Genomic DNA, 72,089 nt, shown 5'->3' on the forward strand with positions numbered 1-72,089 from the left:
ATGATGATTCCTACTTAGGCTGCATTATAAAATATAATAGAATAGAAAAGAATAGAACAGAATAGAAGGAAACAGAGAATAATAGAAAATTTAAATATAGAAAATAAAAGAATAGAATATAAAAGAATATAATAGAATAATTATAAAAGAATAGAATAGAATAGAATAGAATAGAATAAATTAGAATGAACATCTTCCGAAATTAGAATAAGATCGAATTTTGAATCGATTTGAAAATAACGAATATGCTGTTCAAAAATTATTCGAATATACTAAACAATTTCAGAAAACAAATCATTCTAACATAACGAGTATGAAAAAACAAAATTAACTTAACGAATGAATATGAAGCAAAACAAATGTTTCCATTGTGCACATCTCTAATTCCCTAGGCATGGCTCCTCCCACTCCGCTAAGCCTCGGTTTTGTAGCAAGCAATGAGGAACGTAGAGGACAGGGGATCCCTGTGTTCATTATGGTAACTTGAGACAGAGGTTCAGCACCCAACGGAACCCATCGAAGACATGTACCATCTGCTGGACATTTCATGCCATTTTCTAAGCCAACTGCTCCCTGAGCAGCAGCTCATCCAGGTATCCCATAACGAGGATACTCTGAGTCCTCCACAACCCCAGAACTGGAGCCACCACCTTGGTAAAAACTCTTGGGGTCGGGGACAGGCTGAATGAATTGCAGAAACTGTTGACAATGCTAGAAAAGCAGGACATGAATGTAGGCATTGTTGATATCCACTGACACCAAGAAGTCCCCCTGATGGAACGAAGCAATCACCGACCGAATGGACTCCATCCTGAATTTCTATACTTCTAAGATCTTGTTGAGACCCTTATGGTCCAGAATAGGCCAGAAGTCTCTGGTATAGGAACTGTGAACAGGTTGGAAAAAAATGCCATGAGCAGGGCCGCTACAAGGCCAGTACAGCCGGCCCTCTTGTACCGGGCCCAGCATCCTCAGCATAGCAGGGAGGGCCCAGGCAGCCTCACAGATGATTGGTGCGGGGGAGTTACAAGCACCAATCTCCTTATATAGCTTTCAAAAAAGCAACTGACAGCCGCTTCTCCTCCTCTCCCTCCCGCAGCTGTCAGCTGCTTTATTGAAAGCTATACAGGGAGATTGGTGCTTGTAACTGCCCCCGATCATCCCCGACTGTCCCCCATGTCCTCCCCTGGCTCTCCGTGTCCTCCTCCGGCTCCCAGGGTCCCCCCTCTGGCTCCTAGTGTCCTCCTCTGGCTCCCAGGGTCCTCCTCCGGCTCCCAGGGTCCTCCTCCAGCTCCCGGTGTCCTCCTCTGGCTCCCAGGGTCCTCCTCCGGCTCCCTGTGTCCTCCTCCGGCTCCCAGTGTCCTCCTCCGGTTCCCTGTGTCCTCCTCCGGCTCCCTGTGTCCTCCTCCGGCTCCCTGTGTCCTCCTCCGTCTCCCGATGTCCTCCTCCGGCTCTCCGTGTCCTCCTCCGGCTCTCCGTGTCCTCCTCCAGCTCTCCGTGTCCTCCTCCAGCTCCCAGGGTCCTCCTCCAGCTCCCAGTGTATTCCTCCGGCTCCCAGTGTCCTCCTCCGGCTCCCAGTGTCCTCCTCCGGCTCTCCGTGTCCTCCTCCAGCTCCCAGGGTTCTCCTCCAGCTCCCAGTGTCCTCCTCCGGCTCCCAGTGTCCTCCTCCGGCTCCCAGTGTCCTCCTCCGGCTCTCCGTGTCCTCCTCCGGCTCCCAGGGTCCTCCTCCGGCTCCCAGTGTCCTCCTCCGGCTCCCAGTGTCCTCCTCCGGCTCTCCGTGTCCTCCTCCAGCTCCCAGGGTCTTCCTTCAGCTCCCAGTGTCCTCCTCCGGCTCCCAGTGTCCTCCTCCGGCTCCCAGTGTCCTCCTCCGGCTCCCTGTGTCCTCCTCCGGCTCTCCGTGTCCTCCTCCAGCTCCCAGGGTCTTCCTCCAGCTCCCATTGTCCTCCTCCGGCTCCCAGTGTCCTCCTCCGGCTCCCTGTGTCCTCCTCCGGCTCCCAGTGTCCTCCTCCGTCTCCCGATGTCCTCCTCTGGCTCTCCGTGTCCTCCTCCGGCTCTCCGTGTCCTCCTCCAGCTCCCAGGGTCCTCCTCCAGCTCCCAGTGTATTCCTCCGGCTCCCAGTGTCCTCCTCCGGCTCCCAGTGTCCTCCTCCGGCTCTCCGTGTCCTCCTCCAGCTCCCAGGGTTCTCCTCCAGCTCCCAGTGTCCTCCTCAGGCTCCCAGTGTCCTCCTCCGGCTCCCAGTGTCCTCCTCCGGCTCTCCGTGTCCTCCTCCAGCTCCCAGGGTCCTCCTCCAGCTCCCAGTGTCCTCCTCCGGCTCCCAGTGTCCTCCTCCGGCTCTCCGTGTCCTCCTCCAGCTCCCAGGGTCTTCCTTCAGCTCCCAGTGTCCTCCTCCGGCTCCCAGTGTCCTCCTCCGGCTCCCAGTGTCCTCCTCCGGCTCCCTGTGTCCTCCTCCGGCTCCCAGTGTCCTCCTCCGGCTCTCCGTGTCCTCCTCCAGCTCCCAGGGTCTTCCTCCAGCTCCCAGGGTCTTCCTCCGGCTCCCAGTGTCCTCCTCCGGCTCCCTGTGTCCTCCTCCGGCTCCCAGTGTCCTCCTCCGGCTCTCCGTGTCCTCCTCCAGCTCCCAGGGTCTTCCTCCAGCTCCCAGGGTCTTCCTCCGGCTCCCAGTGTCCTCCTCCGGCTCCCTGTGTCCTCCTCCGGCTCCCAGTGTCCTCCTCCGGCTCTCCGTGTCCTCCTCCAGCTCCCAGGGTCCTCCTCTGGCTCCCAGTGTCCTCCTCCGGCTCCCAGTGTCCTCCTCCGGCTCCCTGTGTCCTCCTCCGTCTCCCTGTGTCCTCCTCCGTCTCCCGATGTCCTCCTCTGGCTCTCCATGTCCTCCTCCGGCTCTCCGTGTCCTCCTCCAGCTCCCAGGGTCCTCCTCCAGCTCCCAGTGTATTCTTCCGGCTCCCAGTGTCCTCCTCCGGCTCCCAGTGTCCTCCTCCGGCTCCCTGTGTCCTCCTCCGGCTCCCAGTGTCCTCCTCCGGCTCCCAGTGTCCTCCTCCGGCTCTCCGTGTCCTCCTCCGGCTCCCAGGGTCCTCCTCCGGCTCCCAGTGTCCTCCTCCGGCTCCCAGTGTCCTCCTCCGGCTCCCTGTGTCCTCCTCCGGCTCCCTGTGTCCTCCTCCGTCTCCCGATGTCCTCCTCTGGCTCTCCATGTCCTCCTCCGGCTCTCTGTGTCCTCCTCCAGCTCCCAGGGTCCTCCTCCAGCTCCCAGTGTATTCCTCCGGCTCCCAGTGTCCTCCTCCGGCTCCCAGTGTCCTCCTCCGGCTCTCCGTGTCCTCCTCCAGCTCCCAGTGTATTCCTCCGGCTCCCAGTGTCCTCCTCCGGCTCCCAGTGTCCTTCTCCGGCTCTCCGTGTCCTCCTCCAGCTCCCAGGGTCCTCCTCCAGCTCCCAGGGTCCTCCTCCAGCTCCCAGTGTCCTCCTCCGGCTCCCAGTGTCCTCCTCTGGCTCTCCGTGTCCTCCTCCAGCTCCCAGGGTCTTCCTCCGGCTCCCAGTGTCCTCCTCCGGCTCTCCGTGTCCTCCTCCAGCTCCCAGGGTCTTCCTCCGGCTCCCAGTGTCCTCCTCCGGCTCCCAGTGTCCTCCTCCGGCTCCCAGTGTCCTCCACCGGCTCCCGATGTTCTCCTCTGGCTCCCAGGGTCCTCCTGATGCTTCAATTTATGAATGAACTTTCTGTCCATTCATCTTCAGTGTAGCTGAGACTGCAGAGAAAGGGACTGGGGGAATCTGTGTCCTCAGTCCCTTTCTCTGTCTCAAAGGGGAGATGTCAAGGGTCTGTTTAGACCCCTAATATCTCACCAAAGCCCCCCCCCCCCTCTTACAGAAAATTGTTATATATATATATATATATATATATATATATATATATATATATATATATATATATATACCATTTCAGGGGCACAGTTGAATTTTATGCAATCAGCGGAGGGACATTGTGTTTGTCATATTGTGCCTCGTTGGGTTTTCAGTAATAATAATAATAATATATATAAATTAAATTGTAAAAAATAAAGTAAAAATAAAAAAACTACTGAGACCATTCACTTGTCCATGTAGGACACACCCAGCCCTTGTACACACTGTCCATGTATGACACACACAGCTGACATCCTGCCTCCAGTTGTTATGGAGTGACTCATCAGCGGAGGTCACATGACCGGGCGGAACGCCGTTGATCCGGAACTCTTGTGCGCCGTTTCTCGGAGCGGGCGGAATATAATAAAGTGGCGGAACACATGGAAGAAGAGCTGTTTCCGGTGAGGAAGGAGAACCGGTGAGTTGTGCGGGTTGGCGGTGAGAAGGCTGGAGAATGTGTTTGGGGGGGATGGGAGAATGTGCAGGGTGGTGTTCCTTCCCCTCCTGTGCGGTGTATAGAGGGAGGACTGGGGTCCTGGTTGTAGTTGGTCAGTCTGGGGTACTACAAGAGCCTGCAGGGACTGGAGAGGGAGGTGAGGGTCCCTGGGTCAGGTCTTTCCAGAGAAGGGGGTCCCCCTGAGCCCTCAATTCCAGTGCTATGGAGTGATGTGGATGACGTTACAGAGGGGGACATGGGGGGAGAGTTTGTGAGCGCACACCGATGACCTGATCTCTCCGGTCACAGCCGGCCAATGTGACTTTGTCCGGGGCGGAAGTGCGGCGAATGTTTTGGTCAGTTCGCCTTTTAATGCGGAAGTGAACTTTTCTAATGTTGAAAACAAACATGTCCTTCAGACACAGATGATCGCAGATCGGGGTAAAGAGCGGCTCTTTTCCACGTGATCAGCTGTGTCCAATCACAGGTGATCACGATGTAAACGCACTGGCCGGTTTTTGGCATTCCTTTCCTCCACACTGTCACAGCGCGAGGAGAGGAGCTCCGGTGTTTCATCAAAGTGCCCGCGCATGCACAGTACAGAAGGGCACTCCAGCTGATTTCCCGACCAGCTGACGCGACGTCACCATAGCACATGCGCACATCGTAGGAGGCTTTTTTTCGACGGGAGATACCATTTCACGGGCACAATTGAAAGCGATTCAAAGAGTGAAGGGAGACCGTAGATGTCAGATTGTGTGCCTCGCTGTTGCAGGGCGGGTTTTGTCTGTGTTGCAACCCGGCCTTAGACACGGGCAAACCCCCCCCCCCCCCCCCCCCCCGCCGTTCAACACGCCAAACCCGCCCTGACACACAGGCAAAAACCGGACTGTGAGCACACCGAATACCCACTCTGCAACATCGAGGCACAATATGACAAATACGGTGTCCCTCCGCTGTTTGCATAGCATTCAATTGTGCCTCTGAAATGGTATCTCCCGTGGGAAAAAAGCCTCCTACGATATGCGCATGCGCTATGGTGACGTCACTCCAGCTGATCAGGAAATCGGCTGGAGTGCCCTATCGTCATGTGCAGGCACTTTTCCACGGAGGGCACTATTCGATAGAACACCGGTAACCGCCTAGTGTGAAAGGGGACACTAATCAGCAGTGTCCTGATCATCAGTGCCTCGGATCATTGCCGCCTGTGAGTGCTGCAGATCGTTGGCGCCTGTGAGTGCCAGGGATCATTGCAGCCTGTAGGTGCCCTTCAGTGCTGCATATTAGTGCCTATAAGTGGCACCTCATCTTCTGCCTTACTGAGCCCATCCTATGTCCCGCAGTCCCCATCCCCTCTCTTCCATTGGCGCCTGTGAGTGCCGCGGATCATTGGCGCCTGCAGGTGCCCTTCAGTGCTGCATATTAGTGCCGCCTCATCTTCTGCCCTACTGAGCCCATCCTATGTCCCGCTGTTCCCATCCCCTCTCCTCCATTGACCACATATGTGGCACGTGGATCCAAGGACCACGGCTATGGAACTCTCTACAGACTTGCATCCGAATTGAAGAAAACCATCAAGCCTTCAGAGAAAAACTCAAGACCTACTTCTTCTAAGAAGCTGGACAACACAGGACGGATCTAGCGCCTTGAGGCGGTTCAGTTTGCATTTGAAGCGCTATACCAATCAATCATTCATTCATTCATTCATGTGGCTGAATCATGTCTCAGGGTCTGATGAGGAAGCCACAACTGTTTACTGTGAACGGCTGCAGCTTCCTCCATCAGACCCTGAGATAAAAAGGTATACCGTGGCTGAGGTGGGGCAAATTTTTAGATGGGGGCGCAATTTTAGCCTTGTCTAGGGCAACACAAAACCAAAATACACCACTGTCCACAGATAAGACTTATTAGGCCTCCTGCACACAGTGGAGTTTTGACTTTCTCTTTTGAATGCCTTTTACTCCCGGCAGGAAAAAGCTGCTTAAAACATGCTCCAAAAGCCACGTGTTGCCCACACATTTGGGCGCGTCAAGCATTTGCTCTCTTATCAATTGCGTTAGCCAGATATCAAAAGTAGTATGAAACCCAAAAGCAAACCTGTGTTATATTACAGCTTACCAATTCTTAAATGTTATGGCTGCATCAGTTTTCTTTCTTTGGGCTTTCTTTCCTTTATTTTCACCTGGTGATCCACCCAGTAAGTCTGTTTTTCCAAAAGCACAAGCTCTCCAGCAGAATGTATCAGTTACAGGGATGAGACAAACCATTTATTACTGACGGGTGCTTACAGTGATCAGCTTTTATTAGTTTTATGTATAACTTTTATCCCAAAAGGAAAAAGCAATTGTTTGCTGTGTCTGATCCTAAAGTGTTAGCTGGAACACCCCCCCCCCCCCCCCCAGACATTTCTTGTAGTTGGCCACCAGGTTTGTACACATCTTAGGAGGGATTTAGTCCCACTCCTCTATGCAGATCCTCTCCAAGTCATAAAAGGGGTTGTAAAAAAAAAAAATGACCCTTTACATTCACTTTAAGGTTTCGAGGCTGACGTTTGGTAACTCGAACCTTCAGCTCCCTCCTAATATTTTCTATGGGATTGAGGTCTGGAGACTGGCTAGGTCACTCCAGGACCTTAATGTGCTTCTCCTTGAGCCACTCCTTTGTTGCCTTGGCCGTGTTTTGAGTCATTGTCATGCTGTAACACCACCACCCATTTCCCATGCCTTGGCTGAGGGAAGGAGGTTCTCACCCAAGATTTGACAGTATATGGCCCTGTCCATCGTCCCTTTGATGTGGTGAAGTTTTCCTGTCCCCTTAGCAGAAAAACACCCCCAAAGCCTAATGTTTCCACCTCCATGTTTGATGATGGGGATGGTGTTCTTGGGGTCATAGGCAGCATTCCTCCTCCTCCTCTAAACACGGCGAGTTGAGTTGATGCCAAAGAGCTGAATTTTGGTCTCATCTGACCACAACACTTTCACCCAGTTCTCCTCTAAATCATTCAGATGTTCATTAGTAAACTTCAGACAGTCCTGTACATGTGCTTTCTTGAGCAGGGGGACCTTGCGGGCGCTGCAGGATTCCAGTCCTTCATGGCGTAGTGTGCTACCAATTGTTTTCTTGGTGACTATGGTCCCAGCTGCCTGGAGATCATTGACAAGATTCTCCGGTGTAGTTCTGGGCCGATTCCTCACCGTTCTCATGATCATTAGAATGGGCAGCTCCTCCCTATAAGTTTATTATAACACTTTTTTTATGTTTTGGTTTAGTTCACTGTGTTTTCTGTTTTATATTTAGACACAACATAAATTTGTTTATTTGACATATGTGCGCGGGTGCAGTATTATATTATCCTACCTACACAACACTGACCACAGCGACCTCTGACCTAGATAAAAAAAACACGGATCTTAGGGCTCTTTCTCACGGGGCGGATCAGTGATGATCCGCCCCGTGAATATCCGCTTGCTCAGCGGGGATCACTCCGCCGATCCCCGCTGAGCAGGAAGATGACAGGTGCATCGCTGCACACTGTGCAGTGACGGACCTGTCAGAGCGCCGCTCTCCCCTATGGGGGGATCGGATGATGACGGACCGTAGTGTCCGTCGTCACCCGATCCAAAAACGGATGGAAAAGTAGGTTTTTCCTCCGTTACACTTTTCGGATCAGAGTGGGTCGGATGTCAGCGGACATGTCACCGCTGACATCCGACGCTCCATAGAGATTCATGTATGTCCGTTTTTCATCCGAAAACGGAAGGATGAAAAACGGACATACGGATCGTTAGTGTGAAAGAGGCCTAACTGTTTTATTTTTATTTTATTTTTTTGTTTACAGTCTTTCCCCCTAGCAAGGAGAGGATGAGATGTGAAGAGTAGAGGGGTAACAATGACTGATCACCTGACAGGTGATCAGCAATCAGTTCCCAGCTCCCACGGGTTAGTATGAGACCCGGAGCTGTCAGTGGCGGCGCGTTGACGGTACAAACACAGGTACCGAGGCCACATATGTTTTCATTGCATACTGTTGGACAGGTCAATTCAGTTGGTCGCAGGCTGGTCGGAAGGTTGAGCTTGGAAATTTCTTTTTTCTTTATATGTTGCCTTTCCAATAGGGCTGAATTAACGACTAATCAATTAATCGACAACTAATCAATTCTAAAAATAGTTGTCAACTATTTTCATAATCAATAATTTGGTCAGCTGATTAGTTGGCGTACATACAGAATGCATTATTTGTTCACATCTGGGAATACAGTGCAGCACACATACAGCTCAGTACACCGTCCATACATGTCAGTAAGTGCCTAAGAAATTGTGAATGTGTGAGGAGCAATGCCTCATGGGACATGTAGTCCTGGGCAGGAAGTGAGTGGTTCTAAAGGCAGAATTTATTAATTTTTTTTTTTTTTTTTTTTTTTTTTACCTTGCTATAGGGGCACTCTATATACTATACTATACTATACTATACTATACAAATAATCGATAGTTGCAGCCCTACTTTCCAATGGTCCTTGCTGCAGTGACCAGTTATAGGCGAGGACAGTAACTAGAGGTCGACCGATATATCAGCTGATATTTGACCATTTTTGATAAATGGGCATGGGCCGATTATTATCTAAATTAGGCCGATATTTAACACTGGCCGCTGTTCCTCCTCCCCTCTCCACACTCAACGCGGTGCTTGATGCTTGCCAGAGCCGCTAAGTGTGTGAAACTGACACGTAACACAGAGGAGAGAGAGAGAGGGGATCTGTCAGAATTGAGGTTGATGTCGGGGTGGGCGGGACCCAGCAGCTATCAAACGCCAGCCAATGGGATGGGATCTGGGCGGGTCGCTATGTGTATGTGGCCCCGCCCCTTTTCTTAAGCAGCCCAATCATTGGCTGCTGTTTGATGCTGCTGGGTCCCGCCCACCCCGGCCGGGTCCCGTCCACCCTGACATTAAGCTCAATTCTGACAGCTCCTCTCTATTTCACACACAGTTTACACTTGGCTCAGTGTGAAACCTATAAGTGCCATCTGTCAGTGCCACCTACCATTGCCAATAGTGCCACCTGCCAGTTCCAAACCAGTGCCACCTGCCAGTGCCACTGCCAATCAGTGCCAATCAGTGCCACCTGCCAGTGTCATCTGTTGTGCCACCTGCCAATCAGTGCCATCTGTCAGTTCCAAACCAGTGCCACCTGCCAGTGCCATCTGTACTGAGGACACCAAGTGTGTGGTAGAGTGACAGGAGCAAGCAGGGTGGAGTGGAGTGGGTGAGGGTTTTTTTTTTTTTTTTTTTATCGGCCTAAAATATCGGCCACAAAAATCGGCATCATATATCGGCATCATCGCCATCAGCCTCCCCAATTTCTAAATATCGGTTTTGGCATTGGCCAGAGAAAAACCCGTATCGGTCCACCTCTAGCAGTAACCACTTGTTTGTATGATGAATTCTATTGGTCAGGCAACGCACTGACACCTTTGCCCCCATAGTGCTCTGGGCTGGGTGTTTTGTATGCCCCTGTACCTTTTTTAAATAGGGGTGGGCTCCCTCCAGGTTTATCTGCCCTACACCTGCAATTAAATGCATGTGCTTCCATTGTTGGAGACTCACAGAAATTCGATTTTGGGTCCACAGAAAATGGGGTGCCTTGCCGGGGCTCTGTGGCTTACACATGTATTTGTATATGTGTGCAACAAAAGCCATGTTTTTACCGCATACTGTTGGACAGGTCCATTCGGTCAGTTGCAGGCTGGTTGGTTCGTTGAGCTTGGAAATTTTTTTTCTTCCTTCCCTAGTTGTAGCGTGAAACGCGTTAACTTTCAGCTATACCCCACACTGTGTCTGATGATTTTATGGAATATGTAATAAAGGTTAAATAAGTGCAGCGGATTCCGAATCCTAAATATATGTATATAATATATAAAAGTATATTTGAGGACAGGTTCACGTTTCAGAATTTGCAAGCCCACATTGTGCACTGCATTATGCATGTGTGTGAACATTTGTTGCCGTAGCAGCGAGGTTAAATTGCTTCTCTAATTCTTGTCTTTGTATCTCCTAGGCTTGACTGGTGAAGTGTTGTGAAATCTCAAGGGAGGTCCTGATTATCTGAACTGGTCTATTGAAGAAAACGTTTCATGCGTCAAGACCTTTAGGACCCGGCACCTGCCCCCCCTCCTAATTATGTGAAATCTCACACCCTTTCCACCTGCATAGTCCAATACAACCGCTCTTGTGGAGACCCTTACCGGAGTCTGGAAGGGGGCCAGTGGCCGGGTGCCCGCCATGGAGAAAATGGCGCGAGTCACCACGGCCCTGGGCGGTAACACCCTGACAGGCCGCACCATGTTCTGCCACCTCGACGCCCCGGCAAACGCTATAAGCGTCTGCCGGGACGCTGCACAAGTGGTCGTGGCCGGCCGCAACATCTTCAAAATATACTCCATGGAAGAGGACCACTTTGCGGAAAAGTTGAACCTGCGGGTTGGCCGGAAGCCTTCTCTGAATTTTAGCTGCGCGGACGTGGTGTGGCACCAGATGGATGAGAATCTATTGGCCACGGCGGCCACCAATGGTGTGGTGGTAACGTGGAACCTGGGAAAGCCCTCTAGGAACAAACAGGACCAGCTATTTACAGAACATAAAAGGACGGTGAATAAAGTCTGCTTCCACCCAACGGAGGTCTACATGCTGCTCAGTGGATCCCAAGATGGCTACATGAAATGCTTCGACCTCCGCAAGAAGGACTCTGTCAGCACCTTTTCAGGTACGGCTCTGTTATATCGTAGGCTATATAGATGGAATTATTTAGTATGGTTTTCGGTGATCCTGAGAACGATCTAGGAACTGCCAATTCCAATGTCATCCCCTTACCTTTTACTTAACTTTTTTTTTTTTTTTTTCTTTTTTTTTTTTTTTTTTTAAATTCACTTAACTACCAATAAATAGCCCTGATAGTGCAGTCAAGTTGAGCTCTGTCTTGCAGTTGACAAGACTGGTAGCTGCCATGCTCTCTTCCAGCTGGCTACAGGCTATGTAAACTCCTCTCTATAGTTCCTTCAATGGCCTGCAATGAGTGGATATGTTCTGTGTTCACCCCTGGTCTTAACGTGATTGTAAGGCTTCAAATTTAAAAATAACCTGCCTGCTGTATGCAGTGGTATTGCACAGAGCGTCCCTGAATGTTCTTTTCTCTGTTCCCCGCCAGTACCCCTCGCTCCTCCTTTTCTCGGTTGGCCCACCTGTGGGCACTGCACCCTATTCTCTGCTCACAGAATTTGTATGACAGCAGTAGGAGCCAATGGCTGATGCTGCTTCCTCTGTGAGTGTGGAGAGAGAGAGGAGAGAGCCTCTGAGATGAGCACAGCACTGGATCCAGACTGGGCTTAGGTAAGTATACTAGGGGGTCAGGGGTCAATACAAATAGAGGGACTTTTTTTTTTTTTTTTTTTTTTTTTTTTTACCTTGAAGTAATACTAAAGTCTCTCTTATTTGTTATTTATTTTCTTTTTGTTTAAAAAAAAAAAATGTCATACTTGCCTGCTCTGTGCAGTGGATTTGCACAGAGCAGCTCCAATACTCCTCTTCTCAGGTCCCTCGCTGTTCTTGGCCCCTCCCTCCTACCGAGTGCCCCCACAGCAAGCAGCTCGCTATGGAGGGAACCAAGGCGAGCCGCTGCCCTGCCCCCTCTCTCTAGTAATTGGCTGACTGATTTTGACAGCAGCGGGTGCGAATAGAATTCACTGCTGTGTCTTAGCCAATCAGCAGGGAGAGTCCCAGGCAGCCGAGGTTCTTGTGCATCGCTGGATTGAAATGGGCTGAGGGAGGCTGCTGCACACAGAAGGTGTTGTGTGGTGTTTTTTTTTTTTTTTTTTTTTTTTTTTTTTTTTTAAAAAGGGATAAGTCCAGCCAAAGCTTGTTTGGCTGGGCTTCTCCTGTGGATCACAGGAGTGCAATACGTTTTGCACTCCTGTGACCCGTTTTCAGCAGAGAGCAGACTGAAGTCACCAATATCAGTCCAGGCACCGCGCCATCCAGACCACGAAGTCTGGATCCGCCAAGTGACTGGACTGACATCCGGCTCAGCCTCTCAGTGGAGGCGCCGGGGGACAGCTGCAGCTGCGATGCTGCATCCACCTAGGCAAGTATGAATGGGGGGGGAGTATGCATTTACTTCTCTCTTAATGCATTCTATGCATTAAGATAAAAACTTCTGCCCTTACAACCACTTTAAAGTGATTTTAAAGGTAAAATTAAAAAAAACAAACGTTATACTTACCCAATCCTCCTCTTTCGTGTCCCCTGCCGGAACTCCTAGCCACTTCCTATGGAGGCACTTGTGAAGGCTCGCTCCCAAGATCCACTGTCCCAATGCACCCATACTATTATCATGCATTGCATGCTAGCACATTATAACAGACTTGCTTGAGGACAAAGCACTCCAGTGATGCGCTGTCACTGCTGCTGGCGCTTCCAACTTCACCCGGTCTTCTTTCATGGTTCGCGGGCTTCGGTGATATGAATGGCCGAGCCGGCAATGATGTCACTCCTACGCATGTGAGCTGGAGATGCTCTTTACGGCGCGGCTCTGAAGGAACGGCACGGGTATGCTATTCCTTCAGAGTGCATGCGCCCGTGACGTCACCGGCTGCATTTAAAGTAAATATCTCCTAAACCTGTGCTTGTTTAGGACAGGTTTACTGTACCTGTAGGTAAGCCTTATTCTAGGCCTTACCTAATAGGTAAATATCTTACATGGGTTTACTCCCAGTTTAAATGGCAGGAACATATTCTACGGTGCAGATCCAGTATATTTATATTAAACAGATCACATTTGGAAAGATAGAGATGTAAAAGAAAACATTAAACATTGGGCATATGTGGAATTGCACCCCAAAATACATTCAGCTGCTTCTCCTGAGTATGCGGATACCATATGTGTGGGACTTTTTGGGAGCCTAGCCGCGTACGGGGCCCCGAAAACCAATCACTGCCTTCAGGATTTCTAAGGGCATAAATTTTTGATTTCACTCCTCACTACCTATCACGGTTTTGAAGGCCATAAAATGCCAAGATGGCACAAAACCCCCCCAAATGACCCCATTTTGGAAAGTAGACACCCCAAGCTATTTGCTGAGAGGCATGTTGAGTCCATGGAATATTTTATTTTTTGACACAAGTTGCGGGAATGTGACTCTTTTTTTTTTTTTTTTTTTTTTTTTTTTTTTTTTTTTTTTTTTTTTTTTTGCACAAAGTTGTCACTAAATGATATATTGCTCACACAGGCCATGGGAATATGTGGAATTACACCCCAAAATACATTTAGCTGCTTCTCCTGAGTATGGGGATACCACATAAGTGGCACTTTTTGGGAGCCTAGCTTCATACGGGGCCCCGAAATCAAATCACCGCCTTCAGGATTTCTAAGGGCGTTAATTTTTGATTTCACTCCTCACTACCTATCACAGTTTTGAAGGCCATAAAATGCCAAGATAGCACAAAACCCCCCAAAATGACCCCATTTTGAAAAGTAGACAGCCCAAGCTATTTGCTGAGAGGCATAGTGAGTATTTTGCAGCTCTCGTTTGTTTTTGAAAATGAAGAAAGACAAGAAAAACGTTTTTTTTTTTTTTTTTTTTTCTTTTTTCAATTTTCAAAAGTTTGTGACAAAAAGTGAGGTCTGCAAAATACTCACTATACCTCTCAGCAAATAGCTTTGGGTGTCTATTTTCCAAAATGGGGTCATTTGGGGGGGGGGGGGGGTTGTGCCATCTGGGCATTCCATGGCCTCCGAAACTGTGATAGGCAGTGAAGAGTGAAATCAAAAATTTACGCCCTTAGAAAGCCTGAAGGCAGTGATTGGTTTTTGGGGTCCCGTACGCGGCTAGGCTCCCAAAAAGTCTCACACATGGGGTATCCCCTTATCCAGGAGAAGCAACAGAATGTATTTTGGGGTGTAATTTCACATATTTCCATGGCATGTTTGAGCAATATATCATTTAGTGACAACTTTGTGCAAAAAAAAAAAAAATTTGTCTCTTTCCCGCAACTTGTGTCGCAATATAAAATATTCCATGGACTCGACATGCCTCTCAGCAAATAGCTTGGGGTGTCTACTTTCCAAAATGGGGTCATTTGGGGGGGGGTTTGAACTGTCCTGGCATTTTATGCACAACATTTAGAAGCTTATGTCACACATCACCCACTCTTCTAACCACTTGAAGACAAAGCCCTTTCTGACACTTTTTTGTTTACATGAAAAAATTATTTTTTTTTGCAAGAAAATTACTTTGAACCCCCAAACATTATATATTTTTTTTAAAGCAAATGCCCTACAGATTAAAATGGTGGGTGTTTCATTTTTTTTTTTTTTTTTTTTTCACACAGTATTTGCGCAGCGATTTTTCAAACGCATTTTTTGGGGAAAAAACACACTTTTTAACATTTTAATGCACTAAAACACACTATATTGCCCAAATGTTTGATGAAATAAAAAAGATGATCTTAGGCCGAGTACATGGATACCAAACATGACATGCTTTAAAATTGCGCACAAACGTGCAGTGGCGACAAACTAAATACATTTTTAAAAGCCTTTACAGGTTACCACTTTAGATTTACAGAGGAGGTCTACTGCTAAAATTACTGCCCTCGATCTGACCTTCACGGTGATACCTCACATGCATGGTGCAATTGCTGTTTACATTTGACGCCAGACCGACGCTTGCGTTCGCCTTAGCGTGAGAGCAGGGGGGACAGGGGTGCTTTTTTTTTTTTTTTTTTTTTTTTTATTTTTTTGCTTTTTTATCTTATTTTTAAACTGTTCCTTTCATTTTTTTTTTTTTTTCTTTTTTTTTAAATCATTATTGTTCTCTCAGGGAATGTAAATATCCCCTATGATAGCAATAGGTAGTGACAGGTACTCTTTTTTTTTTTTTTTTTTTTTTTTTTTTTTTTTTTTTTGAAAAAATTGGGGTCTATTAGACCCTAGATCTCTCCTCTGCTCTCAAAGCATCTGACCACACCAAGATCGGTGTGATAAAATGCTTTCCCAATTTCCCAATGGCGCTGTTTACATCCGGCGAAATTTAAGTCATGAAATGCTCGTAGCTTCCGGTTTCTTAGGCCATAGAGATGTTTGGAGCCATTCTGGTCTCTGATCAGCTCTATGGTCAGCTGGCTGAATCACCGGCTGCATTCTCAGGTTCCCTGTTGGGACAGGAGAGCCAGAGAAAAACATGGAAGACGGTGGGGGAGGGGGCATTCCCTCCCACTGCTTGTAAAAGCAGTCTAGAGGCTAATTAGCCGCTAGGATTGCTTTTACATGAAAGTCGACCGCTGGCTGAAAAGGATGATACCTAAACCTGCAGGCATCATTCTGGTATAACCACTCAAAGTCCAGCAACATACCAGTACATTGCTGGTCCTTGTTGGGCATACATTGTAAACTTTTTTTTCATGCAGCCTGTGGGCTGAACGAAAAAAAGATCTTGATCGGTGGGTATGCCCACCATTAGAATACCTCCCTTCATCCACCCACTTCTAATGATGGGCATACATGCACCGTTTTATATATGCCGAAGCATGGAGGCATCCTCCCACAAAAGGCAGGAGCAAATCGCTCCTCCACCCACTGCTGCCCCCACGCTTCGGCATATATGCTGAAGTATGTAACTGTGGTGGTGAAATCGCCTCCGACAGCGCTGGAGTCGCGGCTTTATGTATCGTGGGAGCAAACGATGTTGCTGTCAAGATAAATAAATCCGCGCTGCAGCTGAATGGCGTACCTGAAAACAAAAAAAATGGTTAGAACACATTAAACTATAAAAAAAATTACATACCTGAAAAGCAAACATGATAAAACATTGCAGAATAGAATGCAGAACAATAGAGAGAAAATAGAGAGAGAGAGAACAATAAAACGACAACTATTTTTGGTTTTTTTATTTTATATTTTTTTTGTGTAAATTTTTTTTTACTTTTTTTTTTTTTTTTTTTTTTTATAACTGTAACTTTTAAAACTGTAACGGTTCCAGGTTTGGGTCTCTCAAAATGCGATGGCATCTTGGGAGACCCTGTGAAAGTGTGTCCTAGTCTGTGCAGTGCTGTACCCTACGCTAAAACTCAACTAGTGTATGGTAGCGCTCAAAACATTCACCCATGCAAAGACCAGGATTGCCAGGACAGGAGGGACAATAATACCGGGTGTCACGCCTAAATCCGCGCTTGCTGCAGACACGACATTTTCGTTGGGGGGCTCGTTGGGTAGGGGTACTCTCGAGGACATAAGGAAAATGCCTCTCATGCAGCCGGCCTACTGCATTTGGTTGGGGAAGGTGAGGTGGAGCACCGTCTGGAAACAGAAGGGCTCTGACGATCTCTTCCTGGAATTTAAGGAAGGATCCAGTCCGTCCTGAAGCTCTGTATAGCACATGAGCGTTCAGCAAAGCCAATTGAAATAAGTATACAGACACTTTTTTGTACCAGCGTCTGGCCTTACGGGCAATTAGGTACGGCGCCAACAACTGGTCGTTGAGGTCCACCACTCCCCATATTTTGGTTATATTCATGGACACAGAGGGGTTTCTCCACAACACCAGTCGCCGTAGTAATTTGGGTCGTCGTGTCTGCATGAAGGGAGGTAAGAACGAAAACATTCTTATTGTCCCTCCACTTCATAGCGAGCAAATTATTACACTGCAAGCAGGCTCTCTCCCCCAGCCTAAGACAGGAATCTACAAGCCGCTGAGGAAAGCCCCGGCGATTAGGTCGCACGGTGCCACATGCTCCAATTTGATCAAAAAGGTGACTAAAAAGTGGCACGCTCGTGTAATAATTGTCCACGTACAAGTGGTACCCCTTTCCGAATAAGGGTGACACCAAGTCCCACACTATCTTGCCAGCGCTTCCTATGTAGTCAGGGCAGTTTGTCAGCTCTACGTGACTATCTTTGCCCTCGTAAACCATAAAACTACCTGTATAGCCTGTGGCCCTGTCACAGAGCTTATACATCTTGACCCCGTATCTGGCACGCTTGCTGGGAAGGTACTGTTTGAATGACAAGCGGCCAGAAAATTTAATCAGGGACTCATCAACGCAGACAACTTGATGGGGAGTAAACAAGTCTGCAAAACGTTGGTTGAAGTGGTTTACGAGGGGCCGAATTTTGTAGAGCCGATCGTATTCAGGGTCTCCACGAGGACGACAGAGTTCATTGTCGTTGAAGTGCATGAACCGCAAAATCTGCTCGTATCGTGCCCTGGTCATGGAGGCAGAGAACACGGGCATATGGTGAATTGGGTCAGTGGACCAATATGACCGCAACTCACTCTTTTTGGTTATGCCCATGTTGAGGGAAAGGCCCAGAAAGATCTTAAATTCGGAGACCGTAATTGGTCTCCAATCTCTGGCAAGGGAGGACTGGGGAATAGTGGCGATGTGTTGACCAGCGTATAAATTGCTTTGGTCCACAATAGATCTATAGAGATCTTCGGTGAAAAACCGTGAATAAAAATCCAGTGGCGTAAAGTCAACTGTTTCCACCTGAATGCCGGGTTGGCCAGTGAATGAGGGCAATACGGGTGCTGCAGAAGTGGTGGATACCCAATTCGGATTGGCGAATGCAGCAGGAAGGGCACTATGCTTAGTGTTTTGTGACAGTTATCGATCGATACTGCACTTGGGTGGGCTGGGCTGGGCCGAGGAGCAAAACGCAGGTGCTAGCAGGTATCTGGGCTGATCCCGCTAACACTGCGTTTTTTTGGGGGACCCTAAACTGCTGGGGAGTATAGATCTGATCGGATCAGATATCGATCCGTTCAGATACTATAGCACTAAGGGAGGTGGGTGTTAGCGGTACTGGCGCTAACCTGACGCTGCCTGTGGCGACGCAGACCTTATCTGACCCTAAAAACTTAACTTATATCACCGCCGGGCAATTAGGAGGTTAAACCTTTATAAGGTAATAAACGGCGGGTGCCCTAAAACTATAATAAACTACAAAAAACAAACCAACTAACCAGCGTCACCCGTAACAATTATATGGTGATCACTGGTGAAAGGGTTAACTAGGGGGCAATCAAGGGGTTAAAACCTTTAGAAGGTAGTATATGGGGGTCCCTGTCACTGACGGCGAACCTATATACTTACCTCCCTAACTAGCGTCACCTGTGTCACTAATACAGCGATCAGAAAAACGATCGCTTAGTGACACCGGCGACGGGGGGTGATCACGGGGTTAAAACTTTATTAGGGGGGTACCCTGGACCTAAAGGGGGCTAACCTAACTGCCCTAACACTTATAACTGACACAAACTGACACCAATGCAATAATCTGAAAAAAAAAAAAAACCTGCTATTGGTGTCAGTATGTGTGGGGGTACAGGGGGGTGATCAGGGGGTGACTGGGGGGTGACAGGGGGGTGACAAGTGTGCCTGCGTGTTCTACTGTTAGTGTAGTGTTGGTGCACTTACTTGGATGTCTTCTCTCCTCGGCGCCGGATCAAAAAGACTGGCTCGAGGAGAGATGACATCACTTCCTCCGCTTCTGTTTACATTCACAGAAGCCGAGGAAGCCCATCATTGGCCAGGAGCGATCGCGAGGGGGGAGCTACGAATGAGTGGCCTCCCCCTCACCTTCGATCGACCCTGACCTGAATCCGACCGCCGCTGGCACCGGGGGGGGGGTCCGGTCGGACCCCCCACCCGCGGGCAGGCAAGGACGTACCTGTAAGTCCTTTTGCCTGCCCGTGCCATTCTGCCGACGTATATAGTCGTGCGGCGGTCGGCAAGTGGTTAATAAATCTGCAAAAATTTCAACAATTCTGTGTTTTTCTGTCAATATGGGGTGCTGTGTGTACATTGAGGGGAAAAAAATTAACTTGAATGATTTTAGCAAATGGCTGCAATATAACAAAGAGTGAAAAATGTAAGGGGGTCTGAATACTTTCTGTCCCCACTGTACTTTTGATATATAGGTTCCTTTTAAAGGATAAGTCCCTCTTTGTACAAAAAAAAAAAAAAAAAAAAAAAAAAAGCACATCTTTTTGCAGGGAAAAAAATGTGCATTTTATTTTGTAGTAGGAGCCTGGAATGCATTGCACCAGTGATCAGCAGATCCCTGATGCCATGCTGGTCTCCTGCACACTGTCCGTGTATCTGTGTGTCCGTACGTCCCATATAGTTAAGGCGATACTCGCTGACAGGAAGACTCAATGAACTACCTCCATGGTCCACAGCGCCCTGGTAGTTCATTGAGAAATACAAGCCGACAGCCGATAAGGATGTTGGGGCTTTTAGTTCATTCACACACACAGTTGTGTGAATGAATGACGTGGCCGTAACGGTGGAGCCCCACGCTGCATTCAAATAGTGGCAGCTAGTATGGGGAACTCTTCCCCCGTACTGCTGCCTCAGGGATGGGGCAGCGGGCGGCGGCTGCAGAACTGGGAACATTCCATCCTAAACTCGGATGTAACATGTTGCCAAAGGTAAAATTATCCTTTAACTATTTTAAGGACCGGAAGGATTTACCCCCTTAACGACCAGGCCATTTTTTGCGTTGCGTCACTGCGACGCTTTGACTGACAATTGCACGGTTGTGCGATTTTGTACCCAAACAAAATTGATGTCCTTTTTTTTTTTTTTTTTTCCCCCGCAAATAGAGCTTTCTTTTGGTGGTATTTGATCAGCTCTGTGGTTTTTTATTTTTTGCGCTTTAAACAAAAAAAGCCGACAATTTTTGAAAAAAAAAACCAATATTTTCTTTATCGTACATCATAGGACACAGAGCACCATAGTAATTACTATGTGGGTATATAGGCACCTTCAGGTGATGGACACTGGTATACCCAATACAGGAAGTTCACTCCCTATATCACCCCTCCTCCTACCAGGAGTACCTCAGTTTTTTTGCCAAAAGATGGAATGTACCAGCAGTTGACGCTGCGATTTCCATTGTGAATAAAAGTCTAACTTTTCCAGTAGACAATGCACAAATGCTTAAAGATCCAACAGATAAAAGGTTGAAATTGCTGTTAAAATCCTCTTTTTCCTTGGCAGGGGCTGTTGCTCAGCCTGCAGTCGCTGCAATAGGCATCTGTCAGTCTCTAAAGGACCAGTTTAGACAGGCCCTTAAGGAGGTCCCTGCACAACAGGCCCGCGATTTGGCCGAACTACCAAAGGCATTATGTTTTGCCATAGACACCATGAAAGACTATTCACCAGGCAATCCCGCCTTGCGCTTGTGCTAGTACACATGGGTAAGATCCTGTGGTTAAAAAAATTGGTCAGCCGAAGCACCTTGCAAAAGGCTTCTGACTAGTTTTCCTTTTCATGGGGATGATTTGGACAAATACATCCAAATGATTTCTAGTGGAAAGATTACTTTTTTGCCAGTCAAAAGAAAGTATAAACGTCCTTTATTTAAGTGGACTCTTTCCCCTGCGCCAGGGGCATCCGCCTCTGGGCAGTGACGACGGCCTCCACCGTCTGAAGCTAGAGGAAAGGGTCAGGCCCAGGCACAGAAGATCATCTGGGGCCGGAAATCTGCAAAGCAGAATTCTAAAGCCTCATTATGAAGAGGCTCTCCCCCTTGCCAGAGTGGGGGGAAGACTTCTGCAATACTCAGAAGTCTGGCAAGAGGAAATTCAGGACAGATGGGTCATCTCCACGGTGTCTCTAGGATACATACTAGAATTTCGGGAGTTCCCACCGTCTCGTTTTCTGAGATCAAACGTTTCCAAAGATCCAGGGAAAAGGCAATCTCTGTTTCGGGCATTAGACCGATTACTGGCTCGGGGTGATCATACAAATCCCCACAGAAGAGCAAGGTTTGGGGTTTTATTCAAACCTCTTTACGGTACCAAAACCGAATGGCTATGTCAGACCCATTCTAGATCTAAATAATCGAAATCAGTTCCTGAAGATCCGCTCCTTTCACATGGAGTTGATCAGGTCAGTAGTTTCTATCCTACTAGGAGGAGAACTTCTGGCGTCCATCGACATTAGGGATGCATATCTGCATGCCCCTATATTTCCTGCTCACCAAAGGTTTCTGCCGTTCGAAGTAGAACAGCAGCACTTTCAGTTTGTAGCCTTGCCCTTCGGGCTAGCTACAGCACCCTGGGTGTTCACAAAAGTGCTGGCCCCACCTCTAGCCAGGTTAAGGGCACAGGGCATAACAGTCTTGGCGTACCTAGACAATCTATTGCTAATAGACCAGTCGGTGGCTCATTTGGAGCAAAGCGTGAGCACTACAACCAGTTACCTGGAAAATCTGGGTTGGATTCTCAACCTAGAGAAGTCTTCCTTAAAACTGCTAAAAAGGCTGGAGTACTTAGGTCTGATCATAGACACAGCCCAGAAAAAGGTGTTCATGCCTCAGGCAAAGATCAACTCCATAAGAGAGCTGGTGCGGATGGTCAGGTTGAAAGGAGATTCCTCCATTCGCCTTTGCATGAGGTTGTTAGGAAAGATGGTGGCTTCATTCAAAGGGGTTCCCTATGCCCAGTTCCATTCGACACTGTTGCAAAACCGTATCCTGTCTGCATGGAACAAAATGATTCAAGCTTTAGACTTGCCAATGCGGCTGTCCTCAAGGGTGTCCCAAAGCCTCGGTTGGTGGTTACTAACCCAGAATCTGCTGAAAGGAAAATCCTTCAGACCAATTATCTGGAAAGTGGTAACAGATGCCAGCCTTTTAGGCTGGGGAGCAGTACTAGAGAAGACAACTGTCCAGGGACAGTGGTCAAGAACCGAAAAAGCCTTGCCCATCAACATCCTAGAGATTTGGGCAGTGCATCTGGCTCTGAAGGCCTGGACTTTCAAGTTACGGGATTGTCCTGTCAGGATCCAATCCGACAATGCCACAGCTGTGGCCTATATCAATCACCATGGGGGCACCAAGAGTCTCGTAGCGCAGACAGAGGTGAACCATATTCTAACTTGGGCAGAAAGGAATGTTCCGTGCCTGTCGGCAGTCCTCATTCTGGGAGTAGAGAATTGGCAGGCGGACTACTTGAGTCGCCAGCAGTTATTCCCGGGGAATCGTCCCTTCACCCCGACATTTTTTTGGGCCCTTTGCCAAAGATGGGGGACTCCAGATGTAGATCTTCCGGCGTCCAGATTCGACGTGAAGTTAGTCAACTTTGTGTCCAGGCGTTGGTGATCCCGTGGGATCAGTTCTCACTGATTTATGCATTCCCCCCTAGTCAGCTGCTGCCACGACTTCTTTGCAGGATCAAGCTGGAAAGAAAGCCGGTAATTCTGGTAGCCCCAGCGTGGCCCAGAATGTCCTGGTATGCAGAAACCGTAAAGATGGCGGTGGAGGATCCATGGTCCCTTCCACTACAGCCAGACCTACTCTCACAGGGGCCGATATTCTATCCTACCTTACGAACGCTAAATTTAATGGCTTGGCTATTAAGACCCACATTCTGAAGAAACGTGGGCTTTCCGGGTCAGTTATCTCTACCTTGATTAATGCAAGGAAGCCAGCTTCCATAACTATATATTATAGAGCCTGGAGGGCTTATGTTTCCTGGTGTGAATCCAAGGGTTGTCACCCTCGGAGCTATATCGTAGGCAGAATTCCTGCCTTTTTACAATTAGGGGTAGAGATGAAGTTGGCCTTAAGTACTATTAAGGGCCAAGTCTCAGCTTTATCGGTTTTATTTCAAAGACCGCTTGCTACACATTCTTTACTCCGGGGTTTTATGCAAGGGGTGATGCGGATTTATCCGCCAGTTAGATCACCTTTGAACCCTTGGGACTTGAACTTAGTTTTGTCAGTGTTACAAAAACAGCCATTTGAACAGATACAACATATTCCCTTAGTCCTTCTGACAAGGAAGTTGGTGTTCTTGGTTGCTATATCCTCAGCAAGGAGGGTTTCGGAATTGGCTGCTCTTTCTTGTAAAGAGCCATACTTGATTATTCAAGAGGACAGAGTGGTGTTACGTCCTCGTCCAGGTTTTTTGCCAAAAGTGGTCTCGGGTTTCCACCTGAACCAAGATATTGTCCTGCCATTGTTTTTTCCAAAACCATGTTCCAGGGAAAAGAAGTCACTACATTGTCTTGATGTAGTGAGAGCGGTCAAAGTCTATTTAAAGACGACTGCTCAGATCAGAAAGACTGATGTCTTCTTTCTTAGGACCTTCTGGCAGTATAAATGACGGGCAACGTCAAAATCCACTGTCGCTAAGTGAATTCGGCAAGTGAAAATTCAGACTTATAATTTAAGGGGTAAGATTCCACCTTTTCAAGTCAAAGCACACTCTACCAGGTCGGTTAGTGCTTCTTGGGCAGTGCGTCACCAGGCCTCCATGGCTCAGATCTGTAAGACCGCTACTTGGTCTTCAGTACATACATTCACCAAGTTTTCTCAGGTGGGATGTAAGAAGGCATGAGGATATCGCCTTCGGGCGCAGTGTGCTGCAGGCAGCAGCATAGGTCCTCAAGTCTGGGGGTGCCCCACGGGTTCTCTCCCTCCCCTCTAATAGCATTGCTATGGGACGTCCCACATAGTAATTACTATGGTGCTCTGTGTCCCGTGATGCACAATAAAGAAAATAGGATTTTTATAACAGCTTACCTGTAAAATCCTTTTCTTAGAGTACATCATGGGACCCAGAGGTCCCTCCCCTCTTTATGGGGTTTAAGTATATTGCTTTGCTACAAAAATTGAGGTGCTGCTGGAAGGAGGAGGGGTTATATAGGGAGTGAACTTCCTGTATTGGGTATACCAGTGTCCATCACTGGTGCCTATATACCCACATAGTAATTTCTTGGAGTACATCATGGGACACAGAGCACCATAGTAAAGGATTTTACAGGTAAGCTGTTATAAAAATCCTATTTTTTTGCTATAATATCGCAAACAAATAAATATATAAAAAAAAAAGTCGTCTTCAGTTTAGGCCGATACATATTCTTCGACATATTTTTGGTAAAAAAAAAATCGCAATTAGCGTATTGATTGGTTTGCGCAAAAGTTATAGCGTCTACAAAATAGGGGAGTTATGGCTTTTTAAAAAAACATTTTTTTTTTTTTCCTTTTACTAGTAATGGCAGTGATCAGCGGTGATTTTTAGCGGAATTGCAGCGGACAGATCGGACACTTTTTTGCTACTTTTTTGGGACCAGTGACATTTATACAGCGATCAGTGCTACAAATAGCCACTGACTACTGTATAAATGACACTGGCAGGGAAGGGGATAAAACTAGGGGGCGATCAAGGGGTTAAATGTGTTCCCTGGGAGGTGTTTCTAACTGTGGGGGGAGGGGACTGACTGAAGGAGGAGAGAGATCGCTTTTCCTGATCACTAGGAACAGATGATCACTCTCTTCTCCCCTGACAAAAAGGGAATCTGTTTGTTTACATTGACAGATCTCCATTCTGGCTCTCTGTAGAGCGATCTTGGGCGGCCGGCGGACATTGCGTCCGCTGGCCACACGCACCGGCTCCAGTGCCGTGTGCCCCCACTGTATCTATTGCATGAACCGACATACAGCTATGACTATTCACGCAATAGAGCCAACCTGCCGCAGTATAATGATGGCGGATGGTCGGCAAGTGGTTAGGACCAGTGCAGTTCATCGTGGCTGACCAGATAATCTTGTTGCAGGTCAATCTGAGAGCGTGAGAGACGTACAGTTCAGCATCCGGGATTATTTCACTTTTGCGGCCACCTTCGAAAACGGAAACGTTCAGCTGTGGGACATCCGCAGGCCTGATCGTTTCGAACGCATGTTTACTGCTCATAACGGACCTGTCTTCTGCTGTGACTGGCATCCTGAGGACAGGCAAGTACCCTGATGGGAGGCCACTATACTGTTTAGGTAAAGTGTGTTGGTGCAGAGGTGGACGAATGAAGCGGTACCTGTGGACTCTGGTGGAGATTTACTATAACTGAGCCACACACAATCTGGTGCAGCTGTTCATGGTAATCAGCTTCTAGGATTCAGCCTAGGTTCAGACCGACAGCGGGATTGAAATTGTGCGAGTTCAGCTGAACTCGCATAATTTCATATCCGCATGTCAGTCCCGACTTCGGGAGCGATTTCAGAGACATCTGTGTGTGTGTTCCTGCACAGATGTCTATACAAATCGCACCCCGAAGTCACCAAAAGTAGTACAGAAACTACTTTTGGTAATGGGTGCGGCGCCGCAAAGTTGGCGTTGCACCGATTTGGACGGTGCCATTGCCGGCAATAGCCGCCAAATCGCATCAATGTGAACCTAGGCTCATTGTCAAAGCTTGATTGAACAAGCTAAGGTTAGAAGCTGATTGGTTACTATGCACAGCTGTACAAGATTCTGTGTGCTCCAATTTTATTAAATCTCCCCCTGCGGTTGAGTGTGGGGTTAGTATGTGTGGGTGCAATGGCTCCACGTGAAAGGGATGAATATTGAATCGCTTTTGTACTGTCTTGGGGGCACAGCATCAGTGGAGTAGTGTATGGGTGCTGTGGCGGTGGTCAGTGGAGTAGTGTATGGGTGCTGTGGCGGTGGTCAGTGGAGTAGTGTATGGGTGCTGTGGCGGTGGTCAGTGGAGTAGTGTATGGGTGCTGTGGCGGTGGTCAGTGGAGTAGTGTATGGGTGCTGTGGCGGTGGTCAGTGGAGTAGTGTATGGGTGCTGTGGCGGTGGTCAGTGGAGTAGTGTATGGGTGCTGTGGCGGTGGTCAGTGGAGTAGTGTATGGGTGCTGTGGCGGTGGTCAGTGGAGTAGTGTATGGGTGCTGTGGCGGTGGTCAGTGAGTAGTGTATGGGTGCTGTGGCGGTGGTCAGTGGAGTAGTGTATGGGTGCTGTGGCGGTGGTCAGTGGAGTAGTGTATGGGTGCTGTGGCGGTGGTCAGTGGAGTAGTGTATGGGTGCTGTGGCGGTGGTCAGTGGAGTAGTGTATGGGTGCTGTGGCGGTCAGTGGGGTCAGGCATGGGTGTGGTATACAGTACTACATTGACAGTCAGAGAAGTGAAGGGGGTACAGTCGTGGGCTGTGTTGCCTATGTCCATGTAGTGGTGTTGCCCATGTGCATAGGAAACATTTTTATTTATACGATATAGATTTGTATTTAAGACAAAAATGGTAACATAGTTACTTTTGATTTCCTTGCAGAGGATGGTTGGCAACTGGTGGACGTGACAAAATGGTAAAAGTGTGGGACATGAACACTAACCGAGCCAAGGAGATATACTGCGTTCAAACTATTGCATCCGTGGCGCGGGTAAAGTGGCGGCCCGAGAGGAAGTATCATATAGGGACATGCTCCATGATGGTGGACCATAACATATATGTATGGGACGTTAGGAGACCCTTCATCCCGTTTGCCACCTTTGAGGAGCACAAGGATGTGACAACGGGAATTGTTTGGAGACACTGCCACGACCCTTACTTCCTGCTCTCGGGCTCTAAGGACAGCACTTTATACCAACACATCTTCAGAGACGCCAAGAGGCCCATAGACCGGGCTAACCCTGAAGGCCTCTGCTACGGCCTTTTCGGAGACCTGGCCTTTGCGGCCAAGGAGAGCCTCATATCTTCGTCATCATCATCCAATGACTCTAATAGGAAACCGTACGACCGTCGACACCCCATCTTCTTCCTGAGGAAGCCGGACCCCATGGAGCAGTTCGAGAACATATCCAGCGGGTTAAGTGTCTTCGAGGCAGGCGGAGAAGACATGGGCTGGTTTGTAGCCACAGCTGAACGTTACGCTTTGGCCGGGCGGCCGCTATCCGAATTGTGCGATCACAACGCCAAGGTGGCCAGAGAACTCAACAGGTGGCAGGTGAGCTTAAGGGGCACTGACTACATCACCAGTGCCTAAAATGAAGACTTGGTATGGGAGGAGCCGATCAAAGTTTGGGTGAACGATTCCCTTTTAAAGCTCCAGGCAAGTTATTTTGTTCCTACTCATCAAGGAGTTTCTTCCTCAAGAAATAGGGGGAAGAGTTGTTGTTCCTGGGAAAGGAAGGCAAAATAAACTCCTGACCCTTTCTTATTGTTTGGAAAATGTTTCTGTCTGTGTTCCCCTTGCAGACATTTCTAACAAGAAGTTAGGCAATATCCCCCCCCCCCCAGTAAGGACAGCAAAAAAAAAAAAAAAAAAAAAAAAAACCTCAGAGGTTCTAACCCTTCTCTGCTTAATTCAATAAAACCTTTTGGTTGGAGTTGGCCTTAAATACAGTCCTAGTGTAAACAGAATGAAATGGCGGCAAGTAGAGAATAGGCGCTGGTTTTCTTATTTTTCAGAATGGATGGTTCTAGGATCAAACCCGATCTCATCGCGGACCGTATCAACATGGTCGCCCTCAAAGGGACAGTTGTATCTGTAGGACTAGATGTCCAGAGTACCCTCCCCCTCTTACACCATAGTGCACCCCACGTACCTTGTGCTGCTGACAGGAAGAAGCTGGGGGTGGAGCTGGGAATCAAAGTGCAGGATCTGGAGGAGGGCCAGAGGAGGGCTGGAATCTGCTGAATGCTGAGACCAGGGGAGGTGGAGATGAGGGGGTGCTGCTGCTGCTGCACAGAGAGCAACAGGATCTGTGTAGGAGAACAGAATTCCTCCTGTCTGCCACTGACTGACTGCTGAGACATCAGAGCCTCTCCGCGGCTGCAAGGAGAAGTGCAGGATCTGGCAGAGGAGTTCTGTCCTCTCTGCTTCGACTGCTGGGACAAGGGGGGTGGAGATGAGGGGGGGTGCTGCAGCTTCAGGAGAGGAACAAGGGCCACATGAAACGGTCTGGTGGGACGGATACATCCTGTGGACCTTGTGTTCGACACATAAATGTTCTAAGTTTTTATATACAGTATCTCACATAAGTGAGTACCCCCCTCACATTTTTGTAAATATTTTCTTCTTTCTTTTTTCATGTGACAACACTGAAGAAATGACACTTTGCTACAATGTAAAGTAGTGAGTGTACAGCTTGTATAACAGTGTCAATTTGCTGTCCCCTCAAAATAACTCAACACACAGCCATTAATGTCTAAACCGCTGGCAACAAAAGTGAGTACACCCCTAAGTGAAAATGTCCAAATTGGGCCCAAAGTGTCAATATTTTGTGTGGCCACCATTATTTTCCAGCACTGCCTTCAGAGCTTCATAGGTTGCCACTGGAGTCCTCTTCCATGACAACATCACAGAGCTGGTGCATGTTTCCATTTCCATATGAGGATGCCCCACAGATGCTCAATAGGGTTTAGATCTGAAGACATGCTTGGCCAGTCCATCACCTTTTCCCTCAGCTTCTTTAGCAAGGCAGTGGTCATCTTGGAGGTGTGTTTGGGGACGTTATCATGCTGGAATACTGCCCTGCGGCCCAGTCTCCGAAGGGAGGGGACCATGCTCTGCTTCAGTATGTCACAGTACATGTTGACATTCATGGTTCCCTCAATGAACTGTAGCTCCCCAGTGCCGGCAGCACTCATGCAGCCCCAGACCATGACACTCCCACCACCATGCTTGACTGTAGGCAAGACACACTTGTCTTTGTACTCCTCACCTGGTTGCCGCCACACACTTGACACCATCTGAACAAAATAAGTTTATCTTGGTCTCATCAGACCACAGGACATGGTTCCAGTAATTCATGTCCTTAGTCTGCTTGTCTTCAGCAAACTGTTTGCGGGTTTTCTTGTGCATCATCTCTAGAAGAGGCTTCCTTCTGGAACGACAGCCATGCAGACCAATTTGATGCAGTGTGCGGCGTATGGTCTGAGCACTGACAGGCTGACCCCCCCCCCACCCCTTCAACCTCTGCAGCAATGCTGGCAGCATTCATACGTCTATTTCCCAAAGACAACCTCTGGATATGACGCTGAGCGCGTTCACTCAACTTCTTTGGTCGACCATGGCGAGGCCTGTTCTGAGTGGAACCTGTCCTGTTAAACCGCTGTATGGTCTTGGCCACTGTGCTGCAGCTCAGTTTCAGGGTATTGGCAATCTTCCTTTAGCCTAGGCCATCTTTATGTAGAGCAACTATTCTTTTTTTCAGATCCTCAGTTTTTTGCCATGAGGTGCCATGTTGAACTTCCAGTGACCAGTATGAGAGAGAGAGTGAGAGCGATAACACCAAATTTACCACACCTGCTCCCCATTCACACCTGAGACCTTGTAACACTAATGAGTCACATGACATTGGGGAGGGAAAATGGCTAATTGGGCCCAACTTGGACATTTTCACTTAGGGGTGTACCCACTTTTGTTGCCAGCAGTTTAGACATTAATGGCTGTGTGTTGAGTTATTTTGAGGGGACAGCAAATTTACACTGTTATACAAGCTGTACACTCACTACTTTACATTGTAGCAAAGTGTCATTTCTTCAGTGTTGTCACATGAAAAGATAGAATAAAATATTTACAAAAATGTGAGGGGTGTACTCACTCTTATGAGATACTGTGTATAAAAACAGCTTTACTTCCCTTCACTCCTTCATTGGCTGGAGCTCACCTTCTCTGTCCCATGTTACGGGTGGTGAGCGTGCCCTCAGCATCCTCACTTACTATGCAAGATTGATCGCCCTGCATTGTACATGATGGTGTGTCACTGCTGTGACCACCGGCTTGGCTTGAGCACCAAAGGGAAGAGGCTTCAGGGGACAGATCTCAGTGGTGGGAGGGTAACGGAAGTAAATTTTCTTTTTTTACTGTTACCCTAGGCCAAAACCCTTGTACTGTAGGGGGGAGCCCCAGTGCTATGGTAGGTTTTTACTTTCCTGCAGAGTTTAACTTTGGGGCCTTTCTCTGTATTTCATAGAGGGCTGAAAATAGACATGGATGTCCTTAGCCACTAGGGGTGCAACGGATCGTCATCGATCCGTGATCCGATCCGCGGAGGTTGATCCGTACGGGACACCCGCGATCCGCGGATCGCTCTGTGGCCTCGGCCATAGGAAAGGCCGCGGCTTCGGCCTAGCTCCTGAGCGGAGGTCATCGTGGTACACCCGGCGGCCGTTTAGCACGTGATCGCTCCGTCAAATGACGGAGCGATCACTTGTAACAAACCGGCGTCATGTCATGACGCCGGTTCCTCTCTCCCCTCTGTGTACTGATCTATACAGTGGAGGGGAGAGAGCGAATGGCAGCAGTGCCAATACTCTGCAATACCCCGCCAATACTCTGCCACACCCTGCCAATAGGGAGATTGTGGATATTACAGTGGGGGAGATTTTTTTGATCCTTTGCACCCCTATTAGCCACCATAATACCGGGCACTTTAACCCCCTCAACACCAGGCACTTTTACCCCCTTCCTGCCCAGGCCAATTTTCAGCTTTCAGTGCTGTCACACTTTGAATGACAATTGCACGGTCATGCAACACTGGACCCAAACTAGTTTTTAATCATTTCCTTCCCACAAATGGAGCTTTCTTTTGGTGGGATTTAATCACTGCTGGGTTTTTTATTTTTTGCTAAAAAAAAAAACAAAAAAAGACAAAGTTTTGAAAGGAAAAAATAAAGTTTTTCTTAGTTTGTCAGTAAATTTAGTAAATTTAAAGTAATTTTTCTCCTTCACTGATCTGCGCTGATGAGGCGGCATTGATGGAGTGGCACTACTATGCAACACTGGTGGCACTGATGGGCACAGATTTGCCTCACTGGGCACAAATTGTCATCACTGGAAACTGACTGGTTTCACTGATGGGTACAGTTTAACATCACAGATGGGCACAGAGTGGCGACACTGGTGGGCACTGTTGGGACTGCACTGTAATCGGGGCACTGTTTACCATACTGGTCTCCCCTGTGAGGAGATGCCGCTGATCGACTCTTCTCTCCTCACTCTGTCAGTGTGAAGTGATGAAAGCCGATAAACGGCATCTCCTTGTTTATATGTGATCAGCTGTGATTGGACACAGCCGATCACATGGGTAAAGGGCCACGGCTCTTTAACGAGATCGGGGTCGCGCTGTGTCCTAGGGACAGAGCTCACGCGTGATCACCGTGTTGCACGCCGAGACTGGGCGACGTCCTATCTGGGTCCGGGAAATCAGTACAATTAACTGGTGGAAAAACGAATATCAGCAAATGTGGTCTGTAAACCGTCCGTTCCTAAACTTGAGGCCATGGTATAGCTCGCAGCCACCCAGCATTTAAGACCACCAGAATGAAGGCCCCATGAATTCAGAATTAGGTGTAGGCATTGGTAAAGGGAGAAGTCTCCCTTGCCTGTCTCCCGCTGTTATTCACGGCTTGGACCTGCTGATCGGCTGTGTGCAATCACAGCCCAGAGCTCTGTTTTTGATAGACAATACAGGGCTCTATACAGAGGGAGCGATCTATTGGTTTCGGAAAAATGGAGAGATCATTAGTGAAAAGCAGCACATATTACACATAGGCACACTGATAACCTCTTCCCAGCCAGTGTCATTAGTACAGCAACCGTATTATCAATGATCACTGTATTTATGTCACTGGTGATGTCAGTGGCAGTTTCCACCGTCTCGTTATAAGTTGCTGATCGCCACCATTAGCAGTATTGAAAAAAAAAAAAAAAAATAGATTCCAGTATATATGCCATAAATTGTAGGCGCTATAACTTTCACCCAAACCAATCAGTATGTACTTGTTGGGATTTTTTTTTTTAATCAAAAACCTGTAGCAGAATAAATTTTGGCCAAAATTTATAAAAAAAAATTTTTTTTTTTTTTCTTTTTTTTTTTTTTTTTCTTTATTTTTTTTTGGATATGTTTTATGGCAGAGAGGAAACTTTTAGAAAAGAAGAAAAAAAGTTTTTTTTAAGCCTTTTAGTTTATTTCGCAGAAAAAAAACCCAGAGGTGATCAAATACCACCAAAAGAAAGCTCTATTTGTGTGAAAAAAAGATATCCATTTTGTTTTGTGTACAGTGTTGCATGACTGCGCAATTACCAGTTAAAGCGGAGTTCCGCCGAAATTTTTTTTTTTTTTAAAGTCAGCAGCTACAAATACTGCAGCTGCCTACTTTTAAAATAAGGACACTCACCTGTCCCAGGGCGCTGTGATTTTGGCACCCGAAACTGACCCGTCCCTCGGCTCTCAGGTGCTGCCACCGCCATCTTCGATAAGGGGTCAGGAAGTGAAGCTTTGCAGCTTCAATTCCTGGTTCCGTACTGTGCATGCGCGTCTCGCAATTCCACTGGTCTTTGCTGCCTCCTGGGACCTGTGTTTCCCAGAAGACAGCAGGGGGGGGGAACGGAGAAGGTGCCGAAGTGGCGTAGATACCCGCGGATGGCTCAGGTATCTATGCCCGGAAGTGGGAACAAAATACCTGTATTAGACAGGTATCTGCTCCCCCCCGCATGGTGCCAATTGTGACACCTGAGGGGGGGAGGAACCGGAAAAGTGGAAGTTCCATTTTTGGGTGGAACTCTGCTTTAAAGTAGCCGAATAGCAAAAAATGGCCTGGTCATGAAGGGGGTAAAATTTTCCAGAGTGTAAGAGGTTATAGATCACAGATAAGGGCTTCTTAAGGGATTCATTATGCAATAGATTCTCAATAAGGAATGAGCAAATCTGTTTGAAGAGCACCAAACTACGAGGTAAAGGCATGCTGCAGGTGCAAAAGACGTTTGGGAGAGCAAATTCAACTTCTTAAATGATTCAAGATGTAGATATAAGATTTACATTCAACTTAAATGAGCAAGCTCCCCCTAAGAGTAATGTCACTCAGGGTTTTAATGCCTATCTTGGAAAAGATGAATTTTTTTAATACTGTAACTGAATTTGATAATTACACTATTAAACCGCCATCTACAGACTACAATGGCATCTGCAGGCCTAAATCGTATTTTTTGTGAATTAATCCACCAGCCAGGTGGATCATCAGCGCCAGCCTAGTCTGACAGCTGAAAGCCTCTCAGAGTCAGCTGTCAAACAGGACGTAGAATAACCATTTCAGCCCCAGGAGAATTGGCTGCTCAATGACCAGGCCATTTTTTTGCAATTTGGCACTGCGCCACTTTAACTGACAATTGCGCGGTCGTGCGACGCTGTACCCAAACAAAATTGACGCCCCCCCCACAAATAGAGCTTTCTTTTGGTGCTATTTGATCATCTCTGCGGTTTTTATTTTTTGCACTATAAACTAAAAAATAGCAACAATTTTGAAAAAAAACACTATTTTGTACTTTTTGCTGTAATAAATATTTTTTTTTAACTAAAGCTAATTTTTTTCCTCAGTTTAGGTCGATATGTATTCTTCTACATATTTTTGGTAATAAAAATCGCAAAAAGCGTATATTGATTGGTTTGCGCAAAAGTTATAGCGTCTACAAAAATAGGGGATAGATTTATGGCATTTTTATTATATTATTTTTTTTTTTTTTTTTTTTTTTTTTTTTTTACTAGTAATGGCGGTGATCTGCGTGTGTGGGTGTTTTTTTTTTTTTAATCAGGACTGCGAGATTATGGCGGACATATCGGACACTTTTGACACATTTTTGGGACCATTGGAATTTATACAACGATCAGTGCTATAAAAATGCACCGATTACTGTATGAATGTCACTGGCAGGGAAGGGGTTAACACTAGGGGGCAATCAAGGGGTTAACTGTGTTCGCTGTGTGTGTTCTAACTGCAGTGGGGATAGGACTGACTATAGGAGATGACAGATTGTGGTTCCCAGCTCGTAGGAACTCACAATCTCTCCTCACAGAAGAGGCATTTGTGTGTTTACACACACACACGTCCCTGTTCTACCTCTCATGCCTGCGATCGCTCCTGGCCGGCGGTTGCGTCACGAGCATCGGAACCCCCGCTGTGTAGCGGGCGCATGAGCACCTGCTATCCTGCTTAAAGAGACCGACATACAGCTAGGACGGTTCGCGGGATCGTGCTGACCTGCCGCAGTATGACGAATGGTTTAACCACTTGCTTATAGGGCACTTAAACCCCCTCCTATCCAGACCGATTTTCAGTGCTGACGCACTTTGACAATTGCGCGGTAATTCAACACTGTACCCAAATTAAATTTTTATAATTTTTTTCACCACAAATAGAGCTTTCTTTTGGTGGTATTTGATCACCTCTGCGGTTTTTACTTTTTGTTAAAAAAAATTAAAAAAACTGAATTTTTAAAAAAAAAAAATTTTATTTTGTTATAAAAAATTTAAAACGGGTAATTTTTCTCCTTCATTGATGTACGCTGATGAGGTGGCAGTGATGGGCACTGATGGGTGGCAGTGATAGGCAGCACTGGCAGGTGGCAGTGATTGGCACTACAGGTCGGCATTGATAGGTGGCACTTGTTTGCATTGATAGGTGGCACTGTGGGCACTGTTAGGTGGCACTTTTAGTGGGCACTGATGAGGCAGATGTGCCTCTTCCACTTCGGGACCGATGTCCCTGACATGTGAGCCGGTGACCGGCTTTTTTTTCTACTTGCGCTGTCAGCCTGAGTAAAAAAAAAAAAAAACGATCAGATGATGTAAACAAAACATCGGTAATCAGCTGTCATTGGCTGACAGCTGATCACATGGTAAGGGGCCGGGACCGGCCCCTTACACGGATCAGTGATCAGCCGAGTCTCATAGACTCAGTGATCACAGCGCGCCCGACGCGCGCCCTGCAGGGAGCGTGCACAGGGGAGGCTGTCATATGACTGCCTCCCGGGAATGCAGGTCCGCGCTGTGGCCGTCATTCGGCCATAGCGCGGATGTCTAGTGGTTAAAGGAGAAGTCCAGCCTGAGCTTGTTTGCACTGCTGTGATCCATAGAAGTACAGCCAAATTGTTTTGCACTCCTGTGACCCATTTTCAGCAGAGAGCGGGCTGAAGTCCACTCTCTGCTGACGTCACCAATATCAGTCCAGACACCACATCATCCTGGCAACAAAGTCTGGATCCGCCAGGTGCCTGGACTGACACCCATCTCAGCCTCTCAGCGAGCTGCTGAGAGCCTGAGACGGCCGATCTCCGCCCCCTCCTCTAGTGAGCGTGGAGGAGCAGAGAGGAGAGCTGTGACTCGAGCCTTCGGCGGTGTTCGATCGCTCAGTTCTCAGTGCAGAGGCGGCGGGGGACAGATGCAGCATCAAACCGATGCATCCACCTAGGTAAATAAAAAAACAAAAAAAAACTTACTTTTATTTTAACGTTCCCTCATCACAGGGTGTCATGCTGGAAAACCTTAATCTACATATTGGAGTTGGGAATCGGGTAAAGACTTTACCTGTGTACTGCTGCTACAGCATGTAATCGTTGGGTAGGGGATTGGCCATTTACCCAGCTTGTATTTAAACACTTGCCCATTTTGGCACTTTTACCCCCTTCCTGCCCAGGCCAATTTTCAGCTTTCAGCGCTGTCACACTTTGAATGACAATTGCGCGGTCATGCAACACTGTACACAAACTACATTTTTATCTTTTTTTTTTTTTTTTCACACAAATAGAGCTTTCTTTTGGTGGTATTTAATTACCACTGGGTGTTTTTTTTTTTTTTTGCTAAATAAACAAATAGACTGGAAAAAAAAACTTTTTTCATAGCTTGTTATAACATTTTGCAAACGGGTAATTTTTCTCCAGCACTGATTGGCAGCACTTTTGCAGAAGCCGATTATCGTCTCTTTTCTCCTCTCCTCGGTGAAGAGTCAGTAACCGGCTTCTGTTGACATTGTGATTAGCTGTGATTGGACACGGCTGATCACATAGGCGAGTGTTAGCTGTGTGTTTAGCCTTTCTCTCTCAGGGTTCAGTTTTTTAAATTGATGTAAAAAAAACAAAAAATGACATCAAGGTAAGCCTAAAAATATACAGAATGTTCTCCCTAAAATATACAATGGCTCCCCTTTATTCAGTTTCCTGTTGATGCCTGGGTTGGACTGTTTTTGGCTTTTGAGGTCCATACAAATGGATTCAGCAATTGGACCTCTGTCTATGGGACTAGGAAGTCCTCATCACTTCTGTTTCTTGTACTTCTAGGTTGCTCAGACTTGGACAATGCTCAGAATCATCTACTGCAGCCAGGGCACCGTGCCACCCGCCAATCTGAACCACAGCTTAAGCAAAAGTGGAAACGCTTTGCCACTCCTTAACAGGTGAGCTTGTAGGATTGACCAGTTGTGGACACTGAGTTTGCTACACAACCCCCAAAAAACGAGTGAAGTACACAGGGCATGTAGAGTACATCCTGTGAATTATGCTTCGCTCCTGCTCCCCCCCCCCCCCCACTTGCTGGCAGTTCCTGTCTGTCAAAATGACGGCCTGGAGTTGCTGTGTAAATGGAGAAACCGTAGAAGCGCCTGCTGTCAAAAAAGGTCTTACAGTGTTTGTAAACACTGTTCAGACAGGAGATGAAGAGATGCAAAGTAGCATTGTTAGGCTATTTGCACATGTTGTTTAGCCATGTTTTGAATCTGAGAGGCAAAAATCTGATTGCTGCAGCTGGGATTGACAGCTGTATATAGATAGCTATGTGTGCGTCCATCCACAATCACCGCAGGTACTCCCTGGCTGTTCGCACAGTCATGAATAACTGCAGCCACTGACAGCCTGTCATTGCACGGTACAGGCTCAACGGATGCAGCTATCCACACGCGGCTGCCAATCCCATCAGTAGGTTGCTGCTGGGATTCACAGTGTGGCTAAACGCCTGTGTGACTAGACCTACTTTTGTATCTACTGTTTCTTTTCAATACGATTATTGGATGTCAAAAAAAGAGTAAGAACAGGTGATATATCGGCCTGCAAGGCCCAACACAATAAATGGACAAATGCATAATAAAGAATCCGAAATATAAAGAACACCTCGTATAACTGTCAAGAGACAGACGAAATTAGGTTTGCAATAAGAACTTAACAAGGGTCTCAAACTCCCCCTATGACATTTAAAATGAAGGGGGTAGATGACTTTAGAAGGGTAATTTGAGAGATGGTTAAGGCCCCACCGATCACACTGGACTAGGATACTCCATCAGGGTTGTTTGGATGCCATTATATATATATATATATTTATATTTTAAGCAGCAAACTTCGTCCGGTTGGTCTAATTGATAAAGATATATTATATGAATCTATTGCTATTTAAAGGAGAACTTTAGTCAGAGAATTAAGTCCTGCTCGATGACTTCAGGCTGACCCCTATGCAGGTATAGCGATGTAAAACATTAAAAATAAGTGCCTGTACTGTTTTTAGAATCCTGTAATACACTGTCTCACCTTGCTCTGCACATGCTCAGTTGCTCTCTATTTTTTTTTTTGGCACTGACGAAAATGTAGAGGCTGATCTGCTGACAGATTTACTGCTGCTCAGGGGCTCTGGATTTCAGCAAAGTGGCAGCCTCCAAAAGGGGGTGTACAGGTGTGGGAGCTGAACTGGTTAAACCATAACCAAATGACATTTGGCTTGTAAAATCTCTCACAGTTGGGAGTCAGGAACAGAAAGCTGGCAGCCTATAACAGGAGGTGTCTGTACAGGGAGGGGCCTTTATGGCAGGATCACTAGCCGGTATTTTAACCACTTCAACTGGAGAATGTACAATATGTCCCAAGAGTGTGAAGTGGTTAAACCAGGAGCCATGATCCCAGTATGAAATGTTTGGCCAGCAATGGGCTTTAATATAGAAGTGATCTAAGCAGTTCTACAGTCTCTCAGTCACTTCTACAGGGCATGGAAGGCCCCCCCCCCCCCCCCCCCGACCCTGTTCCCCGGCTCTCTGGTGTAATCCCGGCACCACTGCCACCTGTCTTCTTTGGTAAACACAGAGGGGTAGAAAGAAGGTGCCAATTCAAAAAAAAAAATATTGAAAATGATTATTTGAATGACATTAGCATAATAAAGCTTATATGAGAGTTTTGGTTTATATATGCTTTGTGTGACTTCTATTTCCTGGCTTCCAATCTGTAACTGGCACCCTCTTCCCTCAGCTTCAGCATAAAGGAAATGCCCTCTGGGATGGGCAGTGAAGCCAGACTGGAGCACAGCAAGGGAGACAGCCGAGCGGACAGTGTTCTCATGGACTCGGCAGCCATTAATAATGATGGTAAGGAGAGAGGAGCTGTATACGAATTTCCTTGGGCTAACCCCTATAATGCTGCATCAATCAAATCTTAGTCCCCATACTATTAATATCGGCAACAAACTTGCCAAATCTTTCCATAATTTACTTTTTTTCGTGATACAAACCGAATTCACTTCTGTGTTTTTTTTTTTTTCTCATTTTATTGCAGTGGTTAAAACTTGCAAAGCCAGACTGTGGCACTTCCCTCGCCACCAGACCCTCTCCTACTCTTTCTAAGCGTTTCTCCCCAGTACGGGTATAGCAGGCCATAGATTATGCATTTTCTTTCTTACAACCACGGGTTGCAGGAAAGAAAATCGCTTGGTTCCCCATCAACAAAGCTGGTGTTGTCCACCTCCCGTGGAGCTATAGTGTTCGGGGGTGTGTGGGTAGCTGTCCCTGTCGGGAGAACACAGGGATGGCTATAGCCACTGGCAATAATCGTATGCTATAAATCCAACATGCTGGTTGTACCCAAGTCGATTGATTGGATTGACTTGGATACAATGAGCCTGCCCATAGATGGTTCCAAATCTCAGCCTGTCCCTGCTGAACTGGCTAAGATTTGAACCATCTACAGCCAGCTTTAGTCATGAAGCAGTAGCATATTTTATGTATGTTTTTTTTACTTTTTTTGCATTTGATCTTCCCAGAATTATTGACCTTATGATACTGAACAGGCCTATGACTTCCTCTGGGTGCCACCATCTTGGATGTGACATCAGTAGTCCCAGGCAAACTCTGGGCTGCCACTCTAGTGAAGCTCTATAGCAGGGATATACAATTAGTGGACCTCCAGCTGTTGTCCCATGAGGCATAGCAAGACTCTGACAGCCACAAGCATGACACCCAGAGGCAGAGGCATGATGGGACTTGTAGTTTTGCACCAGTTGGAGGTCCGCTAATTGCATATCCCTGGCCTATAGTATTCCCTTGCAATGTCTGAACATCCTGCCATTTTTGTAATGAGCGCACAAAGGTGTTGCGTAGTAGGAGCTCACACACAGCAGAGCACTAAATATTGCCAACAGTGACACCACCGCTCTTTGGAACATTGTTGCATGTTGCACCCATTTTTAGTGTGGGACATGTAACTTGTTCCAGCATCTTCAGCCTCCTCCCCCCCCCCCCCCCCCTTTTTTTGGCCGTGGGCAGGGTGATCTTCTCCCAGCAACCACTGTCTCTATTTGAAAACCGTGCAGCCATGCAGGGCTCCACTCCCACACAGTTTCCTGAATGCCATTGCAGCTGATGACTTATTGTTCACAATGAACTGCAAGGGTGAGCTCTCTCGTAGTCTATTGAACTTCCTACTTTCAGGTAACTGCCTGTCCATACAAAGCAAGAGGAGGGACAGCTATGCTGAAAGTCTGCAGGAGTTGGACATCACATCACCCCTGATCTGCTGATATAAATAATAAATGCATTTTTTTTTTTTTTACCTGCAAGGAAATGTACATTTATTTTTATTTTATTTTTTTTAAAGGTGAACTCCTTTAAAATCAGCTTCTGCTTTCTTTACCATTTTTGAGCACTAATTACTCTGTTCCAGCAATGGGTGCACAGATCGCTGATCCTTCCTGAAATCCTGTGTTTACTAGGAAGTATATATCCTTAGATGCAGACAAGCAAAGAAAAAGTGTTTCCACCGCTCAGGCTGACACTGACCCAGGTGTAAGTAGAAGTTTCAGAGCAGAAGAGCTCCAGGTGCTGGCTGAATGCTAGGCAAAGCAGGCTTGAATGGGGGAGAAGATTTGGATGCCGCACACTGGATGTAGTCAAAAAACTTCACTTTATTGAAAAAATGGGATCATCAAAACAACAAGACTGTCATGCAGAAAGTACAGGTAAGCTGACGCATTTCGCACTCAGGACTGAGTGCTTACTCATGAGCTATGAGTAAGCACTCAGTCCTGAGTGCGAAACGCGTCAGCTTACCTGTACTTTCTGCATGACAGTCTTGTTGTTTTGATGATCCCATTTTTTCAATAGAGTGAAGTTTTTTGACTACATCCAGTGTGCGGCATCCAAATCTTCTCCTCCATTCAAGCCTGCTTTACTAGGAAGTAGCTGTGTGGACTCCTATTTTCTGCTTACATAGCAGCGGGGAGGGTGTGTGAGCTAGCAGAGACAGGAATTGACTATTCCAGGAAATGGTCAGGTTCCTACACGGTCACAATAATGAGGAACATTCAAATCTTTATTATCCTCTAATGATGAAAGGTTTTCTTTTTTAAAAAGTGAGGTCTAAGGACAAGGTCTCTTTAAAGGGGTTGTAAACCTTCGTGTTTTTTCACCTTAATACATCCTATGCATTAAGGTGAAAAAACACCTGGCAGTGACCGGCCCTCCAGCCCCCCTGTTTTACTTACCTGAGCCCTGGAACTTGACTCGGCGGGGACACGCTGTCTCTTCACCCAGGGTTCTCGGCTCTTAAATGGATAGATTGATAGCAGCGCAGCCATTGGCTCTCGCTGCTGTCAATAAAATCCAATGACGCGGGGGGAAGGGGCCAAGTCATACATTCGGCGGCTATGGACACTGAATGCTGGACTCGGGAGCACACCCGCAAGGTAACCCCCTTGGGAGAGCACTTCTCCTAGGGGGTTACCTGATGCGGGGAAGAGCTGCCGGGGGACCCCAGAAGAGCAGGTTCGGGTTCACTCTGTGCAAAATGAGCTGCACAGTGGAGGTAAGTATGATATGTTTTTTTTTTTTTTTTTAAGTAACAAAGGAACCCTTGCAATCACTTTAACTCCTAAACAGGCCTCCTATGATGATCTTGATTCTGTGACTAGCTCGCTATTTTCTGTTTAGGGCTAACCTAAATTGATGTAAATGGCTATTTTTAATATTTTTCTGTTATTTTATACACTGTTTAGGTATATTTTATTTCAGTGTAAGTCTAATTCTCAATGATTCTTTCCTGGCAGAGAATGAAGAGACGGAGGGCAGTGATGTTCCTGCTGACTATCTGCTGGGAGATGTGGAGGGAGATGAGGATGAGCTGTATATGGTTGACCACGAGCATCCCCACCGTAAGTCTCATTTGCAACTTTACCTGTTTGTCAACAGAACAATGGGAGTAAGAGTCACCGAGAGGTTGGTTTACTAAAACTGGAGAGTGCAAAATCTGGTGCAGCTGTGCATGGAAGCCAATCAGCTTCTAACTTCAGCTTGTTCAATAAGGCTTTGACAAAAAAAAAAAAAACCTAGAGCCTGGGTTCACATTGAGGTCGGGTTTGAAATCGTGCGATTTTGGCTGAACTGGCACGGTTTCAAACCGGCAATGCAGTCCGACTTCAAGAGCAATTTGACAGACATCTGTGTGGGTTCCTGCATAGATGTCTATTCAAATCGCCCTCGAAGTCGCCAAAAGTAGTACAGGAACTATTTTTGGGAATCGGTGCGACGCGGCAAAGTCAGCGTCGCACCCATTTGGACTGTGCTGTCGCCGGTAATAGCCGGTGATTTGACGTGTCAAATCGTCCCGATGTGAACATGGGCAGAAGCTGATGCAGAGCGGCAGCAGATTTTGCGCGCTCCAGTTTTAATAAATCAACCCCCCCTGTGTATTTGTTCTGGGAACCATTGTGACTGAAAGTGATGGAGAAATCCAAAATTTGAGTTCTCCCCAGAACAGGAATAGAGTAAAAATCCTCCAGTGGGTACCTGGTCCAGGGATAATATTCCCTCAGTTTGGGGAGATTTTTTTTTTTTTTTTACCCTCACTTCCTGCTATGTATATTATAAAGTGAAGCGAATTCTCAGTGGCATAAAATGTAACCATTCCTTACTTTACTGACGATTAACCCTTTGCGCCGACCGTACAAAAATTTGCGTTCATGGCTTGAAGGGGTGATAGCTACCGTTTTCTTAAAGCCAGCGGTTGGCTTTTTAGTGATAACAACCGATGCGGCTAAAAGCCGCTTGGCTGTTATCCTAAAGGAGCGGGAGAGGACGTCTTTGATCGGGTCTCCGATGTTAAACCCCGAAAGAGACGTCACAACAACACTTCCGGTTCCTGATCAGCGTGATTTTATGTCTTCGTATCCCAGCCTATAGTACCTACTTGTTTTTTATTTGTCCCTTTTTGTGATCCCTTAAACTTGGGTGACTGGCTGAGACCTCTACCAACTTTATTACCATCACTATAATTCCATCTAGACATTTAGTGTGACACAGACTAGCGGCGTTCTATTACCTTGAACACCGCTGCTTCATTCCTGAAATTCTACACACACCCTGCTCTCGGCCAGGCTCATCATTTAGAATCACTACGTTACAAGTCAGTCTACTGGGACCCTGCATATATCACTGCCATTTGACCAGATCAGGGCAACCCTTATCAGCGTGATTTTATGTCTTTGAATCCCACAGTTTATTTCTATTATTATAGGGCCCTATATGTACCTTGTTATCAACCGCGGGCATATCACGCATTATTTCAGGTCACATTGCTCTATATTTCACCTGTATTATTCCGGCTTATTATAGAGAGCTTCATCCACTTCACCGGCATATTATAGAGAGTTTCATCATATTCATATATTTTGTTCACATATAGTTTTATTACATTCACTCTTCACATTTACTTTGCACGTTGTCTGAATATTTTTATCAATATATTTTCTCTTTTTTTAATGAGAAATATTTTTTACACATTTTTTCCTTTCACCTAATAGTAATCTCTTTTTTTGATACTTATCACCTTTTATATATACACGTTATAGAAGTACATTCATTATTATATACACGTTTATTGATAGGATTCACTATATATATATATATATATATATATATATATATATATATATATATATATATATATATATATATATATACACACATATATATTTTTTGCCTACACATGTACATATACACATCTTTTTTCACATTCTTTGTCATCTATTTACATGTCACGGTTTTGAAAACATTTCTCAATCAGTTAACACACCAAATAGCCAGCAGATGCCGAGACCTCATTAAATTGGCTTCCAGCTGAGAATCAATGACCATCTAATTGGGCAATCATGTGATACTCCATTGAGCTATATAAGAGTTTGTCTTTTTAATATTTGTTAGCTATGAGTAAGCACTCAGTCCTGAGTGCGAAACGCGTCAGCTTACCTGTACTTTCTGCATGACAGTCTTGTTATTTTGATGATCCCATTTTTTCAATAAAGTGAAGTTTTTTGACTTCATCCGGTGTGCGGCATCCAAATCTTCTCCTCCATTCAAGCCAACACTTCCGGTTTACTCGGCTACCAATGACGCCGATTTTTAAAAAAATTACAGTATTCAGAATCGCAGCTTTTGGCGATCTGAATACTTTTAAGTGCAAAGGAGGGATTTGGAGTCTTTTAGACCCACGATCCTCCCATAAAGAGTACCTGTCGCCACCTATTGGCCACCTATTGCTGTCACAAGGGATGTTTACATTCCTTGTGACAGCAATAAAAGTGATCAGAATTTTTATTTTTTTTATTTTTTTTTAAGGGACAATGTAAAATAAAGAAAATTAAAAAGAAAAAAAATGTTTCTTCAGAGCCCCATGTGCTCGCGCAGCAAAGAAAACGCATATGTACGTTGCGCCCGCAAATATAAACGGTGTTCAAATCACACGTGAGGTATCGCTGCGATCGTCAGAGTGAGAGCAATAATTCTAGCACCAGACCTTCTTTGTAACTCTAACCTGGTGAACAGTAATTTTTTTTTTTTTTTTTTTTTTCTTTTTTTTTTTTTTTAAAAGCGTCGCCTATGGAGTTTTTTAGGTACTGTAGTTTGTCGTCATTCCACGAGTGTGCGCAATTTCAAAGCATGACACGTTAGGTATCTATTTACTCGGCGTAGCATCATCTTTCACATTTTTGTAAATACTGCGCTATCAGCGAAACGAAAGACAGCGGCCAGCACAACAAATGACAATTGCAAATGACAAATATAGAAAAGTGCGGCGGTAAATAAGAATGGTATTCTGCCATATAAAAATTACTAATAATTTAAATATTCAAAGCATGTGCAAACATACTTAAATGTACACAGAAATAAAAAGTACAAAGTTAATGACGTTGAAAGTCCACACTGTGAAAAGTGATTGGAAACATTAACTATAGTCCAAAAAGCAAGTGAAAAAGTAACAAAAGTGTTGATCTTGGTGAGTAGATATCAACCTCCAGGTATAAAGACAATAGTGCATGGAAAAAAATTAATAGGAGAAACCTCCACCAATTAAAACTGAGGCTTACCGGAACATATGGACTCAACAAGGTATATGCCAAATGAGTCGTCAAAGCTTTGTGGTGACAATGCACCAATGATTGAGAACGTCAACGTTTGGAGATGTTTTACACCGGAAGTTGGTAGTCACACTTTCCTCCAGGGGACACACATCTCAAGAGCAAAACTCAGAGGTAGAAATTTGTTGCATGGGTTCACAGATATTGGCCATAAATGAAATAAAAATTCCACATAGTGTATATCCGCTTAACAGGAAATGTATTAAAAAACGTAATGGAAAACACTCACATTTGAGTAGAAACAACAAGCGCTCGTATAACTAGAATAATAACTTAATGGAATCAGTAGGCTCGACCCGACGTGTTTCATCTAAGAAGACATCATCTGGGGTCTTGATTCCGGTGAGTAGATATCAACTTCCAGGTATAAACACTTCAACACTTTTGTTACTTTTTCACTTATTAAAAAATAGTCCAAAAAATAACAAAAGTGTTGATTCTGGTGAGTAGATGTCAACCTCCAGGTATAAAGACCCCAGATGATGTCTTCTTAGATGAAACACGTCGAGTCGAGCCTACTGATTCCATTACGTTATTATTCCAGAGCGCTTGTTGTTTCTACTCAAATGTGAGCGTTTTCCATTACGTTTTTTAATAAATTTCCTGTTAAAAATTCCACATAGTGTGAATCCGCTTATTTCATTTATGGCTAATATCTGTGAACCCATGCAACGAATTCTGCCTCCTGAGTTTTGCTCTTGTGATGTGTGTCCCCTGGAGGAAAGTGTGACTACCAACTTACGGTGCTAAAACATCTCCAAACGTTGACGTTCTCAATCATTGGTGTATTGTCACCACAAAGCTTTGACGACTCATTTGGCATATACCTTGTTGAGTCCATATGTTCCGGTAAGCCTCAGTTTTAATTGGTGGAGGTTTCTCCTATTAATTTATTTCCATGCACTATTGTCTTTATTCCTGGAGGTTGATATCTACTCACCAAGATCAACACTTTTTTGTTACTTTTTCACTTGCTTTTTTGGACTATAGTTAATGTTTCCAATCACTTTTCAGTGTGGACTTTCAATGTCATTAACTTTGCACTTTTTATTTCTGTGTACATTTAAGTATGTTTGCACATGCTTTGAATGTTTAAATATTAGTAATTTTTATATGGCTTAATACCATTCTTGGTTAGCCCAATTTTTTTGTATAAATATAAAAAAGTGCGGCTCTAAATAACAGTATTTATTTTGTTTTTTTTATTCATCAAAGTGTATTTCTTTTTCCTCAAAAAAATTGGATTTGAAAGACCGCTGCGCCAATACCGTGTGACATAAAATATTGCAAAGATCGCCATTTTATTCTCTAGAGTCTCTGTTAAAAAATTGTATATAATGTTTGGGGGTTCTAAGTAAGTTTCTAGCAAAAAATACGGCTTTGAACTTGTAAGCAACAAATGTCAGAAAGGGCTTGGGCATGAAAGGGTTAAAAAAGAGAAAAATATTCTTGGCTTTCAATAAAACCCAGAATAAAGCTAAACTGAGTTGGGAATTGTCAGTTACCATCAAAGGCTTCTAACACTTGTCAGCATCTTGATGGATTTCTTTTTTGTGCCACAGATTGAGGATTGTTTTTTTTTTTTTTTTTTTTTTTTTTTTTTGTTTTTTTTTTTTTGGAGTCCATGATCTTTAATGTAACCTGTAATATATGTTTTGTGTCATGTACAGCGGAGGAGCAGGAGTACGTTCTTCCCCAGGAGGCCTTCCCGCTTCGTCATGAGATCACTGACAACCCCTCGGCCCTGGACCACTTACAGGACAAAGCCGACTCTCCCCATGTAAGCGGAAATGAGGCGGAGACCGTGTCCCTCACTCCGGTGGAGTCCTTCTCCCTCATTTCTATCTCTCACTCGCTTTATGAAAACCGTCTCCCCATTGACTTCTTCAGCCCCACTGTCCGCGACATGTTGTGCTTCTACGCCCAGCAGGGTGATGTGCAGATGGCGGCCTCTGTGCTCATTGTGCTTGGGGACCGGATCCGCAAGGAGATAGATGAGCAGACGCAGGTGATGGAGCAATGCAGCCATTGTATTTTTTTTTTTTTTTCTCTAACAGCAGGAAATACTATATTATGCAAATGTTTATATGAAAATTTTACATCAAAAGGTTGACCATTTTGATAAATTCTTAACCACTTCAATACAGGGCACTTTCGCACCTTCCTGCCCAGGCCAATTTTCAGCGCTGTCACTGTCATTTAAACTGTACCCATACTAAATTTTTATCATTTTGTTCTCACAAATAGAGCTTTCTTTTGGTGGTATTTGATCACCTCTGCAGTTTTTATTTTTTGCTAAACGAATAAAAAAAACCCGAAAATTCTGAAAAGGGAAAAAAAAAAAAGTTTTTTTCTTTGTTTTTTTTTATAAAAATTTGTAAATAAGTAAGTTTTCTCCTTCACTGATGGGCACTGATAGGCTGCACCGATGAGGCGGCACTGGTGGGTACTTATGGGTGGCATTGATGGGCACTGATGGATTTAACATGACAGGCATCACTGGTGGCACTGGCAGGCATTTTGATATGGCACTGATTGGCATTTCCCTGGTGGTCTAGGGTGACATACCTGGTGGTCCAGTATGGTGGCCAGGTGGCATCCCTGGTGGTCCTGGGTGGGCATCCGATGGGGGGGGCTGTGCTGATAAACAATCAGCACATAAACAATCAGCACAGATCCCCCTGTCAGGAGAGCATCCGATCGGCTCTCCTCTACTCGCGCCTGACAGACGCGAGCGAGGTAAAGCCGATCAACGGCTCTTCCTGTTTATGATTTCATGATCAGCCGTGATTGGACATGGCTGATCACGTGGTAAAGAGCCTCCGTCAGAGGCTCTTTACGGAGATCGTAGTTGCGGTGTATCAGGCTGACACGCTGCAACAACGATCGCCGTGCTGCGCGCCCCCGAGGGTGCGCAGCGGCTTGATATCCTGAAAGACGTCATATGACGTCCGGTCAGGATATCACAACCACTTTGCCGACGTCATTTTGTTATATGGCAGGGGGCAAGTGGTTAACCTGACCATACGATATACAATTTGCTTAGTAGTGCAAGGGCCTGCCTGAATGCATACAAACTGAAAGTGTTTAGGTGTGGCCTCATATATTATATAGTTTTGGTAAATCTAAAGGAAAATTGTACAAGGTAATCATATAATGCATGGCCAGCCTTAGACTATTTTGTAATGTGTAGATCCATGATGTGGTGGTAACTGTAAAATTTCTTCTATGTTCACACAAAAGCCCCTTCTATACTTGTTATTGGGTGTGAATGTGTATGATTTAGTGTATGGTTGTTGCATACATATATAACAAAGGTCATGTGTTTCTCCCCCTATAGGAACACTGGTTCACCTCCTACATTGACCTATTGCAGCGATTCAAACTGTGGAACGCGTCTAACCAGGTGATCAAACTGAGCACCTGCAGCGCCATCAACTGCCTGAACCAAGCTTCAACCACCCTCCACATCAACTGCAGCAACTGCAAGAGGCCCATGAGCAACAAGGGCTGGATCTGTGACCGGTGAGCAAAGGAATGATTAGCAGACCATCACACCATGTACAAAAGAAGCAGGTTATCCTAATGTGTACTCTGGCACCTAGCAAATTCAAAAGGATTCAACAATGGCTTCTCTATTCTATCAGTAGAAGTCTCCTTTTTAGGGCTCATTCAGATGGGCACTGAGACACCAGTCCTCTGTGCTGAGCCACTTTTTTTTGCTATGTGTCCATCTATATAGGAGCTGCATGCAGACAGCCCATAGAAGTGGATGCACATACAGCGGATGCATGGTCGCATATCAAAGTGTGACATGCAAGTAGGAGCGGTGCACGGATCTAATCGAAGGCACTTTGCATTCGGATCTGTTCACCTGCTCCTGCTTGCATATTGAATTTTGATCTGTGGCTGTGTCCATACAACTGCTGCATCTGCATCCACTTCTCTAGGCTGTCTGCGTGCAGCTTTAAGGTGGATGCACAGGCATCAAAAAGCAGCTATGCATGAAGGACAGGTCCGGGGGATGGCCATCTGAATGAGGCCTAACTATGTGTTATTTTCCAAAAGCTAAATTATTAAAGTAGAGGTAGGGCTATTTTTTCCTATGGATCACAGGAGTGCATTTCAATCTGCACTCCTGTGACCCGTTTTCCGCTGTCAGCTAACATCACAGAGCCGCTGCATGCTCTGTACAGATCCTGACTTCAGGCATCTGGGTGGACCCACTGACCCAGCTGCTCAGTGAGCTGCTAAGAGCCTGAGCCATCCGCTTCTGCCCCCTCCACAGCCTGGCGCTCCAGTGAGTGCTGAAGGCTGAGAACTGAATGATCAGTGGTCTTTGATCGCTCAGTTCTCTGCCTTAGGAACGGCAGGAGACAGTTGCAGCATCTAACCGATGCTATATCCACTTAGGTGAATATTAGATTTCTTTTACATTTTTTTTGCTTCCCGAACATCTTTTAATGGTTTGTTTCCCCACCAGGTGTCGTCAGTGTGCCAGCATGTGCGCGGTATGCCACCACGTAGTGAAAGGCTTGTTTGTCTGGTGCCAAGGCTGTGGACACGGTGGACATCTCCAGCACATCATGAACTGGATGCAAACGAACTCCCACTGCCCCGCAGGGTGCGGGCACCCCTGTGAATACAGCTGAACATTGTATATATGAGTGCATACAGATAAAACAACTGTGTCACGGTGTACTTAAACACCAGCTGACACGGTTATTATTTCCACTGTCCCCTTCTTGTGAGGAAACGTGCCACATGCAACACTTTCTTTTTTTTTTTTTTTTTTTTTTTTTCTACTTAAAGTGAACCTGTCCTTGCCAAAAAGTGCCTAAAGTAGCAACAGTGCTAAAGTTTTTGCTACTGTTTTAATTTTAATGATGGCCATGTCCTGCAGAAGCCCTTAGGATCCTAAACCTAGGCTGTACAAAGGGTCCTGATGTCTATACTGGTTTAGGACTCATTCACGTGGATGCACTCATGCGTATGCCTCTGCAAAAGGACTGCTTTTGTCTGCTCGGGATACAGAGGTGTTCTATACAGGCAGTCCCCTTTATTGCTATTAAGACTCAGCGGATGCATGGACACAGCCGCTGTTCCCAATTTCGTGTACCTGTCCCCAAAATTGGGAGCAGCGGCTGTGTGCGTAGCAATAAATTGGACTGCATACATGCAGATGCACTGAATACCGGTGCAGGAAAAACAGCCCTTTTGCATGAGTGTACACTTATGTTAATGAGCCCCTAGAATAAGCCCCACCCCATGTAACTCAACTTATTAATACCAGAGTGCTCCAGGACATTAAAGACTCTAGAATTTGGAAGTTGAATTGGCATTGCTTAGTGCCAGAAGAGAACAGGATTTAAAGCTGAACAGGGACAAGGACTAAAACGTTCATTTAAATGTACTCCTCAATATCCAGGAAAAGGGATATATATCCATTTTGTGCATACCAGATACCTTTTTATAAACCCAGTTATTACCTAGTAATGACATCATCACTATGCTGCGCAGAGCTGTAGGAGGGACCCAGCAAGCTCCACCCACTACAGGATGCCTGCAGAAAACTACAGGAAGGGGTGGAGACAAGACCAGTCACCCTGCACAAGGAAGGAGCGCAGCAGTGAGCGGTCTTTATTACAGGAAATCTCACACTGGATTACTGCACAGATCTGGAAGAAATACACAAAGGTACAAGGAACAATGTACATGATAAATGTATATAGGGAATATTTGTTTATTTCAGATTCAGCTTTATCCCAACTTGAAGGAAACGTTTGACGCTCTGTGTCTGGAAGTAGCCGGCCCTTTGGATCCATGGCCCAGGCTGTACAATCAGACAATTGTACTTTAGCACTGTTACCCTTTTTAGGACTGGTCAGGCTCCCTTTAAATGACAATACTACTGTGGTCTGAAGATTTGTCTTCCGTCATGCACAGATCTAAGCCTCTAAAATCAGTGGTCTCAAACTGGCGGCCCTCCAGCTGTTGTGAAACTACAAGTCCCATAAGGCATTGCAAGGCTGACAGTTACAAGCATGACTCCCACAGGCAGAGGCATGATGGGACTTGTAGTTTTGCAACAGCTGGAGGGCCGCCAGTTTGAGATCCCCGGTCTAAAGGAAGAGCTACTTTTGTAGTCCATAAAATCCACATACTATTTTTTGTCTTTTTTACCGCACTGACAAAAAATGTTGTTTTTTTTTTTTTTTGTTTTTATATTTTAATCAGATATTTGGATGCAGGTTATGACATTTTACTTTATGGGTCACTTAAAGCGGAATGAAACTCTTCTTGGAAACTTCCCCCAATTTATAAAAGTTCAGCGTACATGCATTACATCCATAGAGGTCAGGTCCTCCATAGCTTCCATTTTGCTGAGTTAACTGTTAGTTTTTAAAAATTTTTTTTTTATGTTTCGACTAAACTTTGGCTTTAAATATCAGCATGAGGGACTATATACACACACCAACCAATGTGCAGTGCTCTTGTGCTGCTGGCTGCAGTTTTACTTGAAATCCTCTCTTCTTTTGTTTTCCCCACCCCCGCAGTCGTAATCGTCCGTCCAGCGCTGCAGGGGTTAATACTAGCTGAGGAACCTGCTGTATGTACTCTTCAAGAGTTCCCACCATGCTCATCCTTTCCGCCTTTTCCTCTGTTTATAGAAGCTGTACTGTAACTTCCAGCAATAAAAAAAAAAAAAAAAGCACTGGGAGACAGGCAGGTGAGTTGAAAGGCCTCCTCCATTCATAGATGACTTCATTTTGGGAAATGATAATGTGACTTTAGTGAACAGAGGAGGCGTAAAGGGTGGGCACTTGATCAGTGTATATGACAGGTCTCTTGGCTTATATTAAAGAAAAGCCTATTCTTAGAAATGTTCCTTTCCTCCTCCTCCCCCCTATCCTTTTGTATGCTGTGTGTGTGTGTGTGTGTGTGTGTGTGTGTGTGTACTTGCCTATTTTTAATCCACTCCGGTCCTTTCATGTGATCCTGCAGCTCTGGCTCCCTGTATCCATTGAGCAGCTGCTGCAGGGGAGAGGAGGGAGCGCCGACAACGACTTGGACATGGGAGTCTATGGGTGACGTCACAGCCTCCAGAATTCCCAGCTGTTGTGGAGCGCTTCCTGAGCTGGTGCTGCAGGATCACATGACTGGAGTGGATTAGAAATAGGTAAGTACACAAGCTTTTCTTCCACTCCAATAAGAAAATATAAGTCTAACTATTCTTAGAAATGTTTCCTCCCCCCCCCCTACCTATTCTGCCTAACCTGTATAAAAAAGTAAGGCGAGTACACACTTCTTCCTTTTTTTTTTTTTTTTTTTTTTTTTATAATCTGCTCCAGTTTTTACATGTGATCACGCATCTCTGGCTCCTTGCGTCATTAAGTGGCTGCTGCAGGGGAGAGGAGGGAGCGCCGATAACGGCTGGGCCATGGGAGCCTATGGGTGCCGTCACGGCTCTTGGAATTTGCAGCGATGTCACGATATAAAAGTAGCGTCATGTCACAACTATGTATAAAAGAGAAGAGAGGCGCCCCTAAGTATAGCAATATGGTTACATTTAATGAAGGTACAACATATAGCTACTCAGATGTGCCTGTTTTAATCATCAACCATCTAAATATGCAGGCATCTGGGGTAAAGCGGTCCACATAGACCATCTTCTGCACCACCATCGATATCATCTCTTCCACACTGCACTCCACAAGCGGTTCTAGCCTCGCACTCCCGGTCACGATTGCAGACTTACAGCGGTGAGAGCCGGCGGTGCGGAGGACGGTCTGTGTGGACAGCTTTACCCCGGATACCTGCATAGAAAATTGAAGAAAACAGCTGAACGGCCGCACTCCGAATAACACCTTTTATTTGTGGCAAAACAGTGTAGAAGATCCAAAATCTCTGTACCTTTCATCATCATGATGTAAGACAGGCTAACGTGTTTCACATTTAATATAGATGCTTAATCAGGATGCCTGTGTTTCGTCACATATGGCGACCCATCACATTTGGCTACCCGCTGGAGTGCGCATGCGTGACGCTGCCACATGCGTTCCAACAGTTTTAGGACAAAAGAGCACACTAAAACCGTCACGGAAGTGACATTCCGTCGCCGCCATCTTGCTACACCCCGCACTTCTCCATAGTAAGGATACACTGAGAAGGGGGGGAAAGCGGACATCTTCTTACACCCACTGGAATCTTGCATTTTACACTTATTTTTAGCAGTAAAGTGAGTTTATATAGTGAAATACAGTACTTACAATTCCGTCTGACTCGTTAGATTAGCAAACCTATGACCTAAGCAGGCTTCACGCTGCTTTTAAAATTCAACATCTGACAAGTTCGCTGCTTTCAAAATTCAACATCTAACCAGTCAGACGTAGTTCTAAGTACTGTATTTCACTATATAAACTCAGTTTACTGTTACAAATAAAATGCAAAACTCCGGTGGGTGTAACAAGATGTCCGCTTTCCCCTTCTCAGTGTATCCTTACTATTGAGGAGTGAGGGGTGTAGCAAGATGGCGGCGACGGAACGTCACTAACGTTACACATTCTGTCGGGTCGCCTAATCTGACGAAACAACAGTGTTGGAACGCAAATGGCGACGTCTCTCATGCGCACTCCAGTGGGTAGTCAAATGTGATGGGTCGCCATATGTGACGAAACACCTGCATACCTACATGGTTGATGATTAAAAGAGGCCCATGTGGGTTGCTAAATGTTGTACCTTCATTAAATGTAACCATATTCCTGCACTTAGAGGCGCTTCTCTTCTCTTTATTCTTTGTAGCTCCTGCTGGATTTGTTTCTAATCCCCTTGTGGAGGCTTCCATTTGTGGATGGACATTTTATGGTTACACAACCTATCACATTGCTGTAATCTTTTTATATGGACTATAAACTGAAGGACCTATGAATAAATGGTTGTGGGACGAATCATCTGAGTTTTCATTAATTCTTATGGCGAAATTCGCTTTGATAGACAAGTGCTTTGGATTACAAGCATGTTTCCGGAACAAATTAATATGCTTGCATTCCAAGGTTTTACTGTAGTTGGTGTAATTTCAGTCCTATTCTAACTAAGGCTAAACCTACTTCCCACCCCATTCTATCTACCCTGTAAAAGGAAAGCTGCACATACTTGCCTATTCTGAAGCCGCTCTGGTCTGGTCACATGATCGGATCCCAGGATCGCCTTCAACTTGGAGGAGAGGCAGCGACAGTGGCTGCAAAGCTCGGGTGGTGATGTCGCCCATAGACTTACTATGGGGCATCCACTGTTGGCTGTCCCTCTTCTATGCTAAAGCCACTGCTGGGACCCGATCATGTGACTGGAACGACTTCAGAATCTCGTTCGGGTCCCAGCAGTGGCTTTAGCATAGAAGAGGGACAGCCAACAGTGGATGCCCCATAGTAAGTCTATGGGCGACATCACCACCCGAGCTCTGCAGCCGCTGTCGCTGCCTCTCCTCTAAGTTGAAGGCAATCCTGGGATCCGATCATGTGACCAGACCAGAGCGGCTTCAGAATAGGCAAGTATGTGCAGCTTTCCTTTTACAGGGTAAATAGAATAGTCTTAGAATGGGGTGGGAGTAGGTTTAGCCTTAGTTAAAGTGTAATTCCAGTCAAATTCTAAGTTTTTATTTCACTTAAATCCTCGCAACACTAGAAGATTACAGCTGCGGGGTGTGATGGTAAGACAGGATTTCCCCCTAAAACCGCAGCCAGCAGCACAAGGGACACTTCACTTTGTAAGTACAGTCCCTCTTGCTGATATTTATTTATTTTTTTTATTTTTGACTAAACGTCACCTATAAGCCAGTGATGAATACCTATACGTGCTCAGTGTGTCCTTCCTTGCCAGGCAGGGATCTTTAGGGGATGATGTCACTTTGCAAAGATGATGTCACCCTCCAGCTTCAGTATTGGCGCTCACTCTTGCAGTAGACTGGCCCTTTCATCAACCACATGGGTTTGATTTGCTAAAACTGGAGCACTCAGAAGCTGATTGGTGAAGCTGTGCATGGTAGCCAGATTCTAACGTCAGCTTTTTCAATTAAGCTTTGAAAAAAAAAAAAGAAACTTGGAAGCTGATTGGTTTCTATGCAGAGCTGCACCAGATTTTGCACTCTCCAATCAGCTTCCAGGTTTTATTGTCAAAGCTTAAAGGGTAACTCCACTTTCATGGGGGGAAAGAGCAAATAAAGAAAAAAAAAATAATAATATAGCGCATATAATTGCGACACTAATCGTATTTTTTAATAACATTCAATTACAATATCTTTCCTTTTCAATCTGCAGCCAATGTAATTAATATCATCAATTTATATAAATATGAATTTATTAAAAAGTCGATTTTAAATACTTAGTTTATAATACAATTGTATATAAAAATGTCATTTTCAGTATCGGTTTTCGGCCTAGTGCATCCTTCATTTTTGGTTTCGGCACCAAAATTTCCATTCGGTGCACCCCTAGTAATTTTCTGAGAATGCATTGCAATATGGCTACCTGGAGCTGTTCTGTACACAGAATGTGTACTGACCACTCCCCAGAAACATCATTTCCTGCTTCTGTGATTGGCTCACCAATTTTCCCAGAAGTCTGCCTAACATACAAATCAGATTTCGGGCATCCCCTGCAACACAAATCTCATTTTTTTGAGAGATCCTTTCAATAGGAACCGGTCTAAAGGGATGCAGGCCCAGCAGATTAACTCAGGTGTGGAGCTGCAGGACACTAATAAGGAAATTATGAAACCACTCCCATTAGACCCACTCGGCACAGAGAAACACACAGGGATCTCTTCAGAATAACAAAAGGTAGGAATCTGCAAAAAAGGTTGTTATAATCCCTGCAATGTACAGAGATCGCCCAGAGAGGAATGTTTTTTTTCTCCACAAAAGTGGAGTTACACTTTAACTGAAGAAGCTGATGCAGCTGTGCATAGGGGAAGATTTACTAAAACTGGAGAGTGCAAAATCTGGTTTCTATCTCTCCAATCTCAGCGGTCGTCTTTCATTTCTGTTTTGGTTTATTAGGGGTTTGTTGTGGGCAAAGCCAAAAATGACATCTGTGATGCCGACTGTCACTGAACACAGCAGCTTTTCTCAGAGTTGTCCCTGTAGCAGAGTTTTTTATTACCTGAAGATCCTGGCAAGAGATCAGTTATTTTTCAAATTCCTGTAATAGGCTGACAACGCTGTTCATTCTGTAGTAGGATTGCACAGCAGAGTTGTCAGCTTGTGGACAGTTTTTTAGATGGATGTTTAGTTTTTAAATGTTCTAAAACATGGAGCAAGCCTTTAAAGACTAAGTTTTACCTGTATCTAAGGTGTAACAGGAAGCATAGTTGTGTACCCCCCCCTCGCCCGAATCCCAGGGAGCTTCTTGCTATTTTTTTTTTTAAATTGGTTATTCCGGTTATGGTGACAACCCCCGCTAGCGGCCGAAGAAAGGGTTAATAGCGCCCGAAAAGCGCCTCTGCCGAAGAGCTTTGCAGGTGCTTCGGCAGTGGTACCCGTTCATTTCAATGGACAGAGGCGGTGGAGGAGCGGTGTATACCCGCACCATCCAGGTGTGAAAGCACTCGGGCTCTCACACTGGGGCTGCAGGGCAGGCATTTTTCAAGCGCTTTACAGGCGCTATTTTTAGCCCAAACGTGCCTGAAAAAACGCCTCCAGTGTGAAAGGGGTCTAAGGCCTAACACTTTTTAAGCCATTAAAGTAGAATTCCATCCTAGCAGGCAGCAGGGGGGAGGGGGGGGGGGAACCATCTTGAACATAGTTACTAAGTTGTGTAAAAAAAAAAAAAACATGTACTTGCCTATTCTCAGTCCAGTCCGATCATGTGATCCCACCAAGTGAGCAGCTGGACCATGAGCACCCATGGGTGACGTCACCTCTCCCAGAATTCCCAGCCGTTGTCGGTGCTCCCTCCTCTCCCCTGCAGCCACCGCACACTGACACGGGATCACATGACCAGACCAGGGAGGATGAAAAATAGGTAAGTATACTTTTTTTTTTTTTTTTTTTTTTCCTGCACAGGTTAGGCAGGATCAATAGCAGGAGGGAGGAGGGGACATTTTTAAGCATATTTAGTGTTGGGTTGGAGTTCTACTTTAATGCCAGTGACTGGCTGCATCACATGTTATTTTTGAACAATCCCTATAGCTCAACTAGCTCAACTCCAAACCTCTTGTACATGCCCAGATCCTGGGGGACCGGCTGGATCATATGACATTTTACTACCAATACCTCCCGCTAGCCCGGCTCTTGTGGTTTTAGACTGGACGATGAAGGCATTCTGGTCATTGGGATCGCAGTGTTTTATACTTTGTATATATTATGGGCTGCCATACAGGCTTTCTGTTATAAACTCCTCAGGTGCCACCTGTTCTCCTCCAACCCGAGTGTTCCCGTGTATGTACAGTGCCTGGATATAGTTTTACACAATAAACTTGGAAACTACTCTGCCGCTGTGTTGTCTTTTCTTTACTATTATGTTGGATGGGATGAATTGATGAGACTGAGCAAGGTATAAAACTGCTGGGGTTACAGTACACCCAGAAAGTATTTACAGCGCTTCACTTTTTTCACATTTTGTTATGTTACAGCCTTATTCCAAAATGGATTAAATTTGTTATTTTCTTCAAAACTCTACAAACAATATTCCATAATGACAATGAAAAAATAAGTTTGTTTTTGCAAATTTATTATGTACATGGGATTTTTTTAAATTTGAAATCTATAAGTATTCACAGCCTTTGCCCAATACTTTGAAACACCTCTCGCACCAATTACAGCCTCCAGTCTTTTTGCGTATGACACTACAAGCTTGGCACACCTATTTTTTGGCAGTTTCTCCCATTCTTCTATGCAGGACCTCTCAAGCTCCATCAGGATGGATGGGGAGCACAGCCATTTTCAGCTCTCTCCAGAGATGTTCAAGTCTGTGAATGTTCTTGAGTGGCCCAGCCAGAGCCCAGAGTTGTCCTGTAGCCACTCTTTTGGTATCTTGGCTGTGTGCTTAGGGTGGTTGTTCTGTTGGAAGAAGAACCTTCACCCCAATCTGAGGTCCAGAGTGCTCTGGAGCCGGTTTTCATCAAGGATGTCTCTGTACATTGCTGCATTCAGCTTTCCCTCGATCCTGACTACTCTCCCAGTTCCTGCTGCTGAAAAACATCCCCACAGAATGATGCTGCCACCACCATGCTTCACTGTAGGGATGGTATTTGTCAGGTGATGAGCCATGCCTGGTTTCCTCCAGACATGACACTTGCCATTTAGGCCAAAGAGTTCAATCTGTGTTTTATCAGACCAGAGAATTTTGTTGTTTCTCATGGTCTGAGAGTCCTTCAGGTGCCTTTTGGCAAACTCCAGGCGGGCTGTCATATGCCTTTTACTGAGGAGTGGCTTCCGTCTGGCCACTCTACAGGCCTGATTGGTGTAGTGCTACAGAGATGATTGTTTTTCTGTGGAGAGAGGAGAACCTTCCAGAAGAACACTGGAGCTCTGTCAGAGTGACCATTGAGTTCTTGGTCACCTCTCTGACGAAGGCCCTTCTCCCTGATTTCTTAGAGCGGCCACCCGGCCAAACTGAGCAGAGTCCTGGTGGTTCCAAACTTCTTCCATTTACAGATGATTGAGGCCGCTGTGCTCATTGGGACCTTCAAAGCTGCAGAAATTTTTCTGTACCCTTCTCCAGATCTGTGCCTCCATACAATCCTGTCTCGCAGGTCTACAGACAATTCCTTGGACTTAACGGTTTGTGCTCTGACGTGCACTAAGCCATGAACTGTGGGACCTTTTTATATAGACAGGTGTGTGCCTTTCCAAATCATGTCCAATCAACTGAATTTACCACAGGTGGACTCCAATCAAGTTGTAGAAACATCTCAAGTATGATCTGTGGAAACAGGATGCACCTGAGCTCAATGTCATGGCAAAGGCTGTGAATGCTTATGTACATGGGATTTTTCTGTTTTTTATATATATATATATATATATATATATATATATATATATATATATATATATATATATATATATATATATATATATATATATACACATACAGTGGGGCAAAAAAGTATTCAGCCACCAATTGTGCAAGTTCTCCCACTTAAAATGTGGAAACAAATCCAGACAATTACAGGCCTCTCATCTTTTTGTCTCTAATAATTGAGGTATACCTATGATGACAATCACAGTGTCTGATTTTAGAAAGAATTTATTTTCCACCATAATTTGCAAATCAAGTATTGAGATGAACTTTTGATATTGACCAAATACTTGTTATATATCCTTTGTTGGCAATGACACAGAAAACGTTTGACCTCTACGTTTTCAAAAGGATCTCACACACTGTTGCTGGTATGTTGGCCCATTCCTCCATGCAGATCTCCTCTAGAGCAGTGATGTTTTGGGGCTGTCGCTGGGCAACACGGACTTTCAACTCCCTCCAAAGTTTTTCTATGGGGTTGAGACTGGCTAGGCCACTCCAGGACCTTGAAATGCTTCTTACGAAGCCACTCCTTTGTTGCCCGGGCGGTGTGTTTGGGATCATTGTCATGCTGAAAGACCCAGCTACGTTTCATCTTCAATGCCCTTGCTGATGGGAGGGGGTTTGCACTCAAAATCTCATGATACATGACCCCATTCATTCTTTCATTACACGGATCAGTCGTCCTGTTCCCTTTGCAGAGAAACAGCCCCAAAGCATGATGTTGCCACCCCCATGCTTCACAGGAGGTATGGTGTTCTTTGGTAGAAACACAACTTGTCGCGTTTGGTTGCAACTCAGCATTCTCTCTCCTCCAAACAGTTGTACTTTGGTTTCATCTGACCATATGACATTCTCCCAATCCTCTTCTGGATCATCCAAATGCTCTCTAGCAAACCTGACGGGCCTGGACATGTACTGGCTTAAGCAGGGGGACACATCTGGCACTGCAGGATCTGAGTCCCTGGCGGCGTAGTGTGTTACTGATGGTAGCCTTTGTTACGTTGGTCCCAGCTCTCTGCAGCTCATTCACTAGGTCCCCCCGTGTGGTTCTGGGATTTTTGCTCACCGTTCTTGTGATCATTTTGACCCCACGGGGTGAGATCTTGCGTGGAGCCCCAGATCGAGGGAGATTATCAAAGGTCTTGTATGTCTTCCATTTTCTAATTATTGCTCCCACAGTTGATTTTTTTCACACCAAGCTGCTTGCCTATTGCAGATTCAGTCTTCCCAGCCTGGTGCAGGTCTACAATTTTTTGTTTTTGGTGTCCTTCGACAGCTCTTTGGTCTTCACCATAGTGGAGTTTGAAGTGTGACTGTTTGAGGTTGTGGACAGGTGTCTTTTATACTGATAACAAGTTCAAACAGGTGCCATTAATACAGGTAATGAGTGGAGGACAGAGGAGCCTCTTAAAGAAGAAGATACAGGTCTGAAAGAGCCAGAAATCTTGTTTGTAGGTGACCAAATACTTATTTTCCACCATAATTTGTCTGATTTTTGAAAGAATTTATTTGCAATGTGTTTGTCTGAATTTGTTTCCACATTTTGTCTCGTTATCGTAGGTATACCTCAACTATGAAATTACAGGCCTCATCTTTTTAAGTGGGAGAATTTGCACAATTGGTGGCTGACTAAATACTTTTTTGCCCCACTGTATTTGCTATGATTTTCTAACAAAATTCTTTCACGTTGTCATTATGGGATATGGTTTATAGAATTTTGAGGAAAATAAGGAATTTAATCCATTTTGGAATAAGGCTTTAACATAACAAAATGTGGAAAAAGTGATGTACTGTAGGTTGGAATAAATGTCTATATTAACCCTTTCAGTGCCAGAACCATTTTTTTTCTTTTTTGCACACATGCTTAAAAAAGAAAATTATGTTAGAGTCTAGAGTGGTTGGATTACAGCACTGCGGGCTCTGTTGGGCACAGATTCCTCAATACAGGTCCTCTTTAGAGCCAACAAAGACCTCAGAGTGCAAAGGACCAGTCGCCAGTAGTGCCTGTGTCCTACAGCTGATCTTTTTCCCCATTACTGATGTACTATGGCGGCAGGACTTTGCTTCCCCAAGACAAAACAGTAGCACAAATATTGTATGGCATTAAAAAAAAATGCACCTGCCACTATGTTTTTTAATCCAGGGTCTCTGCTTTGCGTTAATAGATAATATTTTGGGGGGTTTTAGTGCACTTTTATAAGTTTAACCCTTTTTATCCCGTCACCACTAAGAAGCAGCTTGGGTGTCAGCTGGGCTTTGTTACCCTTCCACATCCATGTACTGGTCGGAATATACTACTGTTAGCATTAGTTACCATGATACTCCAAAGACATGCTGGTAGGTTAATTGGATCCTGTCTAAATTGTCCCTAGTATGTATGAATGTGAGTTAGGGACCTTAGATTGTAAGCTCCTTGAGGGTAGGGACTGATGTGAATGTACAATGTATATGTAAAGCGCTGCGTAAATTGACAGCGCTATATAAGTACCTGAAATAAATAAATAAAAATAAAATAAATAAATGATACATTAGCCAACAGCCTTCTGTAAGTCATCCTGGTAATTGCCCACTAGATGGCAGCAGAACTCCATAGTAATCTTTGTGGCTTTATAAAAGGGATGGCGGACACCATTGCATGTTCTACTCCTAAATTGAGCTGATATGTTTCATGACACAATTTATCAAATCACTGAGGTACACCACTGCTTCTAATTATATTAACCACTAGCCACTTTTTTTTTTCTTTCTCCCGTGCCTCTTCTTTCAGAAAATATATCATGCTTGGGGATCTAAGCACTTTTCTAGCAAAAAAAAAAATTGTAACAGCCAACATTTTTATGTTATACATTATTTGTGCAGCTGTTAAACAAATGCAAATTTTTACAGTTAAGTGCTCCAGAACAAAATTTTTTTTTTTTTTTTGCAAGGCACATCCAACCCTGCTGATCCAGACACTAAAATCATGAAAGTGTTATTAACATGAATTCCATTTGCATGTAATTTTTTTATTCTAAACTTTGGCAGAAGCACCTGGTATTGTTTTTATGAAAATTGCAAAGGGGTGTTTAAACTTTCTGCTATTCTGCCAAATCTATGGGCATGGCTGGCAGCAACAGGTTATTGTGTGTGATACACTGTTGGCGATCCGTGTGTGTGTGTGTGTGTGTGTGTGTGTGTGTGTGTGTATAAAATATATATATATATATATATATATATATATATATATATATATATATATATACACACACACACACACCCCCCATTAGGGATCGACCAATATCAGTATTGTATCGGCACAGGAAAAACGATATTTCGACCACCTCTCCTGCTGATCGATTAAAAAAAAAAAAAAAATCAGCTATCACTGTTATTGCTGTCACAAGCAATGTAAACATCCCTTGTGACAGTAATAGGCATGCTGATCCCGAGCTGAGCAGATGGATGAATGACAGGCCCGTGTTCACTCCACTTAAGCAGACACAGCCACAGCCCGCTCTGCCCTGTGGGCAGCCTGATGTAAAGGAACCGCCTGACAAAAGTCAGTTTTCAGCCAGACCCGATTGGACCCTCCATCCTCCTCTATAGGCAGTCGGATGTAAAGGGGACCCGATCTGACCTCTTGTATAGAAGGGGCCTACGCCTTTCCCTTTAACTGTTGTGCTGTTGTTATAGTAGTTGGTAGGTGGAAGCAGAAAGACATGTAAACAAACTCCCAGCTGCTACAGTGGCCAGGAGTTTGTTTACATTTTTTTTCTGCTGCCTATGTAGTAGATGTGATTTGGGCAGCTGTAAAGCCACATGATCACTTCTACATGCTCAGGTTTGTGTCTCTCTTCCTCAGCCAACATGTGTCCTAGGCTTACCAGTTCCTCCTTGGGCCTCCGGGACCATCTGCTATCTGATCCCTCCTGGGTAGTATGAACCCAGAAGCACTTATCTCTGAGCACTTCCTAATTCAGAGCTGCCAAAACCTGTCCTCTATGCCTGTGGATAAAGATGATCAAGCACAGTTTATCTTTTAATCAGCGTCAATATAGTAACATTAGGGCAGGGGAATCCAACTGGTGGCCCTCCAGCTGTTGTGAAACTACAAGTCCCACCATGCCTCTCCCTGTGGGTGTCATGCTTGTAACGGTCAGCCTTGCAATGCCTCATGGGACTTGTAGTTCTGCAACAGCTGGAGGGCCACCAGTTTGAGACCCCTGCATTAGGGGGTCTAACGTGCATTTGGATGAAAGTGGTGATTGCACCACACACATTATATATTGCGGCATGCTGGCATATGAGCTGTAAATGATTACCCCAATGGTATGGCTAACTCAAAACCAGCCTTTCTTAACCTTTTTAGCACAGACAGTAACCCTTGAAGTAAATTCCTGGTATCAGGGAACCCCTGCTAAATCTCAGGATACATTAGTGTGATGGTGAGTGGGAAGAATGGTCCTTAAAAGCCGTGTACACATGGGCTGACTTTTCAGCATCAAACGTCCAACAGTCTTTCCGACGGACTTTCGGATGACCGTTCGAAAGTCCGTTGGTATGAACGTGGTGATGTACAAAGGGACTTGAATAAGGAAGTTTATAGCCAGTAGCCAATAGCTGCCCTTGCGTCCTTTTTTGTCCGCCGGACTAGCATACAGGCGAGCGGATTTTTCAACCGGACTCGAGTCCGTCGGACTTTAGATTTGGAACACGTTTCAAATCTTTCCGTCTGATTTTCGACAGAAAAAGTCCGCTGAAGGTCCGATGAAGCCCACACACGGTCGGATTGTCCAACGGATTCGTTCCGTTGGACCGGTCCGGTCGAAAAGTCTGCCCGAGTGTACACAGCATTACACTTGTGGCCATTGAGAAGAATGATCTCCTTGCAGATAGCTTCCCACTGACACCATTGATCTTTTTAGCTATCTGTGAAGCAGAAACTGCTCATTGTATAGCTCCCAACTGTCCCCAATTTCGAGGGACCGTCCCTGATTTGGAGCAATGTCTCTCTGTCCCTCTTTCCTCCTCATTTGTCCCTCATTTTGGTCTGATCTATATAGTTAGATAAAAAGTGCATTTTATATACATCAAAAAGTGTTTTCCAGTGCCAAACCTTTCATCTGATTACAAATGCAGCAATTTAGAGAATTCCAAAAGACAATATAAAGGAATAGTAGTGGTAAAAAAAAAAAAAAGCACTTGTGGGTTTAACCAATCTTGTTTTGTTTTTGTACAATTCTCCTTAAAGAGGGTGTACCAAGGGGTGTGTCATATGCCTGCATACTTTTACTAATAGGTGTCATCCTCATTCCCATCTCAAAAAGTTGGGAGGTGTCATTGCTCAAGGAACCCCTAACAACCTCTGGAGGACATGGAACCCATGGTTGAGAAACCCTGCACTAAATTGATAAGCTGTAAACGCATCACCTATGGGCAATTTTGGGTACTGCAGTTTTGTGAAGCTTTGCAGGCACACAAAACTTTGATACTTTAGTCAACACAACCTCATGTTTAGTATTTATAAAATATGTTAACCCTCAAATAAAAAAAAAAAAAAAACACCAAAATTAGTTTTGGTGCAAAAAATATATATAATCTCCATTTGTATTTAACGACTTCTTGCCCGGCCTTTAGCAGAATGACGGCCGGGCGGTGGTTTCGTTATCCTGACTGGGCATATGACGTCCAGCAGGATAACATGGGGGCGCGCAGCGATCAGTGGTGTGGTGCTGTGTGTCACTCTGGTCACAGGTGATCATGTGGTAAGGAGCCTGCATCAGAGGCTTCTTACTAGGATCGGAGATGCGGTGTGTCAATCACAGCTGATCATCGCTTAAACCAGGAAGTGCCGGTAAACGGCATTCCTCGGTTTGCGCTGACAGGGAGAGCCAATCGGTGACTCCCCCTGTTGGGGGATGGGGGGGGGTCTGTGTAATCAGCACATTACACAGCTCCATCAGATGTGCCACCAGCAATGTCAGATAATCAGTGCCCATCAGCTGCCAGTCTGATGGGCGCTGACAGGCGTTTCTGATGGGGCACAAAGTGCCAATAGGTGCCCATCAGTTACCATACCTCCCAACTTTTTGAGATGGGAATGAGGGACACCTATCAGCAAAAGCGTGAAGGCATAGGACACACCCCCTGCCACGCCCCCTTAAAGGAGAATTGTACCAAAAAAAAAAACAAGATTGGTTAAACCCACAAGTGCTTTTTTTTACCACTACTATTCCTTTAATTTTGCTTTTGGAATTTACAAATGCAGCAATTTAGAAATCAGATGAAAGGATTAGCACCGGAAAACACTTTTTGATAGATAAAAAGTGCATTTTAAAAACATCTATATAGATCAGACCAAAATGAGGAGGAATGAGGGACATTGCTTTAAATCAGGGACAGTCCCTCCAAATCAGGGACAGTTGGGAGCTATGTAGTAACACCTGTCAGGTAGCACTGATGATGTGGTACTATCAGTGCAGCATTATTATTATTTAAGGTACTTGTAAAGCACTGCATAAATTGATGGCGCTACACATGTACATTGCATCATTCATATACTAGGGCCAATTTAGACAGAAGCCAATTAACCTACCAGCATGTCTTTGGAGTGGAGCATATCAGTGCTGCATATCACTGCCCCCTATTGGTGCCCATGAATTCTACATATCAGTGCCGCCCGTCAGTGAAGGAGAAAACAAAATTTTATAACTAAAAAATACAGAGACAAAAAAAACTTTTTTTTTTTCAAAAATGTTGGTTTGTTTAGCAAAAAATAAACCCCCCAGAGGTGATCAAATACCACCAAAAGGAAGCTCTATTTGTGGGAAGAAAATGATAAAAATGTCATTTGGGTACAGTGTTGTATGAATGACAATTGCACGGTCAAAGTGCAACAGCGCTGAAAGCTGAAAATTGTCCTGAGCAGGAAGGGGAGAAAGTGCCCGGTATTGAAGTGGTTAAAATATAGATTTGAAAAACAGTAGCGCAAACATCACGTAACATAAAAAAAAGTTTCAATTACCATCATTTTATTCTGCAGGGACTCTGTTCTGCTTTCAGAAAATGAATAATGTTTTGGGGTTTTAAGTACTTTTTCTGACAGCTAAAGGGTTAAAGCCTAGCCGCAGCCAAATCGGTTTCTTCGTTGTGTACAGATGGGTTGTGTACAGAGCTGGGAAGGATTATCTGGGTATTTACCCTTCCACATGCATACACTGGCCAGAATCAGCATCATTATCATATATAACCATAGACTGATATATGTCAGTGTACAAACGGTCTTTTGCTGCCATTTAGTGGTGAAGCAGCAGAATTATCTACCTACTTTCATCAGTGACTTTGTGGAATTACAAAGGGCACAAGAATATTGTGGGGTTGATTTACTAAAACTGAAATTCAAAGCCGATTGGCTACAGTGCACAGCTGCACTAGATTTTGCACTCTTCAGTTTGTTCAATTAAGCTTTGGCAAAAAAAAAAAAAAAAAACTGGAAGCTGACTGGTTTCTATGCGGAGCTGCCCCAGATTTTGCACACTCCAGTTTTAGTAAATCAACTTCATGTCCTTACTCCAGTGTTTCTCAACTCCCAGTCCTTAAGGCAGCCCAACAGGTCATGTTTTTAGGATTTCCCTCAGATGAAACGGCTGTGGTAATTGCTAAGGCAGTGAAATTGATCAAATCACCTGTGCAAAATAATGGAGAGCCTAAAAACCTGTTGGGGCGCCTTGAGGGCTGAAGTTGAGAAACACTGCCTTACTCCATAGTGCTCCTATATGTTCCATGACACAGCCTATCAAATCACTGAGGCACAAAGCATGTTAAGCTAAATACTGCTGGCTCGGATTATAGGAGGCCTTTATTACAGTTGGCCTTTAAATATGTACAACTTCGCAAGACAGGAGAGGAGTCTGACCTCCGGCCTTCACTTCAGTTACATACTCTGAGCGCCTCAGCAGATAGAGCCCACCTCGTTTGCTGGTTGGAGGACATCCAGGATCTGCTATCCCCAGACTAACTGTCCCTTACCTTCCATCTTTCATTCACTGGAGGGTGATCAACATGCCAATGCAGGCTGCTCAGCAGTGCCCACTCCTCCAGCCTGAATTCCACCCATCAAGGCATTTTAATATTTGTATAACTCCTCCTAAAAGCCAGCTCATTGCTCCCATCAGGGCTGAGGGCTTTGCATTGCATAGAGAAGCATAGAGACCAAGTGATTTTAGTCGCAAAATGGCCACGAGTTTGAGCTGACGCTCATAGGAAATCATGGTTAATCTATTACAGAAATGATGGCCTGTACACAGAGCCCCTCTCCCCCAGTACACAGATACATGGAGTGATGTCTTAAGCCATGTTGGCTAAAACTGAAATTATTGGGGTGTTCCACCCTGAAGAGCGATCTGTGACCTTCAGCAGATTGTTGTTGACAAATGAAGACAAAGAAACTTTCTTTATTATTTGCAATGTGGACAGACTGAAGATATTTTTGCAAGGGACCTGTGTTCCGAAGTTCGGTCCCTTGTACCATGGCCTGGCTGATTATTGCCTGGAACACAGTCATGTTTCTTGGCTAAGGAGAGACAGGGATGTAACCTGCCGTCAACACTAGGGATGAGCCGAACAACCCCCGATTCGGTTCGCATCCAGAACATCGAACAGATTTTTTGCCTGTTCGCATCACGCGAACACTGTTAAAGTCTATGGGACACTAAAATGAGCACTTTTGATTATTCATGTTCAAGGCTTATATACAAGTTATACAGGATCCTGTGATGTCCCCCTGCTGTGTCTGCAGGCTCTGTCCTCCACCCAATGCCTCCCTGTGCCGGGCTCCGTTCCCTGCGAGCGTTGTGACACACGGGGCAGGGCCCGGCGGCAAATTCAAAAAATGTAAAAATCATAATACATACAGTACAATGTAATCTTACAGATTACATTACTGTATGAAATTATTTCACATCCCTTTTGTCCCCAGTGCTTTTTCCAATGCCCTGCATGCAGTTTTATATGATATATACTGTTGTTTCTGCCTGGAAACTGGAGATTGTCCATAGCAACCAAAAAGTGTCCCTTTACGTCAAAAGTGGTTTTAGACCAGCTAGAAAACAGCGATAGTAAATTAGAACACTTGCAGAATTGAGCGATAGTGAATCATGGTGAAATTAATTTTATTATTATTATTTTTTATAATTCATAAATTATTTATATTTATTTATTATATTATAATTTTGTGTTTCAAACTTTATCATACCCAGGATATCTACTAGACTCTTGTTTGGCATTTTTATAGTGTAGGCCTGTAATTCTTAGCGATAACACACTTAAATCTGTCCAAATTTCTATGCAAAATGTACTGCTTTGAGATGCAAAAATCTGACATAATCATACCGCCAGGGAGGCTACAATTGTACATAAATATTTTTGATACTTTATTGCTCTACATGACTTAGATACAAAACTATGATATTTGACATCTACGTTTATTCCAGTGGTACGCCACACATAGTATAGAAGTAGGAAAGGGTTAACAATATAACATGTTTTATGTTTTCCCCTCCCATCCCAGTTTTTGCCAGGACATTCAATCTAAGGCTTGGCAGCTCAAATTATTTTTCTACAAACTCAGAGACGTAGTTTTGTGAGCAGGGGGAGGATGTAGCAACCTGGAGTTTTTAATCAGGGTTGCTCCTCACAAATTTAAGAATCAACCAGGATAACTACTCCAGGCAAGTAGAGATCTATTGATTTCTCCCTTGGCCTTGTTGCACTTTTCTCTTCTACCACTAGGTGGCTGGGTACCTGGTTGTACTAGATATGAGAAGAGCAACCTAAGGTCATCTTATGGGTATATGAGGTTATTCAGCCAATGGGTGGGGGTTTTCTTGAATCCCTTGGCCTGCTGGGAGAGCCTATATATTCAGGTGGAGTCAGGTGATCTGTGTTCTGTGCCACCTGGAAGGCTGTCTGGGTGGACGTGTGTGTCGTATTGCTCCGGGCTGCTAGGCCAGAGGTTGGGCCTATCCCGGGGGCATCTGGCTGCTAGGCTGCCTGAGGGCCTATCCAGAAGCAAGAGAGCAGCGCAGGGTTAGGACTGCAGCTTGCAGTACAACCAGAAGTGACGGTTCTGCCGGCCGGAGAACCTGTCGTGGTCAGAGGTAGAAGGGAAACTGTCGCTACTAAGGGGACCATCCGCCTTATTATCAGGGACCACAGTGAGTAGCTGGAGCAAGTACCTAGGCAGTATTCTCACCGAACGGGCACAGCGGAGAATCGGGAAACTTCAGGCGGTGATCAAGTCAGGGACCCAGCCAGTGGAGGTGACACTTGCAAAGCAGTGTTAGGCCCCATTAGGTCTAGGGTACCCCCCTAACCCCCCCTAATAAAGTTTTAACCCCTTGATAACCCCCGTCGTCAGTGTCACTAAGCGATCGTTTTTCTGATCGCTGTATTAGTGTCACAGGTGACGCTAGTTAGGGAGGTAAGTATTTAGGTTCGCCATCAGCGTTTTATAGCGTCAGGGACCCCTATATACTACCTAATAAAGGTTTAACCCCCTGACTTGTTTACTCCCCATCAAGTTGTCTGCGTTGATGAGTCCCTGATTAAGTTTTCTGGCCGCTTGTCATTCAAACAGTACCTTCCCAGCAAGCGTGCCAGATACGGAATCAAGATGTATAAGCTCTGTGACAGGGCCACAGGCTATACATGTAGTTTTATGGTTTACGAGGTAAAAGACGTAGAGCCGACAAACTGCCCTGACTACATAGGAAGCGCTGGCAAGATTGTGTGGGAATTGGTGTCACCCTTATTCGGAGGGGTACCACTTATATGTAGACAATTATTACACGAGCGTGCCACTTTTTAGTCACCTTTTTGATCATCAGATTGGAGCATGTGGCACCGTGCGACCTAATCGCCGGGGCTTTCCCCAGCGGCTTGTAGATTCCCATCTTAGGTTGGGGGAGAGAGCCTGCTTGAAGTGTAATAACTTGCTCGCTATGAAGTGGAGGGATAATAAGAATGTTTTCGTTCTTACCTCCCTTCATGCAGACGCGACGGTCCAAATTACTACGGTGACTGGTGTTGTGGAGAAATCCCTCTGTGTCCACGAATATAACCAAAATATGGGAGGGGTGGACCTCAAGGACCAGTTGTTGGCACCGTACCTAATTGCCCGTAAGGCCAGACACTGGTACAAGAAAGTGTCTGTTTATTTATTTCAATTGGCTTTGCTGAATGCTCATGTGCTATACAGAGCTTCAGGACGGACTGGATCCTTCCTTAAATTCCAGGAAGAGATCGTCAGAGCCCTTCTGTTTCCAGATGGTGCTCCACCTCACCTTCCCCAACCAAATGCAGTATGCCGGCTGCATGTGAGGCGTTTTCTTTATGTCCTCCCGAGTACCCCTACCCAACAAGCCCACCAAAAAAGATGTTGTGTCTGCAGCAAGCGCGGATATAGGCGTGACACCCGCTATTATTGTCCCTTCTGTCCTGACAATCCTGGTCTTTGCATTGGTGAATGTTTTGAATGCTACCATACACTAGTTGAGTATACTAGGGTACAGCACTGCACAGGCTAGGCACACTTTACAGGGTCTGCCAAGATGCCATCGCATTTTGAGAGATCTGAACCTTGAACCGGTTACAGTTACAAAAGTTACAGTTACAAAAAAAAGTGAAAAAAAAAAAAAAAAACACAAAAAAATATATAAAATAAATAAACCAAAAATAGTTGTCGTTTTATTGTTCTCTCTCTATTGTTCTGCTAATTTTTACTGTATTCTATCTGCAATGTTTTATTGTTATTATGCTTTATCATGTTTGCTTTATAGGTATGCAATTTTTTTTATACTTTACTGTTTACTGTGTTTTATTGTTAACCATTTTTTTGTTTGCAGGTACGCCATTCAGCTGCAGAGCGGATTTATTTATCTTGACAGCAACAGCGTTTGCTCCCACAATACATAAAGCCGTGACTCCAGTGCTGTCGGAGGTGATTTCACCACCACAGTTAAAAAAAAGAGCATATATGCCGAAGCATGGGGGCAGCAGGGGCAGAGGAGCGATTTGCTCCTACCTTTTAGGGTGGATGCCCCCATGCTTGGGCTTACATACACCGTTTATATATGTCGATCATTAGAAGTGGGTGGATGAAGGGAGGTATTCTAATGGTGGGCATACCCACCGATCAATCTCTTTTTTTCGTTCAGCCCACGGGCATATATTGTAAACTTTTTTTGCATGCAGCCTAACAAGGACCAGCAACTTTGAGTGGTTATACCAGAATGATGCCTGCAGGTATAGGTATCATCTTGGTATCATTCTTTTCAGCCAGCGGTCGGCTTTCATGTAAAAGCAATCCTAGCGGCTATTTAGCCTCTAGACTGCTTTTACAAGCAGTGGGAGGGAATGCCCCCACTGTCTTCCATGTTTTTCTCTGGCTCTCTTGTCCCAACAGGGAACCTGAGAATGCAGCCGGTGATTCGGCCAGCTGACCACAGGGGCGGATCCAGAGTCTAGTCTCGGGAGGGGCACTGCCAGAAAATATATTTTTTTGGGGTACATCTATCGGGGAAATGGCTGGTGTTGGCGCTTCAATCATCATGGCACCATGGTTGTTATGGTGTCAGGATGATTGAAGCGCATTATTACTATTATTACATTGTTATAAAAAATTAAATAGTTTAACACCATAATGCAGAATAAGTGGGAGCCCCGAGTGTGTCACTTGCCACGTCACCTGTCACCAGATGCAGATTGTCACTTGCCACGTCACCTGTCACCAGATGAAGATTGTCACTTGCCACCTGCTAAGGTGGTCTCTTGTGTCCCAGAGACAGGCAGCAGAGAGATGTTGTAATCCCCATTAGTATAGAATCCCCCTCAGTGTAGAGCCCCCATTAGTATAGAATCCCCCTCAGTGCAGAGCCCCCATTAGTATAGAACCCCCCCCTCAGTGCAGAGCCCCCCATCGGTATAGAATCCCCCCTCAGTGCAGAGCCCCCCATTGGTATAGAATCCCCCTCAGTGCAGAGCCCCATTAGTATAGATCCCCTCAGGGGGATTCTATACTAATGGGGGCTCTGCACTGAGGGGGATTCTATACCAATGGGGGGCTCTGCACTGAGGGGGATTCTATACCAATGGGGGGCTCTGCACTGAGGGGGGGTTCTATATTAATGGGGGCTCTGCACTGAGGGGGATTCTATACCAATGGGGGGGCTCTGCACTGAGGGGGATTCTATACTAATGGGGGGCTCTGCACTTAGGGGGATTCTATACTAATGGGGGCTCTGCACTGCTTTAAAAAAATATATAATGTTTGGGGGTTCAAAGTAATTTTCTTGCAAAAAAAAAAATTTTTTTTCATGTAAACTAAAAGTGTCAGAAAGGGCTTTGTCTTTAAGTAATTAGAAGAGTGGGTGATGTGTGACATAAGCTTCTAAATGTTGTGCATAAAATGCCAGGACAGTTCAAACCCCCTCCAAATGACCCCATTTTGGAA

The 72,089-nt window shown here is 45.4% G+C and overlaps 1 protein-coding gene across 1 annotated transcript; it reads left to right on the top strand.

Annotated features, from left to right (window-relative positions):
* Nucleotides 1-3,927: 3,927 nt before the first annotated feature.
* WDR24 (WD repeat domain 24) lies at nucleotides 3,928-49,383 on the top strand. Its single transcript, XM_073636277.1, has 10 exons — nucleotides 3,928-4,297; nucleotides 10,369-11,073; nucleotides 24,933-25,110; nucleotides 26,422-27,094; nucleotides 36,206-36,321; nucleotides 38,150-38,265; nucleotides 41,217-41,321; nucleotides 46,253-46,590; nucleotides 47,923-48,107; nucleotides 49,066-49,383. Exons 2-10 carry the CDS (start codon nucleotides 10,593-10,595, stop codon nucleotides 49,232-49,234), a joined length of 2,361 nt encoding a protein of 786 aa, XP_073492378.1. The 5' UTR covers nucleotides 3,928-4,297; nucleotides 10,369-10,592; the 3' UTR covers nucleotides 49,235-49,383.
* Nucleotides 49,384-72,089: the final 22,706 nt, after the last annotated feature.

This window comes from Aquarana catesbeiana, linkage group LG06 (assembly GCF_042186555.1).
Source record: "Aquarana catesbeiana isolate 2022-GZ linkage group LG06, ASM4218655v1, whole genome shotgun sequence".
Taxonomy (NCBI): Eukaryota; Metazoa; Chordata; class Amphibia; order Anura; family Ranidae; genus Aquarana; species Aquarana catesbeiana.

Excerpts from the sequence above, each read along its gene's own strand:
- WDR24 (XM_073636277.1), top strand. The coding sequence starts at position 10,593 with ATGGAGAAAATGGCGCGAGTCACCACGGCCCTGGGCGGTAACACCCTG. Across the intron at positions 11,074-24,932 it reads CTCTGTCAGCACCTTTTCAG|GTCAATCTGAGAGCGTGAGA; the intron begins GTACGGCTCTGT and ends ATCTTGTTGCAG. Across the intron at positions 27,095-36,205 it reads GAGAACTCAACAGGTGGCAG|GTTGCTCAGACTTGGACAAT; the intron begins GTGAGCTTAAGG and ends TTGTACTTCTAG.